The 72089-nt window shown below is 38.2% G+C and overlaps 1 pseudogene; it reads right to left on the minus strand.

Annotated features, from left to right (window-relative positions):
- Positions 1-30851: 30851 nt before the first annotated feature.
- LOC100483257 lies at positions 30852-44396 on the minus strand (annotated as a pseudogene).
- Between the last annotated feature and the right edge of the window lie 27693 nt (positions 44397-72089).

Genomic DNA, 72089 nt, shown 5'->3' on the forward strand with positions numbered 1-72089 from the left:
AAAGAAATTCATTGATAATAACACAATAATAGTAGGGGACTTTAACATCCCATTTACAGCAATGTATACATGATCTAAGCGGAAGATCAACATGGATGGACCAGATGGACTTGATGGACTTAACAGATATGTTCAGAACATTACCTCCTAAAACAGCAGAATACACATCCTTTTCAAGTGCACATGGAACATTCTCCAGAATAGATCACATACTGGTCACAAATCAGACCTCAACAAGTACAAAAAGATTGAGATCATACCATGCAAATTTTCACCCAATAACACTATGAAACTTGAAGTCAACCAGAAGAAAAAATTTGGAAAGATCATAAATACATGGAGGTTAAAGAATATTCTACTCAAGAATGAAGGGGTTAACCAGGAACTTAAAGAAAAAATTGAAAAAAAATAGATGGAAGCAAATGCAAATGAGAACACAGTGATCCAAAACATTTGGGATGCAGCAAAAGTAGTCACAAGAGGGAAGCATGTAGCAATACAGGCCTACCCCAAGAAGCAAGAAAAATCTAAAACACACAACCTCACTTTACACCTAAAGGAGCTAGTAAAGGAACAGCAAATAAATCCTAAAGCCAGCAGAAGAAGGGAAATAATAAAAAATAGAGCATAAGTAAATGATACAGAAACAAACAAAACAACCCAGAACAGATCAATGAAACTAGAAGCTAGTTTTTTTAAGAAATTAATAAAATTGATAAATCCCTAGCCAGATTTATTGAAAAGAAAAGTGAAAGGAGCCAAATAAATAAAATCATGAATAAGAAAGAGATTACAACCAACATCCCAGAAATACAAATAATTATAAGAGAATATTATGAAAAATTATATGCCAACAAATTGGGCAATCTGGAAGAAATGGATAAATTCCTGGAAACATACAAACTACCAAAAGTGAAACAGGAAGAAATAGAAAATTTGAACAGACCCATAACCAGCAAAGAAATTGAATCAGTAATCAAAAATCTCCTGACAAACAAAAGTCCAGGGCCAGATGGTTTCACGGGGGAATTCTACCAAATATTTAAAGAAGAGTTAATACCTATTCTTCTCAAACTATTCCTAAAATTAGAACAGGAAGGAAAACTTCCAAACTCATTCTACGAGGCCAGCATTACCTTGATTCCAAAACCAGACAAAGACCCCACTAAAAAGAAGAATTATAGACCAATATCCCTGATGAACATAAATGCAAAAATTCTCAATAATATACTAGCAAATTGAATCCAACATTATATTAAAAGAATTATTCACCACAATCAAATGGGATTTATTCCCAGGCTGCAAGAGTGGTTCAATATTTGCAAATCAATCAACATGATATACCGCATTAACAAATGAAAGGATAAAAACCCTATGATCCTCTTAATAGATGCAGATAAAGCATTTGACAAAGTACAGCATCCATTCTTGATAAAAAAAAAAAAAAACAACAAAGTAGGGATAGCAGGAACATACCTCAACATCGTAAAGGCCATAAAGGAAGACCCACAGAGAATGTCTTCCTCAATGGGGGAAAAACTGAGAGTTTTTCCCCTAAGGTTAGGAGCAAGACAGAGTGTCCATTCTCACCAATGTTGTTCAACGTACTACTAGAAGTCCTAGCCTCAGTAATCAGACAATAAAAAGAAATAAAAGGCATCCAAATCAGCAAGGGAGAAGTCAAACTTTCACTATTTGCAGAATATATGATACTCTATATAGAAAACCTGAAAGATTCCACCAAAAAATTACTAGAACTGACAGATGAATTTAGTAAAGTTGCAAAATACAAAATCAAGGTACATAATCTGTTGCATTTCTATACACCAATAATGAAGCAGCAAAAAAGAGAAATCAAGGAATCAATCCCATTTACAATTGGGATACCTAGAGCTCGGCGTTCCAAGATGGCGGAGGAGCAGGAGACCTAAAGTTCGTCTGGTCCCAGGAATTCAGCGAGAGAGCTACCAAACCATTCCGAATACCTATGAATGCAACTGGAGAATGAAGAAAAGAGTAGCAGAAACTCTATGAACAGAAAGGCAACCACTTTCTGCAAGGAGGAGAAAAGATGGAGGAGGAGTAGGCGACCCTCTCTCAGCTGGTCTGAGTCGAGCTGGATATCTACCAGACCATTCTGAACACCCACAGAATCAGCCTGAGACGCAGGAAGATACATCTGGATCTCTACAAATGAACATCTCCAGTGCTGAGTATTGAGGTACGAAGCGGGGAGCTGTGAATCCGAGCACAGATATAGGAAGATAAAGGGAAGGGAGAGGGAACCTCTGCGCTCAGGCACCGGGAAGCAATAGCCCCTTGTGCTGGGGAGCGGGCTGGACTCTCAGACCAGCACCTGCAAGAGAGCGGACTGAGACAGTGAGTGTGGGAACGCCCGTGTCCAAACTGAAAACAGGAGCTCCTGACCACACACTCGAACTAGGGTGAAACCGAGAGCACAGGAGTGCAAGCGCGACCAGACTGAAAACTGGCGCTCCAGAGCACAGGCAAACCAGACTGAAACAGAGAGCTCGGGAGCTCGGGAGCGCGTGCGGGACGGCTGGAGGCTGGCGGGGTTAGAAACACAAAGGACAGAGCCGCCGCCGGCCCTGGAAGTGAGGGCTGGGATGCCGGGTGTGGGGCACACAGCCCGGGATGCTGCAGGGTTGAGCAGCACCAACAGAAAAAGAGTTAAAGTGGCCAGAACATCAGTGGAGAATGGGCCGCAATCCCTCCGTTCTGTGACAGAGGCTGAATTTCGGCCACTGCTGCTCTGACTCCCAGAAGAGGCACAGCAGACCGCCAGGGAAAGCCGCCAGAGAACAAAACCCTGGAAATACCGGTTCACAGCGTGCCCATCCCCACCCCCCTCATAGGGGACACAGAGACTCTACCCAAACAGGGTTGCCTGAGTATCAGCGCAGCAGGCCCCTCCCCCAGAAGGCAGGCTGAAATATCAAGAGGCCCACAACCCGGGGCGCCTGAGTGGCGCAGTCTTAAGCGCCTGTCTTCGGATTAGGGCGTGATCACAGCATTCTGGAAAGGAGTCGCTCATCGGGCTTCTCCGCTGGGAGCCTGCTTCTCCCTCTCCCACTCCCCTGCATGGGTTCCCTTTCTTGCTGACTGTCTGTCTCTCTCTCCAAATAAATAAATAAAATCTTTAAAGAAGAAGCCCACATCCCTAAGATCCCTATAAAAAAAAGGGCGCACGGCCTGGGTCCCAGTCAATAATTTGGGCTCTGGACAGCCCGCAATCTCTCCTCATCAGAATGACAAGAAGGAGAAGTCCCCCGCCCAAGCAAGGAAAAGATAATGAGTCTGTGGCCTCTGCCACAGAAATAATAGATTTGGATGTATCCAAATTATCAGAAATGGAATTCAGAGCAACAATGGTCAAGATGATGAATAGACTTGAAAAAAGTATTAATGAAAATGTTACTGAGAATATAGAATCCCTAAGGGCAGGCAGAACTGAGAGCGAATCTGACAGAAATTAAAAATTCTATAAGCCAAATGCAGTCAAAACTAGAGGCTCTGACGGCCAGGGTCACCGAGGCAGAGGAATGCATTAGCAAATTGGAGGATGGGTTAGTAGAAGAAAAAGCAAAAACAGAAGCTGGTCTTAAAAAAATCCACGCCCACAAATGTACATTACGGGAGATTACTGACTCTATGAAACGATCCAATGTCAGAATCATCGGCATCCCTGAGGGGGTGGAGAAAAACAGAGGTCTAGAAGAGATATTTGAACAAATTGTAGCTGAAAACTTCCCTAATCTAGCAAGGGAAACAAGCATTCGTGTCCAAGAGGCAGAGAGGACCCCATCCAAGCTCAACCAGGACAAACCTACGCCACGGCATGTCATAGTGCAATTCGCAAATATTAGATCCAAGGATACAGTATTGAAAGCGGCCAGGGCAAAGAAATTTCTCACGTACCAAGGCAAAGGTATCAGGATTACGTCAGACCTGTCTACAGAGACCTGGAATGAGAGAAAGGCTTGGGGGGGCATTTTTAAAGCTCTTTCAGAGAAAAACATGCAGCCAAGGATCCTTTATCNGCAAAAACAGAAGCTGGTCTTAAAAAAATCCACGCCCACAAATGTACATTACGGGAGATTACTGACTCTATGAAACGATCCAATGTCAGAATCATCGGCATCCCTGAGGGGGTGGAGAAAAACAGAGGTCTAGAAGAGATATTTGAACAAATTGTAGCTGAAAACTTCCCTAATCTAGCAAGGGAAACAAGCATTCGTGTCCAAGAGGCAGAGAGGACCCCATCCAAGCTCAACCAGGACAAACCTACGCCACGGCATGTCATAGTGCAATTCGCAAATATTAGATCCAAGGATACAGTATTGAAAGCGGCCAGGGCAAAGAAATTTCTCACGTACCAAGGCAAAGGTATCAGGATTACGTCAGACCTGTCTACAGAGACCTGGAATGAGAGAAAGGCTTGGGGGGGCATTTTTAAAGCTCTTTCAGAGAAAAACATGCAGCCAAGGATCCTTTATCCAGCAAAGCTGTCATTCAGAATTGATGGAGAAATAAAGACGTTCCAAAATCGCCAATCATTAACCAATTTCGTAACCACGAAACCAGCCCTACAGGAGATATTAAGGGGGGCTCTATAAAGGTAAAAAGGCCCCAAGAGTGATACAGAGCAGCAAGTCACAACCGATACAAAGACTTTAAAGAGAAATGGCATCATTAAAATCATATCTGTCAATAATCTCTATCAATCTAAATGGCTTAAACTCTCCCATAAAACGCCACAGGGTTGCAGATTGGATAAAAAGACATGACCCATCCATTTGCTGTCTACAAGAGACTCATTTTGAACCCAAAGATGCATTCAGACTTAGAGTAAGGGGATGGAGTACCATCTTCCACGCAAATGGACCTCAAAAGAAAGCTGGAGTAGCAATTCTCATATCAGATAGACTGGATTTTAAACTAGAGGCCATAGAGAGAGATACAGAAGGGCACTATATTATTCTTAAAGGAAGTATTCAACAAGTGGATATGACAATTATTAATATATATGCCCCCAACAGGGGAGCAGCAAGATACACAAGCCAACTCTTAACCAAAATAAAGAGACATATAGATAAGAACACAGTAATAGTAGGGGACCTCAACACCCCACTATCAGAAATAGACAGAACACCCTGGCAAAAACTAAGCAAAGAATCAAAGGCTTTGAATGCCATACTCGACGAGTTGGACCTCATAGATATATATAGAACACTACACCCCAGAACCAAAGAATACTCATTCTATTCAAATGCCCATGGAACATTCTCAAGAATAGATCATGCTCTGGGACACAAAACAGGTCTCAGCCAATACCAAAAGATTGAAATTATCCCCTGCATATTCTCAGACCACAACGCTCTGAAATTGGAACTCAACCACAAGGAAAAACCTGGAAGAAACTCAAACACTTGGAGGCTAAGAACCATCCTGCTCAAGAATGACTCGATAAACCAGGAAATCAAAAAACAAATTAAACAATTTATGGAGACCAACGAGAATGAATACACAACGGTCCAAAACCTATGGGATACTGCAAAGGCAGTCCTAAGGGGGAAATACATAGCCATCCAAGCCTCACTCAAAAGAATAGAAAAATCTAAAATGCAGTTTCTATATTCTCACCTCAAGAAACTGGAACAGCAACAGAGGGACAGGCCTAACCCACTGACAAGGAAGGAGTTGACCAAGATTAGAGCAGAAATNTGCCCACTCTCGCCACTATTATTCAACATAGTACTAGAAGTCCTTGCAACAGCAATCAGAAGACAAAAAGGGATCAAAGGTATCCAAATCGGCAAAGAAGAAGTCAAACTGTCTCTCTTTGCAGATGACATGATACTCTATATGGAAAACCCAAAGGAATCCACTCCCAAACTATTAGAAGTTATAGAACAATTCAGTAAGGTGGCAGGATACAAAATCAATGCCCAGAAATCAGTTGCATTTCTATACACGAATAACGAGACTGAAGAAAGAGAAATTAGGGAATCCATCCCATTTACAATAACACCAAAAACCATACGTTACCTTGGAATTAACTTAACCAGAGACGTAAAGGACCTATATCCTAGAAACTATAGATCACTTTTGAAAGATATTGAGGAAGACATAAAAAGATGGAAAAATATTCCATGCTCATGGATTGGAAGAATTAACATAGTTAAAATGTCCATACTACCCAGAGCAATCTACACTTTCAATGCTATCCCGATCAAAATACCGAGGACATTTTTCAAAGAACTGGAACAAATAGTCCTTAAATTTGTATGGAACCAGAAAAGGCCCCGAATCTCCAAGGAACTGTTGAAAAGGAAAAACAAAGCTGGGGGCATCACAATGCCGGATTTCGAGCTGTACTACAAAGCTGTGATCACAAAGACAGCATGGTACTGGCACAAAAACAGACACATCGACCAATGGAACAGAATAGAGAACCCAGAAATGGACCCTCGGCTCTTTGGGCAACTAATCTTTGATAAAGCAGGAAAAAACATCCGGTGGAAAAAAGACAGTCTCTTCAATAAATGGTGCTGGGAAAATTGGACAGCTACATGCAAAAGAATGAAACTTGACCACTCTCTCACACCATACACAAAAATAAACTCCAAATGGATGAAAGACCTCAATGTGAGACAGGAATCCATCAAAATTCTAGAGGAGAACATAGGCAACAACTTCTATGACATCGGCCAGAGCAACCTTTTTCACGACACATCTCCAAAGGCAAGAGAAATAAAAGATAAAATGAACTTATGGGACTTTATCAGGATAAAGAGCTTCTGCACAGCCAAGGAAACAGTCAAAAAAACTAAGAGACAGCCCACGGAATGGGAGAATATATTTGCAAAGGACACTACAGATAAGGGACTGGTATCCAAGATCTACAAAGAACTTCTCAAACTCAATACAGGAGAAACAAGTAAAGAAATCAAAAAATGGGCAGAAGATATGAACAGACACTTTTCCAATGAAGACAAACAAATGGCTAACAGACACATGAGAAAATGTTCAAGATCATTAGCCATCAGGGAAATTCAAATTAAAACCACACTGAGATACCACCTTACGCCAGTTAGAATGGCAAAAATAGACAAGGCAAGAAACAACAATTGTTGGAGAGGATGTGGAGAAAGGCGATCCCTCCTACATTGTTGGTGGGAATGCAAGTTGGTACAGCCACTCTGGAAAACAGTGTGAAGGTCCCTTAAAAAGTTAAAAATTGAGCTACCCTATGACCCAGCCATTGCACTACTGTTTGTTTACCCCAAAGATACAGACGTAGTGAAGAGAAGGGCCATATGCACCCCAATGTTCATAGCACCATTGTCCACAATAGCTAAATCGTGGAAGGAGCCGCGATGCCCCTCAACAGATGACTGGATTAAGAAGCTGTGGTCCATATATACAATGGAATATTACTCAGCTATAAGAAAGAATAAATTCTCAACATTTGCTGCAACATGGACAGCACTGGAGCAGATAATGCTAAGTGAAATAAGTCAAGCAGAGAAAGACAATTATCATATGGTTTCTCTCATCTATGGAACATAAGAAGTAGGAAGATCGGTAGGAGAAGGAAGAAAAGGATAAAGATAGGCGGAGTAATCAGAAGGGGGAATGAAACATGAGAGACTATGGACTCTGAGAAACAAACTGAGGACTTCAGAGGGGAGGGGGGTGGGGGAATGGGATAGACTGGTGATGGGTGGTAAGGAGGGCACGTATTGCATGGTACACTGGGTGTTATATGCAACTAATGGAGCATCGAACTTTACATTGGAATCCAGGGATGTACTGTATGGTGACTAACATTATATAATAAAAAATCATTAAAAAAAAACAATTGGGATACCTAGCAATAAACCATAACCATAAGGTACCATAAGATACATAGCAATAAACCTAACTAAAGAGGGAAAATATCTCTACTCTGAAAACTATAAGAACACTTATGAAAGAAATTGAGGAAGACACAAAGAAATGGAAAAACATTCCATGATCATGGATTGGAAGAACAAATATTATTAAATGGCCATGCTACCCAAAGCAATCTAAATATTCAATGCAATCCCTATCAAAATACCATCAGCATTTTTCACAGAGCTGGGACAAACAATCCTAAAATTTGTATGGAACCAGAAAAGACCCCAAATAGCCAAACGAATGTTGAAAAAGAAAACCAAAGCTGGGGACATCACAATACCAGACTTCAAGCTGTATTACAAAGCTGTAATCATCAAGACAGTATGGTACAGGCACAAAACCAGACACATAGATCTACAGAACAGGATAGAGAACCCAGAAGTGTAGGGGCACCTGGGTGGCACAGCGGTTAAAGCGTCTGCCTTCGGCTCAGGGCGTGATCCCAGCATTCTGGGATCGAGCCCCACATCAGCCTCTTCTGCTATGAGCCTGCTTCTTCCTCTCCCACTCCCCCTGCTTGTGTTCCCTCTCTCGCTGGCTGTCTCTATCTCTGTCGAATAAATAAATAAAATCTTTAAAAAAAAATAAAAAAATTAAAAAAAAAAAAAGAACCCAGAAGTGGACTCTCAACTCTGTGGCCAACTAATCTTCAACAATGCAAGAAAGAATATCCAATAGGAAAAAGACAGGCTCTTCAACAAATGGTGTTGGGAAAACAGGATGGCCACATGCAGAAGAATGAAACTGGACCACTTTCTTACACCATACACAAAAATAAATCAAATGGATGAAAGACCTAAATGTAAGACAGGAAACCATCAAAATCCTAGAGAAGAACACAGGCAGCAACTTCCTTGTCCTCAGCCAGAGCAACTTCTTACTAGACGTGTCACAGGAGGAAAGGGAAACAAAAGCAAAAATGAACTACTGGGACTTCATCAAGATAAAAAGCTTCTGCACAGTGAAGGAAACAATCAACAAAACTAAAAGGCAACCTACGGAATGGAAGAAGATATTTGCAAATGACATATCTGATAAAGGGTTAGTATCCAAAATCTATAAAGAACTTATCAAACTCAATACCCAAAAAACAAATAATCCAATTAAGAAATGGGCAGAAGACATGAACAGACATTTTTCCAAAGGAGGCGTCCAGATGGCTAATAGATACATGAAAAGATGCTCAATATCACTCATCATCAGGGAAATACAAATCAAAACTACAATGAGATACCACCTCATAGCTGTCAGAATGGCTAAAATTAACACCCCAGGAAACAACAGATGTCGGCGAGGATTTGGAAAAAGGTGAACCCCTTACACTGTTGGTGGGAATGCAAGCTGGTACAGCCACTCTGGAAAACAGTATGGAGACTCCTCAAAAAGTTAAAAATAGAACTGCCCTATGACCCAGCAATTTCAGTACTAGGTATTTGCCCAAAGGATACAAAATACCTGATTCAAAGGGGCACACACACCCCAATGTATAAGGCAGCATTATCAACAATAGCCAAAATATGGAAAAAGCCCAAATTTCTATCAACTCATGAATGAAAGAAGTTGTGGTATATATATACATATATATGTATATATATGTATATATATATTACTATATTATAGTAATATTGTATAATGTATAATTTAATGTGGTATGTATATATATATATAATGTAATATAATATATAATATATATAATATATATTATATTATAATATTACCCAGCCATTAAAAAAGAATGAAATCTCACCATTTGCAACAATGTGAATGGAGCTAGAGTGTATAGTGCTAAGCAAAATAAGTCAGTCAGAGAAAGACAAATACTATATGATTTCACTCATTTGGAATTTAAGAAATGAAACAGATAAACATGGGGGGGAAAGAGAGAGGCAAAACATAAAACAGAGTCTTAACTATTAGAGAAAAAACTGACAGTTGCTGGAGAGGAGGTGGGTGGTGAGAATGGTAATGGGTGATGTGCATTGAGGAGGGCACTCGTGATAAGCACCGGGTATTGTATGTAAGTGATGAACCACTAAATTCTACTCCTGAAACCAATATGACACTATATGTTAACTAACTAGAATTTAAGTAAAAACTTGAAATATGAAAAAGAAACAATCTTAGAATGAGAAATATCTTCCTAAGCAAAACATAAAATACAGAAGAGATAAAATTAATTGATAAAGTTGATTTAAAACTATAAATTTCTGGGGCGCCTGGGTGGCTCAGCCGTTAAGCATCTGCCTTTGGCTCAGGTCATGATCCCAGGGTCCTGTGATCGAGCCCCACATAGGGCTCCCTCCTCGGTGGGAAGCCTGTTTCTCCCTCTCACACTCCCCCTGCTTGTGTTCCCTCTCTCGCTGTCTCTCTCTGTCAAATTAATAAATAAAATCTTTAAAAAAAATAAAATAAAACTATAAATTTCTATAGAAAAAATGCAATAAACAAACTAAAGTTTTAAAATTGGAGGAAATATTTGTAACACTTATAATGGGAAGGAGTTAATATCTTTAATATGAGGAATGCTCTTTAAAAATCTTATGAGTATAGTCAATAGACTAACCAAAAATATTAAGGATGTAATCAGTTCACAACAAAATAAATACTATTGCAAAGATGTTCAAAATCACCTACAGTTATAAACCAAAAAGAACAGAATCTAAAATTAAATAGACAATAAAATAGATAATCCTTAATAATTATGACCATCTAAAACACAAATACACACCATAAAAATATTTTGGAAAGTTTTTCAATTTCTTTTATGATCACTACCAAAATGTGACAGATAGCTAAAATTTTTTTTTAAAGGCACATACCAGGGGGTGCCTGAGTGGCTCAGTTTGTTAAGGTCTGCCTTCAGCTCAGGTCATGATCCCAGGGTCCTGGGATGGAGCCCAGTGTCTGGCTTCATGCTCCACTGGGAGTCTGCTTCTCCTTCACCCTCAGCCTGCTGCTCTCCCTGCTTGTGCTCTCTCTCAATCAAATAAATAAATAAAATTTTTAAAAATAAATAAATAAATAATAAAAGGCAGGTAACATTCTCACTTATGAATATAAATGTAAGAATATTAACAAATAAAATCAGAAGTATATATTTTCAAGCACATTCACACCAATTAGGATTTATTTTCAAAATGCAATAATGGTTTAATGTTAGGAAATCCACAAATTTTATGACAGAAGTCACAATCAAACCATATATACTGAAAAAGGCCTTTATGATTTAATATGCATTGCTGATTTTCTAAAATCTCAATAAATTAAGGGGGGGAAGTAGTCTATCTTTATGAGTGGCATTTGTAGGAAACCAGGAAGAAATGTTATGATTAATAGAGAGACACAAAAATAATTTTCTTCCAAAGCATGAAAAAAATAAGGAGTTTATCACTCTGTGCCTGATAATTTCATTATCTGGCATCTTTGTAAATTTGGTTCTGTGTTAGTTATTATCTCTTGCACATAGAGTCTTATCACTTGTGGGTTTCTTCCTGGTTATTTTACTTGAAAAAGTATTTGTACAAATAATTTGAGACTAAAATGATGTACTCTTCCCCCAAAGAGAATTTTTAAAGCCTTGCTCATTCCAAGTACCCGGGGCACTAGCAATTTGGGTCACCTCAACCCAAGTAAGGACTTAGAATTTTGCTAGCCACTAAGAATGCTGAATCTGGGTCAAAATCTGTGCAAGGACTAGATTCTGATTCTCTTTACTCCAACAGGCCAATGTTTGAGAAGTGACCCCCAACTGAAGAATGAGTTACCAGGCATCCACCCTTGGTAGGCCCCAGGTTACAACCTTAGCCCTATGGGGGTCCTGAAAATCCAGCTGTCTCTTCCTGATCAGGAAACACTCCCTGGGCAAAAGTGGACCTGAACCTTTGGTACAAATTCTGGGTTCTTTTCCTCTGATTCCTTACCATCTTCTTAACTTTGAAGTTTTTAAGATTTTTTTTACATTATACACAAATTTTGTTATTTGGCTCCCAAAAAAGGATTGATCTAAATGACCTAGTCTGAAACTCCTAGAAGCCAAAGTCTTTTTTTTTGTCATTGTTCTATGGTCAGACCTTTTTATTGACCGTAAGGATTTAAATATATTTAATAATACCGTCCCTTGGTTCATTCTATTAGGAACAACAGTCACTAGTCATTTTTCTTCTTTTCCCCTAGTATTACTGATATATATATAGACCTTTCTCGGCTTACAATGGAGTTACATCCCAATAAACCCTTTGTAAGTTGAAAACAATCTTCAATCAAAATGCATTTAATACACCTAACCTACTGAACATCATAGCCTAATGTTAGCCTATCTTAGTAGCTCACAGCACATACATTAGCCTACAATTGGGCAAAATCATCTGACACAAAGACTATTTTATAATAAAGTGGTGAATATCTCATGTAATATATTGAATTCTGCACTGAAAGTGAAAAACAGAATGATTCTATAGGTACAGAATGGTTGTGAGTATATAAGGTGTTTGCCTTCATGACCCCTGGCTGACTGGGAGATGCGGCTTGCTGCCACTGCCCAGCATCATGATATCATACTACACATTGCTAGCCTAGGGAAAAGATCAAAATTCTAAATTTAAAGTACAGTTTCTACTAAATGCATATTTTGCAACATGGCAAAATAAAATCATAGGTCAGACCCTTGTAAGTCAGGGACTGTCTATAATTGACATGCCATAACTTTAAGGTAAACAGCGTAATGACTTGACTTACACATATTGTGAAATGATTATTGCAAGAAGTTTAGTTATCATCCATCATCTCATACAGATACAAAAAAAATGCTTTTTCCCTTGTGCTGAAAACTCTTAGATCTTCTTTCAATTATACCATATAGCGATGTTAACTACAGTCATCATGTTGTACATTGCATTATCAGAACTTAAAACTGGAAGTTTGTACCTTTGACTATCTTCATCCAGTTTCCCCACCCCCCACCTCTGATAACCACAAATCTGATCTCTTTTTCTATGAATTTGGCTTTGTTTGTTTTTTAGATTCCACATATAAGTGAGATCATACAGTTATTTGTCTTTCTATGCCTGATTATTCCACTTAGTATAATACCTTCAAGGTCCAAAGAAGCAGAAGTCTTATTATTTTATTCTTCAAGATTTTTCTCAGAGTCCTGGCCAATAAAATAAAGAAAAGATTGTAAAAACAAAAATATTGTAAGTGAAAATATTATTATTTTTGTTTGAAAATAAAAAAACTTTTAAACACATACCTATCATATAGGTACAAGGTACAAGAAAAATATTTTTTAAATCACTTGGTTTTTTGTTGAAAATGAACAGAAAATATAATGAAAAGCCTAAAATGATAAAACACAAAATATAAATGTTATGGTGTTTTTTATGTGTCAAATTGTCTACATTAATATCCCTAATATTGAATCAAACACTAATCTAGATGTTACTCTGGAGGCATTTGTAAGCAGGACTAAAAGTCCACATTCAGTTGACTTTTAAGTAAAGGAGTTTATTTTGGATAACCTGAGTGGGCCTCATTCGATCCACTTAGGGCCTTAAAAGCAGAACTGAGTCTTCCCAGAAGAAGGCACTCCAACTGTGGCCAGGCGTTTAGCCCAGGCTCCAGAGTTCCAGCCTGCCCTTCTTGATGGTCTGACAGATTTCCATTGGACTAGATAGGGTTCACAATTGTATAAACCAATTTTTTGCAACAAATATTTTAATGTATATTCTCTACTGGTTCTACTACTCTGGTTGATCCCTGACTGATAAAATAGGTAATAAATGTAACAAGAATTTGTGTGGGGCCTTTATGAAGAAAAATGTTAAATGTTGCTAGAGAACTTAAAAGTAGATAAAGTAGATAAGAGACTTCACAAACTTCACTGAAATTCAAAATATTCCAAAAAATTAATGTGATTAAAAATAAAATCCTAACGAGACCTTTTTTGGAGAATTTGACCCATTTCCTCTAAATAAAAAGAATAATCACAGTGGTGGGGAAGAAATGAACCTACCAAATAATAAAACATACCATCAAGCTACAATAATTTTTAAAGTGTGAAGTTACCAGAGAAAGAAGCAAATAGATCAAAGAAACAGAATAGGAGTCCAGAAATAAACATATATCTAAATAGGAATTTAGTGCACAGAAAGTGTGATATTCAAATTAGCATGGGAAAGATGTTTGTACCAGTTACCTTTTACCTTTTACTGAGAAACAAACCACCCAAAAATGTAATAGATTAAAATAAGAACCACTTACTTAATTCACAATTTGATGTTTTGGCAGTTTGTGTGGAGTAAGCAGGGTAGTTCTTTAGGTCTAGGTCAGGCTTGGCTGATCTTGGCTATCTTGCTCTTGGGTCTATGGTCAGCTGACGGGCCAGCTGGAGATGACTGGTTTTGAATGGTCTCATTCATATATCTTATGATCATTGAGAGTAACAGGGGAGACCAGGCCACGTGTCTCTTATCATCCAGCAAGCTAAACTGGGCTGCTTTATATAACATCAAAGCTCTGAGAATAGCAAACAGGTAAGCCTCAATACACAAGCATTTTTCAAATCTCTGCTTGCATTATGTTTACCACTGTCTCATTGGCCAAAGCAAATCATATGTCTGAGCTCAGAGTCAGCAGAGGAGGGCACTACTAATGGGCTTAGATACAGGGAGGAATGAGTCAACTGGGGTCATTACTGTAATCAATCCACTATAATAAAGTATTCAATAAATGATGCTGGGAAATTGAATCATTTGGGGAGAAAATAGGTTAGATTCTTTTATTGCACCCAAATAAATTCCAGATACATTAACAATTAGATGTAAAAATTGATATATTTTCAAACAAAAGTTGGCAAATGACAATATAGAGAAAATATTTGCAACATATACGGCAATAATTAGCAAAGAGATCTTAGAAATAAATAAGAAAAAGGTAAACACTTCTGTTAAAGCAGTGTGGGGAAATGTAGATCTATAATTCATAAAAGAAATATAAATGGACTTCAATTGAAAGACATATGCCCAACATCAGTAATAAGCAAATATAAATGAAAACAAAACAGGTATCAATTTTTGCCAATGATTCTGACAAAATTTAATGTCAAAATTTGATGTCAAGTGCTAAAGACTGTTTGGAAATATATACACTCACATAATGTTTGTTAGAATATAAATTGGTAGAAAATTCCTAGAAAGCAAATTAGCACTATCAAAATGTTAATTTGCATACCCTTTAATCCATAAATTCAATTTCTGGGAATTTATCCAAAAGATAAGTATAAAGAGATAGATGAAATATATGTATATAAAATAATTATGACATCATTTTTTTAAAAAGTTAAAACTTAGAAACAACCAATTTTTCTGTCAATTCGATTAAATCATGACACATACAATGAAATATTATGCAGCATTCAAAGGCATAAAATAAATCATTATGTATTGCTACAGAAACATGTCCATGATGGCTTATTGAGAGATGCATGCAAATTAAAGAAAATATGATCCTATTTATGTGTATATTTTTGTTATTTGCATGAAAAATTATGAAAGAATTTTCACCAGATTGCAGGGTCTTTTTTTTGCTTTCTCTATCCACAATTTTTTATAGTAATAAATTGTCAACAACAACAAAAAATTTGCAATGAAACTATTTTACTGTTCTTTAAATATATCACTTCAAAGAATTCTTTGACAACAAAGATTTTTATGCCACAGTGATGAGAGAACAGAAGGCAAGCTGAGGACAAAGCAGAATCTGACACCCCACAACCCCCCGCCCCCACAGATGGGATATATGTGACATTCCTCATGCACTCCTGGCTGCCCTAAAGCTAAGGAAAGGAAAAATAGTTAACTTGTAGAGATCACAATCCTGCAAGACCTGAGTCTCCCTCAGTTTACAAATGTCTTAGCAATTTATAAGAACAAAGCATTTCTATCAATAACCTAGCTTCCAGAAGGAAATGTAGATATAATTAAATGTCCCTTTAATCTGCACCCCACTGACAAATACTTAAAGCTGGCAGAGTATAATATTCCTCCAAGAAGCTCCCAACTATCTTACTGTCAATGCCTTACTAGCGGGGTAAACAACGTAACTTAACAATGGCAAGGCCTCCGGTATTCTGTGAGTCTTCTTTATTTTTTATTTTATTTTTTTATAATAATATTTTTTATTATAGTATGTTAGTCACCACACAGTATCCCTGGTTTTTGATGTAAAGTTCCATGATGCATTAGTTGTGTATAACACCCAGTGCACCACGCAATACGTGCCCTCCTTACTACCCATCACCAGCCTATACCATTCCCCCACGCCCCTCCCCTCTGAAGCCCTCAGTTTGTTTCTCAGAGTCCATAGTCTTTCATGCTTGATTCCCCCTTCTGATTACTCCGCCTTTCTTTATCCCTTTCTTCCTTCTCCTACCGATCTTCCTACTTCTTATGTTCCATAGATGAGAGAAACCATATGATAATTGTCTTTCTCTGCTTGACTTATTTCACTTAGCATTATCTCCTCCAGTGCCGTCCATGTTGCAGCAAATGTTGAGAAATCGTTCTTTTTGATAGCTGAGTAATATTCCATTGTATATATGGACCACATCTCCTTAATCCAGTCATCTGTTGAAGGGCATCTCAGCTCCTTTCATGATTTAGCTACTGTGGACAATGCTGCTATGAACATTGGGGTGCATATGGCCCTTCTCTTCACTACGTCTGTATCTTTGGGGTAAATACCCAGTAGTGCAATGGCTGGGTCATAGGGTAGCTCAATTTTTAACTTTTTAAGGGACCTCCACACTGTTTTCCAGAGTGGCTGTACCAACTTGCATTCCCACCAACAATGTAGGAGGGATCCCCTTTCTCCACATCCTCTCCAACAATTGTTGTTTCTTGCCTTGTCTATCTTTGCCATTCTAACTGGCGTAAGGTGGTATCTCAGTGTGGTTTTGATTTGAATTTCCCTGATGGCTAATGATTTTGAACATTTTTTCATGTGTCTGTTAGCCATTTGTATGTCTTCATTGGAAAAGTGTCTGTTCATATCTTCTGCCCATTTTATGATTTGTTTATTTGTTTCTCGTGTATTGAGTTTGAGAAGTTCTTTGTAGATCTTGGATACCAGTCCTTTATCTGTGGTGTCCTTTGCAAATATATTCTCCCATTCCGTGGGCTGTCTCTTAGTTTTTTTGACTGTTTCCTTGGCTGTGCAGAAGCTCTTTATCCTGATAAAGTCCCATAAGTTCATTTTATCTTTTATTTCTCTTGCCTTTGGAGATGTGTCGTGAAAAAGGTTGCTCTGGCCGATGTCATAGAAGTTGTTGCCTATGTTCTCCTCTAGAATTTTGATGGATTCCTGTCTCACATTGAGGTCTTTCATCCATTTGGAGTTTATTTTTGTGTATGGTGTGAGAGAGTGGTCAAGTTTCATTCTTTTGCATGTAGCTGTCCAATTTTCCCAGCACCATTTATTGAAGAGACTGTCTTTTTTCCACCGGATGTTTTTTCCTGCTTTATCAAAGATTAGTTGCCCAAAGAGCCGAGGGTCCATTTCTGGGTTCTCTATTCTGTTCCATTGGTCGATGTGTCTGTTTTTGTGCCAGTACCATGCTGTCTTTGTGATCAGCTTTGTAGTACAGCTCGAAATCCGGCATTGTGATGCCCCCAGCTTTGTTTTTCCTTTTCAACAATTCCTTGGCAAATCGGGGCCTTTTCTGGTTCCATACAAATTTAAGGGCTGTTTGTTCCAGTTCTTTGAAAAATTTCATTGGTATTTTGATTGGGATAGCATTGAAAGTGTAGATTGCTCTGGGTAGCATGGACATTTTAATTATGTTAATTCTTCCAATCATGAGCATGGAATATTTTTCCATCTTTTTGTGTCTTCTTCCATGTCTTTCAAGAGTGATTTGTAGTTTCTAGAATATAGATCCTTTATGTCTCCGGTTAAGTTAATTCCACGATAACATATGATTCTTGGTGCTATTGTGAGTCTTCTTTAATACATGAAAGTACTTTCTTGAAACCTCCCTTTTTCCTTACCTCCTCCAACCCCACAGTATATAATCAGCCACCCCTCACAACCTCAATGAAGCAGCTCTTTCTGCCCACGGGTCCTGTCCCTGTGCTTTAGTAAACCAACATTCTGCACCAAAGACGTCTCAAGAATCTTTCTTGGTCGTCAACCCCAGACTCCACACCACCGAACCTCACCTATATTCCAAAACTACATCAACAGCATTATGGTGATTTTTTTAAATGCAGCTATAAGTTTATGAACTCTGAAGGTAGACAAATAATCATGGACTAATGCAGAATACTGCTCCTGGTAACAATGAAGATGAATTTTTGAGGGTCTCAAAGAGAGGTCATTAAAAGAAAAGAAATTTAGAACAAAGTATAACCTGAAGTCCCATTAGAGGCATTGGTTCCCACAGCAGGAGTCATCAAGTAAGTTTGAAACAAAACAAAGGTGGTTCAGATTAAGACAGTAAAGAAGGGACATGAGGAATCTAGCTTCTCAGTGAAGTTTGCCTATATCCTGTAAATTTCTGTGGCATCCACTCTATATAATATAGCTAATTAAGAGTTATATATGTGAGCTAAACAAAAACTTATGGACCTAACTAATTACTTAAAGCTATTCTGCTCTTCCATTAATGACAGCTGATTTGAGCAACGGTGAAATATCTGTCTTTTCAGGAAGAGGGAATGCGCCAAGTCACAGGAAGGTAAGGGTTTCCAGCAGAGGCCAAAAACCACATTTTTGTAATTACTTAGGCACAGGTCCACATTGACCACATTGTTCATTCATAAATTTGGAAATAATTGCCATGAGGAAACCACGACTTTATCAAGTTAACAAAGGGCCAAACTCAATGACATTTATTAAATATGAAAAAGATTTATATAGATGAAAAAGGTGTGCTACTTAGCAAATAGGATGAACTGATAGTGACCCAAAATGGCTATTTCATTTTGAAGATGCATTTGAATTTCTTGTACTTTTATCTTATCATTTCTCAAGTAAGGACATGGTTCCTGCGAGAGTGCTGTTTCACCTTCAAGGGTTTTACAGAGGCAATGTGCAGTGGAAAAAGCACAGATTTTGGAATCGGAATCTGCACCCCAATATCCTCTTCTAAGAAATGGGCAAAACATTATTGACTTCATAGGCTGCTATGAGGATTAAATGAGACAATAAACAGAGAGAGTCCAGAATATTACAAATATTTAATGACTCTTTCTTTCTCTTCTTTTCTTCTGGCCATTCCCACTTCCTTGCTAGGACTTCCAGAGTCTTCTCTAGCTGTTGCTATCCTCACCATCCTTCAAAGCCCTGCTCAAAATTCACCTCCTACACAAACTTATTTTACTTCTCATTTAATGTCTGCACCACACTGAAGGAAAGGGAAAAATACTTTGGTTTGATTAACAATTATGTAATGAGTTCCCAACTTTTTTGCTAGTTGTGGCCTTATCTCTTCAACTAGATTAGAAGTTGCCCATACTCTAGGACATCACCTTAAGTGTCTTTCTTCCCCCATGGTACCCAGGATAGTTACATTTAATAATGAATCATGGGCTTACATTGTTTGACTGAGAGATTTTATGTAAGGTACCCAAAATGTTTGGGTAGATATGGTACACCAGTAATGTCAATGCCAGTCACAAGCACTACAGCTATATGGAGAGCTTGTGAAAAAAGAAGATGCCAGTTTTCAATCTGTTCTCATGAAATGATATCCATATCATGATCTTCCAACATTCTTTTTTGCAGTATAAATAAATGTTTCTCAAAAAATCTCCTATATGTTTCTGAGGTTTAACTTTAGTTCCATGAAGTTTACACAAAAGTTCAACATATTAACACTTCTTTTAGGTGATGTTTTGGATAATATGTTTTTGTACAATTGAAGGACAAATATGTCTGTTTACAACATATATTGTAAACTTTGACTTAAAAAATATAAATCGTTCATCCAGGACAATAAAAGAAATATTTTTTAATCTGCTTTCAGAAGTTATATTTTGTTTGAAAATTTTATGGACCGTAAATTTGTGTATTTTCCATTTACCTAATAAAAAAGGCAATCTTGGGATTGTATCAACATTTTAATAATCATTTTATAAGAGCAATTTCTTGTAGAGAAACAGGTTTTTTCTACTAGCAATAGAATGTTTTTAAATTACTCTTCGCTACCTAGGTATTTAATTTTTAGTGTTATATTTTCTATGTATACCCTGAATATGAGCGGATACCACTAAAGACCACTCCAGAAATTTAATGTTGACTACTCTTAGCTAGCAGGATACAGAAAAATAGGCATTAGGTCACCTCAAATAAGTAATTGAGTGATTTTTGTTGTTGTTGTTGTTGTTGTTAAGTGATGGGGATGATTTCTGGAAGCAAGATCTGGGACAATGGACGGCAGCAACTCCCAGTCAGAGGGCCAAAGAGCTGAAACCAGGTTGGAGTGGAAGAATAAATTAGAAAAGTAGATTTGAATCCAGTTGTCAGGAATCAGTTCATCATTTACATTTAAAAAAAGAAGGAGAAGAAGAATGTGTAGAGGAAGTGAGTAATCAGAAATCAGATTAGCTCTATTGGAATGAACATAATTGTTACCTGGCGTATTCTGGGGAGCAGCAAAGACTCAGACAGAACTGGGAGGCATTTGGTAATCAGAAAGGAATGTTTAAAATACACGTATACAGGGGCGCCTGGGTGGCACAGCAGTTAAGCCTCTGCCTTTGGCTCAGGGCGTGATCCCCGCGTTATGGGATCGAGCCCCACATCAGGCTCCTCTGCTATGAGTCTGCTTCTTCCTCTCCCACTCCCCCTGCTTGTGTTCCCTCTCTCGCTGGCTGTCTCTATCTCTGTTGAATAAATAAATAAAATCTTTAAAAAAATAAATAAATAAATAAATAAATAAATAAATAAATAAAATACACGTATACAAACATGATGGAAGTATAGTTGAAAAAATCTAGACTTAGCATCAAAGGAAGTAAGGTCAAAACCTAGCTCTAGCCAAAGCTCATTTCTTTATCTGTAAAACGAAGGAAATAATATCTGCAGCACTGAATTGAGAGAAGTTAAGAGGAAACCCTTTTAAACTAAAATGTCTCTATATAGTATTGCTTGGGGTTTCTAAGTTGTCTGCAGGCTCCTATCTGTTCTTTCTACACCATTCTTTCCTTCTCCAAGGATGAGTCAGGGTTAAAGGCAATTATTGGCTCTTGATGCTAAGAGGTGGAGCCTTCCCTATGAGACGCTGAAGGACCAAACCTGGATCAACAGGAGTATCATTACCCTGGCTAATCTGAACACCATAATTCCAGTTATGCACCTTAAATTTTCACTAGCTTTTTAAGCAGCCAAATCAACTTGATAGCTTATATTGAACCTGCATTCATATACAATTGTAAGGACTTTCCTTTTTTTAAAAAATCATTAATCCTTACTTTATACTTGTGCTGCTGATATTTGAAACCCGTGTTGGCGGCACCTCTGGGGTCCAGTCAGCTAAGATGTGGCATCTTAAGTATTAGCCTAACCTCCTAGATTTGCATCATCCATGACAGGCAGGCTCTACCCTGAGGAAGTCTGAAATCAAATAAAGTGGCAAACTAAGTTTAGTAAATACTTCATCCTGAATAAGCCCTCTCGGAGATTTACAAAACACATTACCATACTGAAGGTTCTGATAGCCGATAGTAAAGAACTCTAGTTAGCTGCATTTAATCTTGTACTTCCCTTTTTTTTTTCCTGACCATGGAACACACTTTAGGAAATTCTGGTATTAAAAAGGAATGGGATACTAAGTTGCCATTGAGAAGAATGAGGTAGATCTATTTGGACTGACATGTAAATACCTTTAAGATATATTACTAAGTGAAAAAATTCAAATCCAAAACAATAAGCATACTCTAATTTCACCTTAAAAAATGAATAAATAAATTTGGTATATATGCGTGTCTGTGTATACAAACACCTAAGCAAGTATATAGAAAGGGCTGGAACAATAAATACTTTACTGCTTTCAGTGGCTACATCTGGAAATAGGCATAAAACCTAATTCAATGATGATAAATGCAGACTTTTATACTTTACTCCAAATGTCTCCTATTGTCTCAATTCTTTACGCTGAAAATGTATGATAAATTATTTGTTTAATAGACACTTTTTAAAATTATTATAGGACTCTAGGATGAAATGAGCCAATATTTTAGTCAGTGGTTATATATAACTACATTTTTTTTTAAAGATTTTATTTTATTATTTATTTGACAGAGATAGAGACAGCCAGCGAGAGAGGCAACACAAGCAGGGGGAGTGGGAGAGGAAGAAGCAGGCTCACAGTGGAAGAGCCTGACGTGGGGCTCGATCCCATAACGCCGGGATCACGCCCTGAGCCGAAGGCAGACGCTTAACCGCTGTGCCACCCAGGCGCCCCTATAACTACATTTTTATATTGTAACTGCCCAAATAGGATTATACAAACCAAATAAACATCAATCTGTCCTTTTGGCGCAATCAAAACCAGAAATTGTCCTTCCTCTCCAGATTCTGAAAGTCAGTAAACAAGGCTTTGTGAGATGAGTTGAACAGACTTGAAATTAAGTGGGAAATATCTCCTATTCCGCTTATTCAGATAAAAGTATGGGTATTATGTAGTATAATTCTTACAACCTGTTTTGACTGACACAATGTTAAGGTAAAAAGAGACCCAACCTCGAAAAATCTAAGAGATTAAAATAAGAGGGCATCGTAGAGCACTGCAGAGAACTGGCTTTGGTGTTGGATATTTCTAGATTCAAATCCAGACTCCTCTACTTTTTTTAAGCCTCAAGTTGCCTCATCTGTAAAATAAGGGTGTTTAAGACTTCGCTGAGAACTATCGAGTATTATGTCTCAAATTTTACACTTAACATTTCCCCCTACAACAATTTCCTATGCGGCTTTAGGGAGAAGGCCAGAAGTCTGAGAAAAACTAGAGCTCTATCAGAAATGAAACCAAAAGAAGGGCTTGGAATCCAAGAAAAGCCATTTCAGTTTCCTTGTAAACAGGTATTAATACTTACAACTCAGTGTTTACTACTGAGCATGAGGGAAAGAGATCCTGATGGAGGGACTCAACGGCTGTGCTCTGTGGTCCTGATTTGCAACCACTGAATCCTTACACAGGCAGCTGAGCTGTTTTGGTCCCAGAAATACTAATCCCAGTTCGAGTGAAATTAGAGCCAAAGACTTCAGATCCACAGCAGCTACACTGTGTGTTAAAGGATTCTTAATAGGTACATAACATCTTTCACAGGTAGGAACATAATGAGGTGAGTCACTAAATGAGAAAGATGAGAGAGAATCTATACGAGGAGAAAGGGACTGAAGTTTATGAAGGACCTAAGGCAAGGGGGCAGTAAGAAGTAGTTCAAAGTGGTCACAGATTTGTGACTTAAAGGAGTATAAGCCAGGGGCGCCTGGGTGGCACAGCGGTTAAGCATCTGCCTTCGGCTCGGGGCGTGGTCCCGGCGTTGTGGGATCGAGCCCCACATCAGGCTCCTCCGCTATGAGCCTGCTTCTTTCCTCTCCCACTCCCCCTGCTTGTGTTCCCTCTCTCGCTGGCTGTCTCTATCTCTGTCAAATAAATAAATAAAATCTTAAAAAAAAAAAAGGAGTATAAGCCAAAAATCATGAGGAAAATATAAGATTTCAGGAAAGTGAGTAAGAATAAACTTTTTAAATTAATAAATTTTAGAAAGCAATGGATTCACCTCACTTAGCATCCAACTAAAAGGGCAATGTATTAAGAGAGATAGGTTTGACATTTTTGTGATTTTTATTAGCCCCTGGAATCCTACTGTAAACTCCTTAAAAATATAACCTTGGGAATAAAGAAGAGTATCACTTCGAGGTATTTCAGTAAATTGCACATGATTTCTCCTCATAAGGACAAGGGACTTGGGAAACTTGTGTTCTGAGCTGTGGAGGTAGAGCATGTTGCCAAGGAGACAAAGTGGCATCAGGGATAAGTCCCACATAATAAGCCCCCATACATGCTTCTTGGGATGAGAAGCTGCACTGCCAGCACCATCAATTTTAGGGAGGCAATCGGGGGTATAAATCACCCCCGCTGAGAATTTTCCATAGCAAATTTGTAAGCTGTCTAGTCCCTCTTATATACACATTAGCACCTCTCATCCACGGCAGCACTGCTGAGAGGAAATATTTTGCCATCTCCTGGTCTCTACCTGGAGGGATTTTTCCCAAGCCTCTCTCTAGCATTTATTTTCTCTGTCATTGATAAATTTGGAAAACAGATCTGATCTATAGCTGAGCTATACTCCTTTCCTCCTCTCAGACCCAGACTAGTCTTCTGATCTTCCCTGCCTTCCTACTTATTAGTACTTCCCTGCCTTCATATTTACCCTAAGTACTTGGTACTTAATATTTCTCCAGGCGGAGACATTGGCCCTGTCCAGACTTCCAGGGTCCAGGTGGGTAAATCAGGCTAATCCTTGTGTTCACTTAGGAGAAACACTTGGCTTCCTATTATCCATATCCTCTAAATTGACTTTTATTTGAAATAGGATTTTTTTTTAGACTTTACACATTTTTTAAAAATGTATGAAATCGTTGGGAAACTGGGTGGAGAAGATGGATGCCCTGAGTGGAAGCCCTTCAAAATCTCTAAGAACGGTGCTCAAATATGATGAATTTGTTTTAAATGTAGCCCAAACACCATATGATTCAAAGAGTCTTAACCTGATGTCTTTGGGTAGGCCCCAAGAGGTCCATGGACTCCCTGAAAATTTATAAAAATCTTTGCATGTAAGTGCACTTTTCTGTCCCTAAGAAAGTTTAAGAAACATCCACCTTATTATTGACAGCAATAAAAGAAAATTCTAAATAAATCCCAATGCCAGGTATTTTCAGCAAACCTATAATTTTAGATTATTCTCATTACCTCAGAGCTCCAAACATATATAAAATAAAATTTTGACTCTATTTTCACTGTTAATGAATGTAAAGCTTACCTAAATATCTCATACAAGAAAGTCTCTATTATACATATCAGCCCTATAGCAGTCAGTTTGTGTTTTGTTTTGTTTTCATTTTTGCTTTTTCTGATAGCTCCTTGGCTAATTCATTACCATCCTCAGGATAATAAAATAAGGATTTTTTTTTCTTACATTTTCAAAATTTGTTGAGTTTTGTTCATCTGTATTGTGAGGGAAGGCCAAATATTGAACAGTTGACTGTGAACTAAAAATTTACCATGCAGGCATAGAGAGTAAAGGACTCCAAATTCCACAAAATCTTTAATTCTGGGTAAACAACACACACACACACAAATGCAAAAAAAGTACAAAAAGTGTCCCGCAAAAAAACTGCAGGTTTGTACCATGGGCACATCTAGATTCCACAGTTGAAAAATTAATGTAAAAATTTACCTCAAACAAGTGATAACCTAAGCAGAACCAATAGAAATGGACCCCAAAAAGCCTGAGTTCCCCACTTTAAAAACAAACGGCTAAAAATGAGCCAAACAGTAAAAAATCACAAACTTCACAAAAAAGCAACCCACCCGAAGGGGGAGTCAGCAGATGTGACCACAGGAAAATGAACACCTTCAAGAATCCAAGATATTAGAACAATCTGACTCTACAATAAGTGCGTTAGAAGTTATTAAAGGAAGGATAATAATAGCTAACATTTATTTAGTGCTTGATTTGTAAAAATAGAATCAGTTAAGCAGCTTGGATAGATTTGAAGAAACACTAGAATTTGCACAGAAAAATGAAATTATAAAAAGTATGAAAAGAGTTTAATAATTGTAGGCTATAGAATTGAAAGATATATATATAGAGAGAGAGAGAGAGATCTTTTTACCTTTGAGTTTCAGAAGAAAAGGACTCAGAATTGAAGAAAGACCTAAGTCCTCAGATTTAAAGGGCTCTCTGAGTACAGAGCAGGATAAATAAAAGTAAGCCCACGCTTAGAAAAATGGCAGTGAAACTGCAGTACATAGAGAAAACCTTAAAAGTAACAAAAACAAAGAATGAAAGACAGATTACCTGCAAAACTATGATATTTAGTTACCAATAGCAACATTCATAATGTCTTCAAAGTCCTAAAAATTCTATATCCAGCTAAGCTCTCATTGAAGAATCACAGTGCAATAATAAATATTTTTAGAAAAACAAAGTTGAAAAAATTTATCATTTGCAGATCTTTATGGAAAGAATTGAAAGACAAAGAAAATTGGACAAAGAAGGAAGGAATAACCTGAAGGAAAAGTAAGCCACGTCATTGGTAAACATAAAGTAACTGTACCAAGTATATTCTAAAAATAAATAAATAAATTAATTAATTAATTAAAAATTAAGGGAGGGTTACAAATGAGGTAGACCTAAAATATTGGGAGAAAAAAAAATATTAAAAATGGATTGAGGAAAGTAGAATTAAAACATTGTAAGTTTTCAAGAAAGGTAGAGATAGCACTTTGGTCTTTTTTAAGTCAATCATGCATGTTAAAATTTTAAAGGTTACCACAAAAATAGAAATAACATGTATAATATCAAAACTGTAATAGGGAGAAGAAGGAATAAAGAGAAGGAAGGAAGGAGAAATAAAAAGCAGCCAAAAAAAGGGAATGGTAAAATAAAGACACACAGAAGGAAGAACAAATAAAATCATATGCATTAATAATCATAATAAATATGAATGGATAAGTTTGATAGTTCACAGGATACTTTTTAATCAAAATTTTCCAAACCAGCTATGAGCTAAAAGTGACATATTGAAAACATATGACACAGAAAGGTGAAAATAAATTAATGGAAAAGGTACACTATGGCTTCTCCAAGAAATCACCAAGGGTTAAAGACCATAGATGATACTGGTTCTTAGGACAGGCAGAGAGGACAAGGATAGGAACAGATGCTGATCTTGGACACCAAGCTGAGCCATCTGGTCAAAGACATGATGAAGTTCCTGGAGGAGATCTTTTTTTTTCTTCCTTGACTTCCTTCTGGGGCCATTTCTTGAGAATGAGATATTAAAGAAGGCAGTCTTTCAGAGACATAAAAGGGGTCATTTGGAACCATAATGACTCATTAATCTAGATGTCAAATGCTCCAAGGAAGTAGTAACTGCCATTCATGGCGTCATCATCTAGGCAAAGCATCCATTATCTCAGGAAGACTCCTGGGGAAACAAACCAGCAAACCCTATTCTCTGCTTGCAAGGTGGCTGGGCGCTGTGATTCTGTGCTTGTGCATCTGATCCCTTCTTTCCATAGTGGCAGTGTTTCTGTTCCTCCACCCAACAGGCTGCTGCTGATCAATGGTATTTTGCTGCCACCCTGGGTAACTTCGCTAAAGCACCGTCTCTCACTCCGACCTCTGAAAGATTAGTCTTCTGATCGGAGTTCCCTGATCATCTTAAAGAGCCACACTTAGTGACATTGCAGAGAACTCAGATTTCTGCTGTGACCATGCCCATGTTTTTTTTTTTTTTTTTACCAGCAAAGTAAAGTGAATTAAATCTAAGGGGAAAAAAACTAGATATACCAAGCAAGTGTTAAAACAACATAGACTTTTGGACAAAAAAAAATTCGTAGGAAAGGAAAGATTAATAAAAAGGAAAATTGCACTAGGAGATATAACAATCCCAAACCTGCGTGCATCTAAGTTGTAGCTTCAATTTTTTCAAAGCAAAAATTGACAGAATTACAAAGAGAAATTGACAAATCTAGATTTCATAGAAATTCCATACACCTCCTTCAGCAACAGATAATATAAGAGGCCAATAAAGTCTCTGATACATAAGAACTGAAAAACATTAAACTAGCAACTCCCAAATAATCCCTTATGGAAAATACACTAAGTTCTTTCCCAGCCATATGAAGAATTGTCCTAAGAGAAAACTGAAAACCCACCAGACGTCACCAGGACTAGCCAAATGAGGCCGGTTTCCCCTTGTGCCTAAGAAAAAATCAGGACTAGAAATACTGTTGGGGGTTAAGGAAACAACCCTAAAAGGAAAGCTGAGAGCCCAGCTCAACACTAAAGAGAAAGAACAGTGACCACAGCACTTAAGAAGGGGGTCCTCAAGCTAGGTATCCACAGACTCCAGGGAATTAAGCTTCTAAACTCATTGGAGCAGGCAGCTTACAGGTAAAGGCCAACAGTGTCAGGGTGGCCAGTTATATGTGATAGAAACTGGACTAGGCCATACTGGGTGATTTGGACACTCAAGCCAAGCTGATTGGTCAACTGAATGGAGCAGACACTTCTTGAAACGGAGAATTCAGGTGGCCTTCCCATTTCTCCCTAACCAGGCTTACAGGGAACAATAGACTTACACAAGGTGAAGAGTTTAGTTCTTAACACAACATGGCCTCCCTTTTTCCTGGTTCAGCCCAACCAGCCTCCTAAAATACCCCCACTTTATAGCCAGGAAGAGGCCAACAGTCTTTCAGAACAGTCTCTAAACAGATACTGAAATTACTAACTCAAGTGGGTTCATTCTGCTGTTAAAGATCCCAAGGATATGGGGAGGTACAATAGGTTTTTCAGCAGAAGGTAGTTAGGAATAAAATTTGGAGGCCCTGCTCCCACACACGCAAGCTGTGTGTCTCACATGCAGGTTAAAGGAAATGAGGGCAGAGAGAGATTAAATGTCTGGTTTAGCCACTGAGCTGCAAAGCCAAGATTAGAACTCCAGGCTCCCTGAGCCACTTCCACAGTGTCACACTGTTGCCTTATTTCCTGTTTTCCCCTCTGGCTAATCATTACATGAAATATGAAAACCAGTCATCAGGCTAAAGAATGTAAAGTCTTCAGGTAGTTAAGGATGTTGTTGATAAAGAGCCAAGAGAATGCAACCTATATGTAAAATATTATCCCATATGTAAAGTAAATAGATGTGAACTCCAGCTATTAAGGATAATATCCTGCTTCATTTTGCATTTGGCTATTGGTTTCATCAAAATTAGACATGTTAAGAGTGAGGCATGCTGAAGTTTCTCCTGTTCATTTTTTATTTTAGTTTTTCAACAAAACTTACTATTTGAAACAGCAAGAAATGAGTCAATCCAATTAATAAACCAATCTAGAACCTATATAATTTTGCCAGAGTCTTCAAATATATATTTATTGATCATTTTGATAACAAGTAATAGAAATAATATATTTTGCAAGAACTAAGTAAGGCATTGAATTCTTCCTGTAAAGGGGTAAACTAAAGACATTCGTGAAAGCAGATGGCTTGTTCTGCTATATTCATTCGTTATGTGTTCATTACTGCTATTTGTTCATTTTTATACTTTACACCAGAGGCTGGTAAACTTTTTCTATAATGGGCCAGATAGTAAATATTTTCAGCTTTATGAGCCATACGACCTTGGTTGCAATTACTCACCTCTACCACTGTACCAAGAAAGCAGTCACGGATGGTATGTAAACAGATGAGCAAGACTAGATTCGGCCCCAGGCTGTCGTCTGCCAGTTCTCTGCTCTCCAGTACAAACCATATTGTGTGGCAGGACAAGGTAGCTTGCCAAGTGAAGTATATAGTCTAAACAAGTCGACTGACATTTTTGTATGCAATTAAACTTACTTAATCTCTTTTTATGACTTATTTATAAGTCTTATTTCACTGAGAGTATAAGCTTTTTTGATGAGGGAGACGATAATTTATTAATTTAGTCTTTTCCTTGAACTTCACACACATGACATTTCCCAGAGGAAAGAGCATGGGCTTCACTGTCAAACTGATCTGAATTCAAATTCTGGTCCTGCCATTGATCAGCTGTATGACACTGGCTGGGTTATGGACTCTCTGCCTCCATTTCTTCATCTGTGAAACGGGATAATACCTACTTAATACTGACTATGCAAAGGCATGTAATGGAAATAATATACCTTCTGTAAGTACGAAGGCATTGAATTCTTCCTGTAAAGGGCTGAAGATATATTCACGATAGCAGATGGCTTGTTCTACGTAAAGCACATAGTAACTGACTGAGTCTGAGTCCAGGTCGAAATCCTATGCATGACATTTCGGGTCTGACCATGGGCCATTAACAAGGCTCTGCCTGGCAGGCTCATGGGGCAGAGCTGTCCTCCCCACACCAGAACAACAAGATAGTTTACAAATAGGGCATCTGTATTTAAAACAGGATATACTCATTTTCTACACTCACTTTAAAAACCAGACTTTTCTTTATAGGTAACTACTATAAAGTAGAGGCAGTGGCCTCATCCCAGGGAAAATTCAAAGACTTGATCAATTCATGGCCTTACATTTTTCTCCTCAAGGCTCTTTTGAGGACAATGCTTGAGAAGGAATACCAGTATCTGGCCACAGGGAGGGTGGCAGTCCCATCTCCCCTGGTTCCCTTCAGCTTAAGGTATGTTACCATATATGGTGGTGGTAATTGTTCCCACTCACATCCACACAAGCCACTTGTTTGTATCCTAAGATGCTGTAATGGCTCAGGCTTGTGATTTTTTGTGTGAATTACGTATTCAACATGAGCTTGAAGGGCTAATACAGACTCAAAACCAATTTCTTTGTGGTGTAGCTGTTTACCAGTCCAGTGATAGAGGAAGGCTCATTCTATGGTAATTACTGTGGTTTATACAATGTCTCAAGTGTATTATACAGAATTTACAACCCCAGTATTACAAAGTAGGAAGCAAGCAATGGGTGATGAAGGCAACATTCCAGGCTCTATTTGTTTGTTTGCTGCTTATTAAGATGAAAGGGCATCATGTAGCTAGTATTTCTTCCAACTAGAATGGAAACAAATGAGGTGCCTTTCAATTTCCAAAGCACTGGAAGTGTGTTACTTTGGTTAGGACAATGATGATCTAAACCCTAAAGGTCACAGAGCCAAGATAAGAGGTCACACTGCCAAGAAGCAAAAGAGAAGACATTAAAAGGATTGATAAATGAGAACACTCTGCTGTTCTTTCATTTTTCTCCTGGATGTTATAGAAGAGATAAAGTGAAATCTCAGAAAACAGAATCTCCTGGTGCCTATGGGAGAGGATACAACATGCTATATAACATCAAAGAGACAAAATCATATTGCAATTTGTGAGCAGGGGAAGAAAACTTGTTTTGGTTCTGCCAAGATAACAGAGCACATGAGAAGTGAGAAAAACACTAAGAGTTATCAATGAACACCTTAGGAAAAAAAAAAAACTTCCAAGGATTTATTCTTTATAGATAATTAATTTGGGGATTACTCTTACTGTAGCTGAATTCCCTGAGCACATTTATTCGCAAACTACTCAGAATGCTTCCAGGCCACCATCCTACCAAACAAGCCATCTTCAGTGGCTGAGAAAGAAGCTAATTCCATATTATCCAGAGTGGCGGGTAATTAGCAAGGTAAATCGGCTTGAGGAAAGATGTACGATGCATTCTACATCAAATATAAATGATTGTTAGAATATCTGTGTACTGTTTCCTTTTGCTAGCTCTAAGTTAGAGCTTCCAATCTGTATCTAAATATTGCTTCTGTCAGAGATCTGCTCACTGATACCAACACCCATGGGTTACTGAACACCTTGGCACTTCTATTCATCTTCTTTCATCTCCATGCCAATCACTCAAGGTAGATTTTATGTCCATTTACAAAATGAGGAAAGTGAGGCTCTGAGAGATTTGGAAAGTGACTGAAGACAAAGAAGTAGTAACTTGTGGAGCCAGGATTCGAGCCCCAGGCTGCTGATGCCAAAGTTTATGCACTTTTAACTCTGCCATAAGCCACCAGAATGTCTCTCAGTATTGTTTTATGGTCACAGAGTGATGCTGACTTCCTGACAGGACACATGCAACAACAGGTCAGTGCCTATCAGCTTCACACTGACTCCTACTCAAAAGAGATTTCAGTCTTAAGCTATAAAAATTGCACAAGAAGTACCTAAATAGACTTTATTTGTGAAATTCATAAAGCTTGGAAAGAATGGAAACTGAGGAACTGGTCTTCTCGTGCTGGTCTTTCATTAGCAGAATCAGGACAATAACTTGATTTCCTTCCCAGTCATCTTCCATCCCTTCCTCCCTCTCTGGCCATAGAAAAGTATCCAGCTCATGTTGACCAGCTGCTTTCATACATCCCATTCTACTAAGCTTCTGTTAGACCTTAGTTTCCCCCAGGATTTTCTCCACCCATGTTTGGGTTAGAATTTCCATTCCTAAAGGGCTCAGGAGCAGCAATTTTTTTTTATGTTCAATTAGCCAACATAGAGTACATCATTAGTTGTTGATGTCGTGTTCAACGATTCCTTAGTTGCATATAACACCCAGTGCTCATCACATCACGTGCTCTCTTTAATACCCATCACCCGGTTACCCCACCTCCCACCTCTCTCCCTGCTGTACTCCTCAGTTTGTTTCCTGGAGTCCATAGTCTCTCATGGTTTGTTGCCCTCTCTGATTTCTTCCCATTCAGTTTTCCCTCCCTTCCCCTATGGTCCTCTGCACTATTCCTTATGTTCCACATATGAGTGAAACCATATGATAATTGTCTTTCTCTGCTTGACTTATTTCACTTAGCATAATACCCTCCAATTCCATTTATATCCATGCAAATTGTAGGTATTTATCCTTTCTGATGGTTGAGTAATATTCCATTTATATATATATATATATATGTGTGTGTGTATATATATATGCATGCCACATCTTCTTTATCCGTTCATCTGTTGAAGGACATCTCGGCTCCTTCCACAGTTTGGCTATCGTGGACATGGCTGCTATGAACATTGGGGTGCAGGTGCCCCTTTTTGTCACTACATCTGCATCTTTGGGGTAAATACCTAGTAGTGCAATTGCTGGGTCATAGGGTAGCTCTATTTTTAACATCTTGAGGAACCTCCATACTGTTTTCCAGAGTGCAAGTACCAGCTTGCATTCTCACTAACAGTGAAAACAGGTTCCCTTTTCTCAACATCCTTGCCAACATCTGTAGTTTCCTTTCTCAGGAGCAGTAGTCTTAACTGAAAGAGACAATTGAACCTCCAGTATTATAGCACTTTATATAAAACAGAAAAAGCATAATTGTCTGTACCCATAAGGAGAGTCAAGAGCCCACAGACCTCCTTCCTGGGAGGACCTCAGCTCTCACCTCTGCTCCACTTCCTTCACTTGCTCCTTCCTATCTCACTTGGACCTGGATCCTGCTTTTCTTGTTCAACTATTCACATTCTCAAACTTGTTAAGATGTGGAAAGAAAACAATGTCAGAGTCTATGTGGCAGACTTCAGGCCCCACCCTAGCCCCAGCTTTCTGTTTTGTCTAGAAAACAAGTAACTCAGCCTCCAGTGATCAACAAAACCTAAAGAAAGGTCATTCATTCCCTTTGTTGCTCTCTGCACTCTGCAGGGTTATTTAACATTTTTGCTTTCACTGATCTGTGCATTTTTGTCAGACAGTTGTTTACACAAAGAACATAGAGACTGTCCTCCCAGCTCAATGTGTCAAAAGACCAAAGTAAGATCATCTTCTCTTTCAGCTGCCACTACCCCCTGCCCTCTTCAACTGGCACACAATCAGGTGAAAGGCTAGGATTCAGAGCTCTCTTCCACCACACACACTACAGGGCTGGGACTAGGGCTCTGTGGACAGCCTGCCTGTCCCCCACTGGGCAGCCATGTGACGTTGTAGGAGCTACGGAACTTCTCTTGGCTTCAGTGGCCCCGTAAGTCCAGTGAGCGATATTAATAGTCCCCCTCTCACCGAAGCATTGTGAGGATGAGATTAAAGAATCCATGTGAGCTGCTTAGCTCAGTACTTGGCATTGTTGTGCTCAATAAATGACTGCTGCTCTCATTACTCCCGAAGGGCCTTTTTCTAAAGTCTCTGCTTGTAAGAGGCCTGGGAGTCGTGGTGCTCAGATTTTAATAAGTGTCCAATAATAACAGACACCTTCTAGAAAGAGTTTGAGTATGAACTTGTTTCCAGTGCAATGACACTTTCTACTGCTGGCTCTTGCTGGGACCCCACAGAGATATGCTCTCCTCAAGGGCCAGCCTCACACATACATGCATGTCTTTGGTTGTATCAAGATCACCCAACCCTGCGAAATTTGATCATCCACCTATTACCCCTGAAATCCATATATGAGGGCAAAGCCCTTCATCCCTTAATTGGAGATAATGCTTAAATTCTAAAAGTTCCCTTTCTGTACATGCCTTATGCCCTAACACTCTGAAGACAGATGATCCTTTCTTTTCTCCTAAAAGTAGTCTCAGGACCATCATAGCAAATTAAGAGGTTGAAGACCAAGCCAAAGGGTAGGGGTGGGGGGAGAGGATAAATTGTATGCTGTCGTTCTTTTCTGTATGAATATTTAGACAAAGATGGGTAGTATCTCTTTTCCCTGTTGCCCCTTCTAAGTGTAAGTATGGTGGGAAAAGGTCCTTCTCTTCCCCTTGCCATGGTTAACCCCATATGAACATAAACAAGGAGATTCAGCTGTCTGGTCTTATGAAAAACCTCAGAAGAGAGAGTAACAATTCCATGCAGATGGTGAAAGGAGGAAAATACTGTTTTAGTAAAAGACCCAAGATATTCTCCAGGCCAATCCTGAAGGTCTCAGTTAATGAACCATTATTGATCAAAGCAGAGGCTAAATGCAGAAAGAGCATGAGGTCGACAGGATGGAGTGAGCAGGCCAGGGCAGGCAACACAGAGTGGGGTGACCAGGGACAGAGAAAACAAGGACAAGAGGAAACGGGAGGAAGAGACTGAGAGACCCAAAGCACTCTGTACCATTAGACTGTCACATAATCCTAATCCATGTGAGGATGCGAGATTTACATGTATCTCAAGCTCCTCTCTGTGAAACTTTTAACAGGATACCTTGGTAAGGTCTGAAGAAGCTCCTCAAAAAAGTAGCTCAACTACAGAATCTTCATTTCCCCACAAAAGCCAAGAGAGTTGGAGACTAGGGATGAACAGTTTAAAGAGTTTTAGAAACTAGGGGCACCTTGGTGCCTCAGTTGGTTTAAGTGTCTGACTCTTGATTTGGCTCAGGTCATGATCTCATGGTCATGAGGTGGAGCCCTGCCTCAGGCTCTGTGCTGGGTGTGGAATCTGCTTAAGATTCTTTCTCTCCCTCTCCCTCTGCCCCTCCCTTCCCACTCTTTCTCTCTCTCTCTCTCAAAAAGAAAAAAAGAGAGAAAGAGAGTTTTAGAAACCAGAACAATTGAAGGAAAAATGAGGTATTTTTTGTAATAGCTTTTAATGAGGGTTTTGCCTAGTAGTATGACACTAGACACCACCTGGACGGGGACAATGAGGCTTAAATTTTTTGAGAAGATATTGTTCTCTGCCGTATACACAGTGTAGTTGCTCCTTGTATCAGTTTGGGTTTTTTTGTTGTTTGTTTTTTTTTTTGTTTTTTTTTTGCTGTGAGGAAATGGACCCTGCATAGATAAAGGAATGTCCAGCGTTAAATGACAGGAAAAAGAAATAATGGTGGAGCATTCACAGGTACAGTGCAAATTTAATTACCAGAACTCGAAAAGTACAATCTCTAATTGTAGCTACTTCCTTTTTTTCCTTTACAGCTGCCCCCTTGCCCTGCCCTTCACCGATTCTTTTCCCATAGTAAAGACGCAAGAAGCAGCTGCTCTGGAATTAGAAACCCTCTATCCTACTAATTAGATCTACTTCGCTACTGGCTAAGAATAGCACATGGGATATCAAGGTTTATCTTTTAATAAAAAGTACATTTAAATTCATTGTTTCCTTGGATTTTAATAATATTCCTTGAGATGACTTTTATTTGATAAACCATATTGGGAATCACTGATAGAGTATACATTTGTTGGATATTTTTCTAAATTTCTTCTTCTGGAGGAATATTTTTTCAGAGGAACATTGTTACAGTTCTACAATCCCTCATCCACAATTCCAAAACCCGAAAAGCTCTGAAAATGGAAAGTGTTTCATAACACAGTTGGCATCAAAAACTGATCTGACCTGCTCATTTGAAGTAAAAGCCTGACCTGAACTGGCATAAGCCTATTTACAGTTTTCATTTACCCACAATGTATTGTAAATGTAAATACACTTTTCTGCAGAACTATTAATGGGCTTTATTACACAGGGCTGCCCTAGACCCCATTTTACATGCTAAATGGTACATTACTATTATAAAATCTGGAAAATCTGAATTCTTAAACACAGCTGGCCTAATAAGCTTCTAAGATTAGAATTCATGGTTCCATAGATATTTGTTAAATAAATAAACAAATGAACTAAGGACTTCATGAGTGCATGTTTTACTATCTAACCCCAGGCTAGTTTTTGAGCAATGGCTCTGATTCCCTTTGTTATCACATTAGACATTCATCTAAAGAGAGAGGAGCTCTGAGTCTTTGGCATTGCCGACAGCTTCCAGGTTTCTCTTGTCAAATACAGTGATAAATGGAGGTTGAGCCCTGGGCATCCATTGGATCATTATACCACATAATTTAACCACTCACTCCTCCATTCATCCACCAAATATTTATTAAGTGTTAGCACCAGGCACTATGTTAGTATAAGAAATACAACAATGGGGGCGCCTGGGTGGCACAGCGGTTAAGCGTCTGCCCTCGGCTCAGGGTGTGATCCCGGCGTTATGGGATCGAGCCCCACATCAGGCTCCCCTGCTGTGAGCCTGCTTCTTCCTCTCCCACTCCCCCTGCTTGTGTTCCCTCTCTCGCTGGCTGTCTCTATCTCTGTCAAATAAATAAATAAAATCTTTAAATAAAAAAAAAAGAAATACAACAATGAATGAGACATTCTCTTATGCTCTAAAAACTCCTATTTGTATACAGAGAACAGATTGGTGGTTGCCAGAGGTGGGCATGGGGGGCCAACATGGGTGGAGTGAATCAAAGATACAAACTTCCAGCTATAAAATAAATAAGTCATGGGATGGAATGTGTAGCATGGTGACTATAGTCAATAATACTGTATTCCATACTTGAAAGTTGCTAAAAAAGTAGATCTTTAAAAAGTTCTCATAACAAGAAAAAAATTTTTGTAACTATGTATGATGATAAATATTCACTCACTGTGATCATTTCACAATATATACAAATATTGAATCATTATGTTAGACATGTAAAGAATTATATGTTACATGTCAATTATGCCTCAATAAAAAATAAATTTTTAAAGTGAAACTAAAAATCATGAAAAAAATGAAAAAAACGCTATTTGTAATATCGATATTATGAAGCACTATGTTAGAAATCTAAAATTATCTTCTCCTATATAAAATAGTCAGTCATGTTTTCTAACACATATATTGAATTCTACACCATATCAGGCATTAAGGATACAAAAGTGAACAGACCTTGCCAAGGGGGCACTAACTCTAGTGGGAGAGGAAAATGTATCATTTTGCAGGCATTCTTACATAGTGGAAAGAAAATTCCTATCTTTGGCTAAGAAAGTCAAAAAGCTTTCCCAAAGGTGGGGATGTCTGAGCCAGAGCGCTTGCTTATTTACCGAGATGCATAGAAAAATGTGATTCTAGGGAGAAGTCACAGCATGGGCAAAGGCACGGAGGCTGGAACTAGTTTGGCACGTAGAGCAAGAATCCACTTGGAATGGCTACAGTTCAAGATGCACGTGGAAACAGAACATAATGAAAGTTGAGGAGAGCCAGATCATGAAAAGATGATGTTCCAAGCTAAGGAGTATATACCTTTTCTTCTAGGCAGTAAGGAACGCTTGATGCATTTTTTTCTTTTCCTTTTTTTTTTTTTTAAAGTAGGCTCCATGCCTAGCTTAACTCACAATCCTGAGATCAAGACCTGAGCTGAGATCAAGAGTCTGACGTTTAACCAACTGAGATACCCAGATGCCCCCTGAAAGATTTTAAAACTGCTGAAGGACATGATCAGATTTACGCATAAGGAAGATCCCTCAGATGGGGAATAGTTTGGAGGAGAACAAAGATAGTGAATGTGTTTCCAGCAAGATGCCCTCAGATGATGCAGATGAGGAATATTTGTGTCTTGCAGGGCTGGCCCTACCTGAAAGTTATGAGGCCCTAAGTGAACTCATGAAGAAAGAAGATTTCCATCACTCCTTTGCCACCCTACTTTCCTATGTCTCACTTCTCCACGGAGGTCCTCGGTGACTCTGTGATGTTCAAACTGGCCAAGCTTCTTCAAAGAAAAAAAATGGTATTGCATTTCTTTTAAAATGAAGGACAGTGTAATAGCAAATACTTTTCCCTTAAAATATATTTGCTGCAAGGAAAGAGTAGATAATTTACACAACAAAACATCATTTTCTCCTTCCTTTTTCCTGAATACCTATTCTACACTTTACATCTTCTGAAAGGTTAGAGGCATCCCAAGAGCAAAGTTAGTAACAATGACCTATTCACATGCAGCCCCTGGAGTCAGCATAGTGTGGAATACATTTTTTGTGAATTATGGTTTAATTAATAAAATTTAATAAAAGCAATAAGGCAACAATTCAAACAACAGCCTGTCAGTTCTTTTATATATGTATGGAACAAATGAGTGTCTATTAATTCTTGGGTAGAGCTCAGAAGAACTGAGGGGAAGGATATATGTATTCGCATCCTTTGATAGAGTATTTAACAATGACTATTTTTATCTCTTGATCTGAAAACACTCTCTTTAGCCTGTTACTGGCTTAAGAAGGATGGAATGTGATTGACAGGGACTTTCGCATCACTTGGTGTGGTTATAGTCACATGGACATCTTAATTAACAAGGTAAAGATAGTGATACAGTTTGATCTGAGATGCTTTTCTGAATTGTCTCCTTTATCTGTGAACCATTTGGCTCCATTAAATTAAGTGAGAATGCTGTCTCCTCTTGGCAGCCTCTTTTAAAATTTAGATACCTAGGAATAAGTCCTACATGAAGCTTCCTCCAAAGTGGCTAAGTAGCTTAGAGTTACACAGCTAGCTTGGAAAAGACCAGAATCTAAGCTTTGATTTCTGATTTGCTATTTATCCACAAATTTCCTATTGCTTGATTATAACCTCATCTAGAAGCCTGCTAGGAAGATGCTTCAAGACCTGAAGTTATACAACACTGCTCAAGTAAGAAAATATTTCTTGAATATAAATAATTGAAAGCTAAGCACTACCTGACATGCCCCTCACTATATGGGCCTTAAAACACAACTACAGAATGTCAGTGGCATGAATATATAATTTTTCATCTGAACTCTAGCTGGAAATCACTCACTACTCCATGAAAAACCAGCAAGCTCATGCAATTCGCCAAGCCTCGGTCTCCTTATTTGCAAAAACAAAACAAAAAAAGATGGAATAATCTCTTCCCTGTCAATTTTTTAGAATGATTGCAATTTTTCAGGAGGATCAGGTGCTGGTCCACCTAATCTGGCTCATAGGTCAAATCTAGCCCTCCGCCTGATTTTGTAAATAAGGTTTTATTGGAACACAGCCACATTCGTTTATTTATGTACTGTCTATGGCTGCTTTCACAAAAAGTTAAGACCATATGGTCCACAAAGCATAAAATATTGACTATCTGGCGCTATAAAGAAAAAGTTCGCCAAACTCTGGTTTAGATAATTGCTATCTATATGCAGAAATTTGCAATATAGCATATATATTTTATGTTTGGTAGAGAAATAGACCCAGGGGCAGAGGGTTCATCCTACTAGAAGATGGGACATCTAAAGCACCAACCTTGGATTGACCTAGCCGTGTGGTAAACACTCAGGAATATAGTAGGGTGAGCACCCTACACTTGAGGAGTCTCTTAAACCACTTACTTAGCTGGGTCTCCAGAGCAGCCAAAAGGGACAAAGAATGCATCAAATATAAATAAATAAAAATTTAAAAATAAACGTGGAAATGATAAGATATTATAGAATCTCACAAGATCTTTCCCCCAGTAGGCTGTATATCATATGAGAATTAAGGGACCAAAAAAAGCAAATACTTTAGATTGATCATGCTGCTAAGTTTTCACTGAGAAGTCCTCCATGTGCATTTATATCCAGATAAGTTCTTTTTTTTTTTAACCGAGATATAATAAAGTACACAACTTTTAAGTGCATGCTTCAATCAATTCTTATCTGTGTATGTAACTGAGTAACCAATACTTAGATCAAGGTATTGAACATTTTCAACACCCCAGAAAGCTCCTCTGAGCCTCCATTCAGTTGATAACCCCCTAAAGAAACCAGGTATTCTGGTATCTGTCATCATAAATCAGTTATGCCTGGCTTTTGAACATCCTATCAATAGAATCAGACAGTATATACTCTTTTGTGCCTGGCTTCCTTTGCTGTGAACAAACCTCATGAATTCAGGATCGGTCACTTCCTCTCTTGGCTGTGAAGTCAGTCAAAACAACCCAAGAAAAGAACAGAAATTAGGGCAGCTGATCCACACTGCCTACCCGGATCTGGCACGTTAGCTAAAGGTAGAATCTCACTATTAAGTTTTGCCCATGCAAAAACCAGCTGCACTGCAGTTTCCAAATGGTAAATATTGTCCTGCTCCCTAACAGCTAAAAGCCATAGGGGGAAGACTCTTCTCTGTAATCAAATGCTTGCCTCAGCCTTGCCTGCTTAGAATAAAACCTGCACCCTCAGCAGCATCTCATAAGCCTTCTCAAAGGCAGCTATGTCCTCAGAGGCCTCAAAAAAACTATCCTCCGTGCCCTCATGCATGTACCGGTGAACAAAGGCACATTTGACATACATCAGGTCAAACTTATGGTCCAGGTGAGCCCAGGCCTCAACAATGGCTGAGGTGGTGTTCAGCATGCACCCAGCTTGCTGCACTTTGGTCAGGTCTCCACCAGATACCACAGTGGGAGGCTGGTAATTAATGCCAACTTTGAAGCCAGTGGGGTACCAGTCCACAAACTGGATGGTACACTTATCTTGATGGTAGCAATGGCAGCACTGACGTATTTAGGAACCACATAACCATGGTACAACAGGCAGCAAGCTATGTATTTACCATGGCGAGAGTCACATTTCACCATCTGGTTGACTGGCTCAAAGCATGCATTGGTGATCTCTGCTACAGAAAGCTGTTCATGGCAGGCTTTCTCAGCAGAGATGACAAGGGCATATGTGGCCAGAGGGAAGTGGGGATAAGGCACGAGGTTGGTTTGGAATTCTGTCAGATCAACATTCAGGGCTCCACCAAGTCTGAGGGAAGCAGTGATGGAGGACACAGTTTGACCTATCAACCTATTCAGGTTAGTGTAGGTTAAGTGGTCAATATCAAGGTTTCTACAACAGATGTCATTGACGGCCACATTGTCTACCATGAAGGCACAATCAGAGAGCTCCAGGGTGGTGTGGGTGTGGGAAGGGAGGATGGAGTTGTAGGACTCAGCTACAGCTGTGGAGACCTGGAGGGCTGGGTAAATGGGGAACTCCAGCTTGGATATAACTTCACAACTGAGATACTAATTATTCAAATGATAATTATAAGTCATGAATTACCTACTGTGCAAGAGCAATCTCAGAAAGCTTAAGGTTTAAGAACAGAAGAAAAAAAAATGCCAGAGTATCTAAAATGATGGACAAAATATGGTTTTTTTCCAAACTAAAAATTAGAAAAATACCTTCCTTATGCGAAATACAACATAAATGATATAGTGATTATACCAAAAACCTCACAGCTAAGTTAATAAAGTCAACTAAATCATGCATGTTATAAAATACATTTTCTAAACTAAGAACAAAAATATAAATAGTTGTTTTAGTGAAGTCTTATTCCCCCACCATGCTCATATAATATTAAAACATATTATATCTCATTACCAATAAAGACACTGAAAATGGATCTATGCCTCTCCTCAATAAACTCTATAGGCTTCTTCATGGTTGATGTCTTCCTCACATGCCATCAGTTCTATGAACGCTTGAAATCAGTGAAGAACCCCTCTAGCTAGCTTCAGGAATTATTGTTGGATCCTAAGACACTTACTAAATTAACATGACACCTTTCTGGTGCTCTACACACCATTGTTTCACAAATGTTCTTTGGTTTAACTCATCAAAGAGTTCCTGGGAGATAGAAAATAACAGTGTTTCAGAACCTTAGAACTCTAATAACACCAGCCCATCCTGGTCCAACCCTGCCTTGACTCTAACAAATAGTGTGTTTCAGGAAAGCAATTTAACTTATCTTTCCCTCAGTTTTTTTTTTTCCTTAATCTGCAATAGGCAGGTGATACCAACTTTATTAGGGCTCTTGTAAGCACTAAATGGGATACTACACATTCATTGCACAGAATGGTATCAAGCACATAGTGATAGCCAACTATTCTGCCTATAAAAGACATTCATGCATCCTCACTCATACGGGCAGTTTTAATTTATTCACTTTAGAGATTTCCAAGTCCTTGCTATGATTCAGCTTTTGTTAATGGTAACTCTGTGATATAATGCTATTAATCATAATATAGTCAGCTCTCAATTATTCATGTTCCTGGACAGGAGCATTGGTCTGAGTTACACACAAATACGTATTCTCAGACACAAATACACTCACACATGCAGATTCACACATGTCCTTCTTCATTATGGGAGTGACACAGACTGAATGTTTGAATCCCCTCAAAATTCGTATGTTGGAACCTACTCCCAGTGTAATAGTATTTGTCAGTGGAACCTTTGGGAGATGCCTGGGTCATGAAGTACAGCCCTCATGAATGAGACTAGTGCTCTTATAAAAGAGGCCCCAGAGACTTCCCCACCCCCCTCTGCCAAGTTAGAACACAGGGAGCTCTCACCAGATACCAAATCTACTGGTGCTTTGATCTTGAACTTCCCAGCTTCCAAAATTGTGAGAAATAAGTTTCTGTTGTTTATAAGTCACCCAGTGTATGACACTGTTATAGCAGCCCAAATGGCCTAAGACAGAGAGGTACCATGTAAAGCCTGAGGCTACCCTATACTTTAGCCATGCAATCTCTAACTGGCTTGTATAATCCCCTCAGTTTTATTTAAACTGAAAACACTGTGGAAACAGAGCAATCTTTTCCCTTTTAAGTCTTTAAACATAGTGTTGGAACCCTTCAGTCTGAGACGGTACAGATGCAGTCAGTCTACATAATGTTAGGGACATAAAGTAGATTTCCTAATCCTATACTTAACATTCTTCTGATTCATTATAGTATATTTATATTACTTTTACTGCTCTTTGTAATGTTTCAAAAAATAAAACATACCTGTTTTGCCTTGAATCCAAGAGATATAATAAATTTTCTGTAATACCTACAATTTCTAAAATACTTTTGAGCATATAATAAGGAACAATTAAATTACAATAAATGTGCAAATAACAACGTTTTCCCAAGATCAATTTAAGTATCTAACCCATTAGAAAATAGAAGTTTGCTAGTAGTCCAAATTATCAGCTAGATGCTCAGTTCAAATGCCATCTTTTTTATTATTATTACTCAAGGGAAAAACCTTTTATTTGTAACACTTTCTCTTTGATCAATATTTCTTGCTCTTTCCCTTATTTTCATCTGGTAAATTATTCTTGCCAGCATCATTTGATCTGTTTTTAGAGCACAGATTTCATAATAGCAAAAAATATACTCCAGATCAGAACCTGTTAATATTGTATCTGAGAATAAGGACGATTTCTTCCTCTATACTTCTTTTACATTGCCCGGAATTGCTGAAAACTTTCTGAAACCTAAAGGTTTTAACTCTCTGCTTCTGAAAATTATTCTAAAAACAAGGCTTAAATCTGCAGGCTGCAAAAAAATTTCTTTACATCTTTCATGACTAGTGGAATTATATGACACCCCATTCTTAACTGGGAGGTTGGCAATAGTCTTGGTAAAGTGGCATTATCTTGATTATCTGACAAATATAGCAGTTTGCTACTCTCAAGGATCTAACAACCCAAGAAAATTAAAGTAACCAAACAACTGGATAATAAGAATCATCGAGGAAAAGAAAACTTACAGTCATCATACTGTTTATGACACTGAATCTGAATAATATATTTTTAGATGCTATCAAGTTGAAGGATAAAGCTTTGACACTAAAGAGTTAAATATCCATTAAGATACTGCCTCATTCCTGAAACATCTCAGATTGAAATATTCACTTAATTCATTAACAGTCTTTAAGTGCTCACTATGTGTTGAGCATTGTGTTAAACACAGAAGCTATAACAAGATAGATGGAGCTTCCAGTCCATCTGAGAAGACAAAATTAAAGAACACACGGCAGTAATGTGTAAAAAGTGCCACTGAAAATGCCGCTACTCACAGGCTAGGAAAATCCAATTTTTAATCCCAGGTCTGCCTTAGGCCACCAACTCTGTTCTCTACTCATTGAAAGAATATATTAAAATATCTCATTAGTCCATCCCTTTTACCTTTTACCTTTGCCCCCATATTACCATCTTAGGACATGCCCTATCATTTCTCGCCTGTTTGTTCCTTTCCATTTATGCTATGCCAGAGAGATATTTCTAAAATGCAAATCTAAAAAACAAAAGAAAATGCAAATCTGACTGCAACTCCTTTGCTGCTCATATTGCTAATAAATAAAGTACAGACTATTTTCCCACATCATTTCTGGGCACTGCATTCCCATTTCCTTAGTTTTGGCCCCATTCAATTTCATGAGGCCTTAATGCTCCATGGTCAGGAAACTGCCAACTCAGGCTCCAATTCTGCCACTAACAAGCCATGTGTGATTGAGAGCTGTGTCACTGTCTCTCTAGCCTCAGGGTCCTCATCGGTAACCTCTCTGTGCCATTAGTTTTGTCACAAATAATACACTGGTATATTACCATGTTATAGATAACATGGAGAAATATAATGGAGGCCTACATGTATAGAATAAGGAGATATAGCAATACCTTCCAAACTGAATTATTTAGAAGATGAAATGAATTATATGATAACAATTATTTACAGTCTGATTTCTCCTTTCAGTCAAACATTTTTTATAAAACTGATTTTCTGCTCTGTAAATTATCTGAGGAAATTTAGGAATATTCTTACTGTACAATTAAGCAGGAGTCACCAACAGAAATACTAAGTTAGTAACATAGTATAGGAAATGTGAAGTTCTGTGAGAAAGTATATAGTTATATTGGACTCTCGCTAATTCCCCAAACCTGATGAAACCATTTTTAATTGCCTGTTATTTTAGTTATCTATGACTTTACCCATTTATTTTATTGTGAACAATTAAGGGTTGACAAGCTTGTCTAATTAGCGAAGTTATTATATTAGGAATGATACATTCTTTAAGCATTTATTGTAAGTACCATGCCAGATACTGAGCATATAAAATAAATGAGACAGTCCCTGCCCTCACAGAGCTCACACTCTACAGTGTTGGTGGGCATGGCATATAATTATGCAAAGTATAATTCTTTCTTTCCAAGACTTGAAAATGGTATTAAAAATTGACAGTACAATTTTTATGTCTATGAGAAAGATGCACAAGGGAGTTTGAACTAAATGATATCAAGATCCTTTGCAACTTATTTTGTGATTCTAATTCTGTGATTCAACTTACCTATCAAATGCTAAAAAACAAAACAAAACAAAACCCCCAAAATCTGGAGTGGAATAAACTGATCTGAAAAGTCACTAACAGGCTTTCCTGAAAGCTACTGCTGGAGAAATACATCTCATTAGCTCTTCTGGGAGAAAAGGGAGAAAAAGATATTGCAAATGTGTAACAGGCTTCTAAATGCAAATGACCTTCATTTGGAGGATTCCATTTATTGACTGAAATTTGAGGGACTGAAGAATACTTTGAAAGGGTCCCTTCCATGCCTTTCTCCTTGACCTGTTTGTTAATCACAGACTTCAGGAATTTCTTGAACAACAAGCTTGTTGGTTCTTATCCCCCAGGGTTAAAACTCTAAGAGGAGCTAATTTCATTTTTAATGTGGGTTCTGTAAATTTACCCTGTTAATACCAGTTAATATCAATTAAATAAAGCTGTTAAGGACTCTGTTTCATGCTAGAAACTTATCCCTTAAAGAATTAAGGAATTAATCATTATTTCGAAAAATAATATGCATATATACACATAGATAGATAGATAAATAAGTATAGAGATAGAGATATAGAACCAAGTCTCAGAACTCAGGACTGTCATCCAGAGCTGTCTTCTCCACTCTACCAAACTGCTCCTCCCACAGGGGTACCCATGGCATAAATTATCCTTCTATCATTTGTGTAAAAAGCTGGGCCCTGCTGCAAAGATCATGCATAGGATAGGCACATCATTCATTTATTCATTCACTCATTCATTCATTCATTGAACAAATAATTTTAATGAGAGCCTAGCATGAAACAGGCACTATTGCAGGCATTGGGTATAAAAAGGTAAATAACAGGCAAAGATTTTATCCTCTGGAGTTTAAATTTGGTGGGGATTGTTAAGCACTGAACTAGGAAACAAATAAATGAACTTAATAATTTCAATTAGTGGTAAGTACTTGAAGAAAACAAAAAAAGATAATATGATTGAAATTCCTTAGGTTGGTCGGGAAAGACCTTTCTGAGAGGGTGGCATTCATTTCATTCTCACTACTTATTAAAGAATAAGAGGGAGCCAAACATTTGGAGATGAGGAGGAGAGAAAACTGCAAATACAAAAGCCCTAAGACCGGAGATGGCTTGGTGTGACTCATGTGGCAGGAATGTGGTGGAAAAAGGCTGGGGAGGGAGGAAGGAGATGTAGTCAGAGAGGTGGACAAGGGCCAGTTAACGTAAGGTCTCACAGGCCATGGTAAGGAGTTTGTAATGGGAAGCCACTGGAGAGTTTTAAGCACAAGAGGAAGAGATATGATCTGATTTATATTTTTAAAAGATTACTCTGTGGTCAGCTATTCTTTGACAAAGCAGGAAAGAATATCCAATGAGAAAGAGTCTCTTCAACAAATGCTGTTGGGAAACACGGACAGCAACATGCAGAAGAATGAAACTGGACCACTTTCTTACACCATACACAACAGTAAATCCAAACGGATGACAGACCTAAAGGTGAGACAGGAATCCATCAAAATCCTAGAGGAGAACACAGGCAGCAACCTCTTCGACCTCGGCCACAGCAACATCTTGCTAGACACGTCTCCAAAGGCAAAGGAAACAAAAGCAAAAATGAACTACTGGGACTTCATCAAGATAAAAAGCTTCTGCACGGTGAAAGAAACAATTAGCAAAACTAAAAGGCAACCTACGGAATGGGGGAAGATATTTGCAAATGACACATCTGATAAAGGGCTGGTATCTAAAATCTATAAAGAATTTATCAAGCTCAACACTCAAAAAACAAATAATCCAGTTAAGAAATGGCTAGAAGGAGGTGCCTGGGTGGCACAGCGGTTGAGCGTCTGCCTTCGGCTCAGGGCGTTATCCCAGCGTTATGGGATCGAGCCCTACATCAGGCTCCTCCGCTATGAGCCTGCTTCTTCCTCTCCCACTCCCCCTGCTTGTGTTCCCTCTCTCGCTGGCTGTCTCTATCTCTGTCAAATAAATAAATAAAATCTTTAAAAAAAAAAAAAAGGAATGCACAGAAGACATGAACAGACATCTTTCCAAAGAAGACATGCAGATGGCCAACAGACACATGAAAAGATGCTCAACATCACTCATCATCAGGGAATATAAATCAAAACTACTATGATACCATTTCATACCTCTCAGAATGGCTAAAATTAACAACACAGGAAACAACAGATGTTGGCGAGGATGTTGGCGAGGATGTGTCCCCTGAGAAAGGGGAGCCCTCTTATACTGTTGGTGGGAATGCAAACCGGTGCAGCCACTCTGGAAAACAGTATGGAGGCTCCTCAAAAAGTTAAAAATATAAAAATGACCCAGCAATTGCACTACTAGGTATTTACCCAAAGGATACAAAAGTACCGATTCAAAGGGGCACATGCACCCCAATGTTTCTAGCAGCAACATCCACAATAGCCAAATTATGGAAAAAGCCCAAATGTCCATTATCTCATGAATGGATAAAGGGGCTGTGGTATATATCCACAATGGAATATTACTCAGCCATCAAAAAGAATGAAATCTTGCCATTTGCAATGACATGGGTAGAGCTAAAGTGTATTATGTTAAGCAAAATAAGTCAGTCAGAGAAAGATGGTGCCATACGATTTCACTCACCTGTGGAGTTTAAGAAATGAAACAGATAAACAAGGGACAGGGGGAGAAATAGGCAAACTGTAAAAGAGACTCTTAACCACAGAGAACAAACTAAGGGTTGCTGGAGGGGCAGGGGGTAGGGGGAAGGGCTAAATAGGTGATGGTATTAGGGAGGGCACTTGTTGTGATGAGCACTGGGTGTTATATGGAAGTAATGAATTATTAGATTCCACTCTTGAAACTAATATTACACTATACATTAACTAACTGGAATTTAAATAACATCAAAAAAAAAAAGCTAAATATTAAGGTAAAAAAAAAGATTACTCTGAATAAATTGATGGTTTCCAGAGGGAAAGGGAATAGGGAGATGAACAAAATCAGTGAAGGGGAGTGGAAGGTACAGGCTTCCATTTATGAAATGAATAAATCACAGGGATTAAAGGTACAGCATAGGGAATATAGTCAATGTGTTGTATGGTGAGACATAGTAGCTATACTTGTGGCTAATAAAGCATAACATATAACATATTGAATTACTATGAAGTGTACCTGAAACTAATATAACATTGTGTGTCAACTATACTTCAATTTTAAAAAAAGATTACTCTGCTATATAGATAATGAATTATAGGGGCAAGAGTAAAAAAACACGAGAGCAGGTAGTAGGTTGTTGCCAAAATCTAAGCAGGAATTTCTGGTGTACTGATATGAAATATATTTTGAAGACAAAACTAATAGACCCTGATGATGGGCTGACTGTGGGGAATGAGAGAAAGAGAGAAACAAAGGATCCTTTCTTTGATTTGGAGCCAGAGTAACTGGATGAAAGTGGTGCCATCTTCTGAAAAGGGGTAGAGTGGGGGGAAATCAGAGATTTTGTATAGGACCTATTAAGTTTGAAATGCCTCTTATTTATCCAAGTGGACATGTTAAGTAGGCAGTTGGGTATCCATGTCTAAAGCTCAGTGAAGAATTCAGGCCAAGAAGTATTAGTATGTGAATTGTTAGCATATTAATGAATTTTAAAACCATGAGCTTTCTTGAGAGTATGTATATGGAGAAGAGATGAGAGAATTAGCTCAATATCCCCAGGTTTTATTAGGTTTACTAACTTCCCCAAAGAATTTCTAATAATTCCTGATTTATAAAATGCACTTCATATCTGAAAGCCACAGAGCACGCCATTTGTCATTTGATGTTAGAGACATTTCTTGATCCAATAATATACAGTATATAATTTAATTATAATTGTGATGCCTCAGTGTTTTTGGCATTCACATTTAAATAATTTTATAATGTCATATTAGTTGAGAAAAAGTAAGACTCATAGCTGAAAGTTTATTTCTCTTAGCTTTCTCTTTTCAACTCAGTCAGTTTATCATCTGTCAAGTACATTGTCTTTGTCTTTTAATATAGCTACATTTACGTTTTGCTATCAGGTCTCCTGGCCAGATGCTAGCACTTCTCACCTCCTTCTCCATATTCAGATGCAATCATGAAAAAGCATAATGTTATTTGGAGTATATTGGTGCAATAAAATAAATTAGACTTATAGAAACTATAGCATTTTCTTGAAGGTCTGTTGTAATCAAAAGGAAACTTAGAATGTGTGTTCAATACACTTTGAGAATTAATAGGCAAAGGATTTTATAATAGGCAAAGGATTTTATATCAAACTCCGAACAACTATGTATAATAGAACTTGTCTCCTTGATACTGTCCTTCACTTCACTACAGCATTATAAACAACTTGAAGTCAAGGCAGGATTCTACTTATCTTTGTATAACTTGCATGCATCATTGACCCTTTCACTTACTGTACTAATGGTTATTAAAGACCTATTATGTGCTGGGCACTATACTCATTCTTGAGGAATTTACAGTCTAACATGGAGTACAGAGAAATGAACAGACCATGTATTCAATGCTGTCTGTTAGGAGTTGTGATGGTGACATGCCCAGGGTCTTGAGAACATATAGGTGAAGCCCTTAGCAGGAGAGGTAAACGCAATATATTCATTGGTAATATATGCATGTAGTCATCACACATCTTTGTAAATTTTGAAAAGAAAAAAGGAGATATTTTTGTATTCTTGACAATAAAGAATCCTGACATTGTATAAGTTTTATGCCCCACAAAACCTGGATCTGCCCCTGAGAGTCCATGGAATTATTCCAGAAGACAACAGAAGGCTGGATCTTGATGAGAATGGATACCAGAGATGGGAGTGGGAGTGGGTAGAGGCAAATTAAAGAGGGGCACTGGCATATGGAGGAAGTTATTCCTGGAACAGAAGGCAGCATGTGCAAAGGCCTAGTTGTGACAGCACAAGGTATAGTTGAGAGATCTGAGATCTGCCCATATTTCACTACGGTTGTAGTGTGGGCTGCAAGATGAAAACTTGAAGTAAGTTACTTACAAAAGTAAGCAGGGGCTGGTTGGAGATGGGCCTTGAATGCCATGCTAAGGAGTTTGAAGTTTATTCTGAGGCTTCATTGGAAATTTTAAATATGGGAGGAACTTAATCATATTATGTGTTAGAAAGAGGAAGCTGGCAGCAGATTGAAGAATAGGTTTCAAAGAGCAAGAATGGACAGCAGTGTTGAGTTCAAAGGGGACGTTGTTAAATTAGACTGAGAAGAAATGATGGATAACTCACAGGTCTCTGTTTGGACTAGCTGGTGACAGAGTGATTCATTGTTATTCTGAATTCAGGAAAAAAAAATATATACATTGTTTCATTGAGGAGTGTGAGGGAGACAGGTATGTGTTCCAAACTGGAAATAAGAGTTTCCAGATTCAGGTGTCTATTTAAGAGATAGTACATAGCATTCTGAGGTTTAGGAAATAAATTTGTGCTAAAGAAATATAATATGGGAGTCATTACCATATGAATGGTATTTAAAGTCATGGGAATTGATATCTTACCAAGAGGACAGTATAAATTTGGGGTCATCAAACTTAGATTCTTGGATCAAATCTGGCCCACTGCCTGTTTTGTGAATAAAGTTTTATAGGAATACAGCCATGCCTATTTGTTTACATAGTGTCTATGGCTGCTTTCACACTACAACAGCAAAGCTGAGTTATTGCAACACAGACCATATGGCCCACAAAGCCTGAAATATTTACAATCTGGCCCTTTACAAAAGAATAAAAAATTCCAACCCCTTGTGGGATGGAATAATAAAAAATGGACTGAAGTCCAAATCTGGGAAAACACCCACAGTTAAATGAGAGTCAGAGAAAGAAGAATCTTTGAAGGATGATGAGCAGGGGAAGATTAAAAAACAAAACAGAAAAGAGTGGTATCAAAAGAGAACTGAGGTATAGAGAGCATGTAAATTTTGCCCAAAGATTTCAGATAGTGTCCAATAGTTTAAGTAGGTTAAAGTTGGTTAAATTTAATTTGGTTATATTTAACCAAAAAGAGAACTTGGTTAGCTCCGCTGAAGCAGTCTGAGTGGAGTATATGCTAAAAATATCTATTTTACTGTATATATCCCATTAAAACTGCTGCTACCTACACTCCTTCAAATTCCAACCTAAAACAATGGTGTCATCTTTGACTGACTTATATAAGATGCCACTCACTCTTCCATTTTTTCTTGGGAATAGCCACGAATTCACTCCATTTCCTTCTTCTCCATTCCTACCACCACCGGTCTATCTGCCCCTATTATCTAACCCTCTGGATACTACATTTACTCCATCTTACTTTCCAACTTTGTTTTTTATTCTACTCTTTTTCATTTATTTTAAAATGATTTTATCTTACCATATCCTTTGAGTTTTTGTGAGCTTCTTCATAGAAAGAGGAATAATTCTCCCTTAACAAACTTCTAGCTCATTATCTTGCCTGTGGTTTCCTATTCTATTTGTGAACATGGTTTAAAAAAAACAAACAAACATATTTTCATAGATTTAACACAATAGAAGTTTATTTTTCAGCCAACATTACCCTCATCCCAAAACCAGACAAGGACACCACGGGAAAAGAAAATTACAAGCCAATATCCCTGATAAACATAGGTCCAAAAATGTTCAACAAAATATTAGCTAGCCAAATCCAACACTACATTAAAAGGATAATACACCATGAACAAGTGGGATTTATACCAGAGATGCAAGAATACTTCAACATCCACAAATCAATCATGTGATACACCACATTAACAAAATAAAGGATAAAAATAAAATAATCATCTCACTAGATGCAGAAAATGCATTTGACAAAACTCAACATCCATTTGTCCTAAAAATTCTCAACAAAGTGGTATAGAGGGAATGTACTTCAACGTCATAAAGTCCATCTATGACAAGCCCAAAGCTAACAACATACTTAATGATGAAAAACTGAAAGCTTTTTCTCTAAGATCAGAAACAAGACGTGGCTGCCCACTCTGGCCACTTTTATTCAACACAGTATCAGAAACCCCTAGTCAGAGCAATTAGGCAAGAAAAGGAAATAAAAGGCATCCAAATTGGAAAGGAAGAAGTAAAACTGTCACTATTTGCAGATGACATGATATTATACCCAGAAAATCCTAAAGACTCCACCAAAAAACTGTTAGAACTAATAAATCTAATAAAATCGCAGGATACAAAATCAATATACAAAAATCTGTTGCATCTCTTTACAGTAATAACAAACTAACAGAAAAAGAAATTAAGAAAATTTACAATTGCATTAAAAAGAATAAAATGCCTAGGAACAAATTTAACCAAGGAAGTGAAAGGCCTGTACACTGGAAACTATAAGACATTAATAAAATAAATCAAAGAAGACACAAATAAATAGATATTCCATGCTCACGGACAGGAAGAATTGGTACTGTTAAAATATCCACACTGCAAAGCAATCTACAGATTCAATGCAATCCCTATCAAAATTTCAGTGGCATTTTCACAGAAGTAGAACAGACAATTCTAGCATTTGTAGGAAACCACAAAAGATCCCGAAAAGTTAAATGGAGGCATCATGTTCCCTGATTTTAAACAATATTACAAAGCTATAGTAATCAAAAGAGTATGGTATTGGCATTAAAAACAGGCACATGGGGCGCCTGGGTGGCTCAGTCGTTAAGCGTCTGCCTTCGGCTCAGGTCATGATCCCAACATTCTGGGATCCAGCCCCACATCGGGCTCCCTCCTCAGTGGGAAGCCTGCTTGTATTCCCTGCTTGTATTCCCTCTGCTTGTATTCCCTCTCTCACTGCCCTCTCTCTGTCAAATAAATAAATGAAATCTTAAAAAAAAAAAAAAAACAGGCACATAGATCAATGGAACAGAACAGGGAGCCAAGAAATAAACCTACATATTATGGTCAATTAACTTATGACCAAGAAGCCAATAATATTCAATGGGGAAAGAACAGACTCTTCAATAAATGGTGTTGCAAAAATTGAACATACATAAGCAAAAGAAAGAAACTATGCACTATCTTACACTACCCACAAAATTTAACTCAAAAGGATTAACAACTTAAATGTAAGGCCTGACCATAAACTCCTACAAGAAATAAGGGGTAGGCGCCTGGGTAGTGCAGTCATTAAGCGTCTGCCTTTGGCTCAGGGCGTGACCCCAGCGTTCCGAGATCGAGTCCCACATCGGGCTCCTCCGCTGGGAGCCTGCTTCTTCCTCTCCCACTCCCCTGCTGTGTTCCCTCTCTCACTGGCTGTCTCTCTGTCACATAAATAAATAAAATCTTTAAAAAAAAAGAAAGGAAGAAAAAGGAAATAAGGGGTAAACTCTTTGACTTCGGTCTTGGTAATAATTTATTGGATTTACAAAAAAAAAAAGCAAAGTCTACAAAAGCAAAAACAAACAACTGGGACTACATCAAACTAAAAAGCTTCTGCACAGGAAAGGAAATCATCAACAATATGAAAAGGCAACCTACTGAGGAAGAAAACTTGCAAATCATGTATCTGATAAGGGGCTAATATCCAAAATATATAAAGAACTCATAAACTCAACAGTAAAAATACAATCCAATTAAAAAATGGGCAGAGTATCTGAATAGATTTTTCCTAAGAAGACATACAAATGACCAACAAGTACATGAGGAAGTGCTCAACATCATTAGTCATCAGGGAAATGCAAATCAAAATGACAATGAGATATCACCTCACACCTGTCAGAATGGCTATTATCAAAAAGACAAGAAGTATGTTGGCAAAGATGTGGAGAAAAGGGAATCTTTGTGCACTATTGGTGAGAATGTACACTAGTGCAGCCATTACAGAAAATTGTATGGAGGCTCCTCAAAAAATTAAAAATAGAAATACCATATGATCTAGCAATTCTAATTCTAGGAATTTATCTGAAGGAAATGAAAACAATAATTCAAAAAGATATATGTACCCCATGTTCATTGCAGCATTATTTACAACAACCAAGACATGGAAGCAACCTAAGTATCCAGTAGAGGATGAATGGATAAAGAAAATACAGTGTATATATACACAATGAAATATTATTTGATCATAAAAAAGGAGATCTTGCCATTTGAGTCAATATGGATGGACCTTGAGGGCATTATGCTAAGTGAAATAAATCAGAGAAAGATAAATACCATATGATCTCAAAACAAACAAACAAACAAAGAAAATGCTAAAAAACGAACTCATAGCTACAGAGAACAGATTGGTGGTTGCCTGAGGTGGAGAGTGTGGAATGGAAAAAATGGGTGAAGGGGGTCAAAAGGTAAAAACATCCAGTCATAAAATAAATAAGTTCCAGGGATATAATGTACAGCATGGTGACTGTTAATAAAAAGAAAAAAGTGTATTTTTCAATCACACACCAACTGTCTTAAGTAAAGTGTTCTACAGGTGGCCTTCCATGTGGAGTATCAGGGACTCACAATTCCTTCATCTTGTAGCTCTGCCTATCATCAATGTACCATCTCCAGAGTTGCTCCAGAAAGAAAGAGAGAGAGAAGAATGCACATGATTGTCTCTGTAGGCCAGGCCTGGAAGTAACTCCTATCACTTGTACTTGCATTCCATTGGCCTGAACTTAGCCACAGGGCTGCACCAATCTTCAAAGGAGTCAGGGAAATAAAATTTATCTGTGTACTCCAGAATAAAAAGAGAACAGATATTAGTGACCACTAGAAATTTCTGTCTTCCCTCTTTTCTAATCTGTCCTGCACCCTACAGCCCGACAAATCTTCCCAAAACATAACTTTCAGGTATAAGTGCTGTCTTACTTCCTGTTGCTTCAACACACCAGCACATTTTTGCCTCAAGGCCTTTGTACTTGCTGTTCCTTCAGCCTAGAAGATTCTTTGCCCAGACAACTACACAGTTTGCTCCCTCAAAACATAAAGGAAGCTTGAAGGCTTTACTCAAGTATTATCTTTTCAGGAAAGACTTCCCTGATTGCTGTGTATAACACTGTGAGCCCTCTGTGCTAACTTTCCTATCATCCCCTCACTGCTTTCTTTTTCTCATAGCATCTGTCACCATTGAAGGTACTATATGTTAATTTTTTTATTGCTTCCCCCCCACCACTAAAATGTAAGCAGCATAAAGCAGAGATTTTTGTTGCTCTGTTTGCTGTGGTTTTCCCCCAGCCTAGAACAGTATATGGCACATAATAAGCATGCAATAAAAATCTATTGGCTGAAGGAAAGATTTTCAATACACCAAAGGGTGTAATCTTGCAAAGCCTGATGTCAATGAAAAGCAAAAGTAGAGTGATGGGAAAAGAGTGGAAGAGAACCATCCAAGAGGGGCAGGCTGTGCAGCAAGTCAGGTGAACTACTCTACTGATAAGGGGAGAGTTCTGCAGGACCCTGGACATAAGAAAAGCCAAGAAGTAGAACTAAGTCAGATGCACAAACAGGCAAAGCCTAGCTTTACCTGAAGGCTTGGATCAAAACAACCAAAACTCTCTAATATCAAAAACAACTGAATTAAAACAAAATATGATTTTTCACTTAAAAATTGCTAGAGGGGCGCCTGGGTGGCTCAGTCGGTTAAGCATCCTACTCTTAGTTTCAGTTCAGGTCATGATCTCAGAGTCGTGGGATCAAACCCCATATAGGGTTCCAGGCTCAGGTGGAAGTCTCCTTGAGATTCTCTCCTTCTCCCTCTCCCTCCCCCTCTGTGCCACCCCTTCTCATGCTCTCTCTCTCTAAAATAAATAAATTTTTTAAATGTTGAAAAAAAGAAAAAAATTGCTAGAAATTTTTAATAACAAACTTCAGTGCAGTTGAGGTTACAATGAACTTTTCATACCAATTGATAGCATTTTTGAAAGCAAGTAGGTACTATTTAGAGCTATACTGACATCAATATTCTTTGTTCCAATTAGCACATGTCTAGGAATTTATGCTAGGCAAATAATAATAAGGAATGGAAATAAAAATTTATGACCATGGTTATTTATTATGCCAATATGTGTAATATATACAAAAACAGAAACAAATGGTGTTGGGAACAGATAAATTCAGCAGAGCAATACAGATTAAACAAATTGTGGCATGACCATACGTAGAATAACATGCAGCCATTAGATAGTTACACTTTAACAGAAATATTTTAAGATATGGGGAAATGCTCACAATATAATACTAAATGAAAAAGTAGCCTTATGATTAAAAATCTGGATTTTGGAGCCAAACCAACGTAGGTTTAAAATCTTTATTCTACCACTCATGAGCTTCATGACCTTAGGCAAATCACTTAGTTTCTAAATCTCAGTTTCCTTATCCCTAAACCTGGGATAATAATATTAATCCTCAGTATTGTCGTAAATATAAAAAAGATTATGATTGTGCTTGACATATAGAAATGCATGTTATAAATAGCACTATTATAAGAAAATACGACTTATTTTTCTTTACTTCTTTGCACTTAATACTTTAAAGTATTTCCCAAATTTTCTGCATGTAAGAGCATGAATGTTTTTATAGTGAGAGAAGAAAATATTTCAGAAGACAATAAATATTTTTAAGCTATTTTCAAGTCTGTGGAGGTAAGAGAGATTTTGCTAAGACTCTGGGAACCTCTTGCAAAGAGGATGGTAGACTACATTATTTTGCATGTAGTCTACCATCCTCGTTGAAAGCCTTTCAGCAGTTCGTTCATTTTATCAAATCAGAATCTAGAAGGGAAACACCCCTATGTTTGCCCCAAGCAAATTTTAGATAATCAACAATCAACAGATAAGAGAATTAAAATATCCAGGAAAGATTTACAAGAAATACTTGGTAGGGGCGCCTGGGTGGCACAGCGGTTAAGCGTCTGCCTTCGGCTCAGGGCGTGATCCCGGCGTTATGGGATCGAGCCCCACATCAGGCTCCTCTGCTGTGAGCCTGCTTCTTCCTCTCCCACTCCCCCTGCTTGTGTTCCCTCTCTCGCTGGCTGTCTCTATCTCTGTCAAACAAATAAATAAAATCTTTAAAAAAAAAAAAAAGAAAAAAGAAATACTTGGTAAACAAAAAAGACACATAAGTGTTCAAAGCCCCTCATCTCATCTCATTCTCTTAAATCTATTCGTCTCAGCCTAGGACACAAATTGAAAGGACTTGATGTGAAAAAAAAATAATAACTTCTCATCCCTTAAATATATGTCCTAAGAGGGGTGGAGGATGGAGTCATAGCTGGCTAATGACAAAATACTTGGTGATGCTGACATCTAAGGTTGAGATAAAAATAAATTTCTCCCAGACTTATCCCAGATTCTACCATGAAGTATTTCCAAGTTATGTCTATAAGTACATTTAATGAGAACATTTTAACTCAAGTCAGAACAACTTTCCCTAGCAGAATGGTAATAGTTAAGTAATCCTCTCTTTGCCTGACAGAAACAGATGTCCAGACATCCATAGATATGTGCCAAGCAGTTGGAAGATCCAGCCAAGCTTGGAAATGAGGAAAGAAATGTAGAAATCACAACTCTTGGAATCAGACATGCAGGGATGGAATGGGCCTGAAATAAGGAGCAATAAGAGTTGACTAGCTCTATCAAGGAAGTACATGGCTCTGGGAAATTTGGGCAATAACTTATGTTGACAGGTAATTGGATGCGCTTTTTCTTGATTTGACAGCCAGTGGTCATCAATCCTGCTCCACTTGAGTTTAGAATGTGTATACGCCTAAATGCTAGTTCTTCTACCACTAGCATTCTCTGATTGTACTTGAACAGAAGCCTGACACTGTCACAAGTTCTTTGAGTAAGTGTTCAAAGAACTTGGTTTTCTCTTCATCTTAGAGATGGTATCACTCATGTTATATCCCCAGAGCTATTTATCTAACAACTCAGGAGTTGCAAAATCAAAGGTTCATATGAATTGTAAGGTAGGCTTAGCGGAGAAGGGTCAAATCTAGTCAAGAATATATGAACTTCTCCAGACACCCCAAAGGGAAATTTAGATCAGTATTTAGAGCAATTGTTGCAAAAATAGTTTTTCCCACCACATTCACTTACATGCTAAATGCTAGTGGTTAATAGTGATCCAATGAACTTTATTTTCTGCTGCTCTTTCAACTCTATAGGTTTCCAGCAGTTAGGCCAGGAGCTAAATATGCTTCAATGAAACCTAATAGTATCAACAAAATTTAAATAAATTAAATTCAAAATGTGACCCAGAGGGGCATCTGGGTGGCTCTTTTGGTTAGGTGTCTGCCTTCAGCTCAGGTTGTGATCTCCAGCTCCTGGGATCAAGCCCCATGGCCGGCTCCCAGCTCGGTGGGGAGTCTGCTTCTTCCTCTTCCTCTGCCTCTCCCCGTGCTTGTGCTCTCTCTGCCTCTCTCTCTCTCTCTCAAATGAATAAATAAAATCTTCTTTAAAAATGTGACCCAGAGAAAGCATTCCTCTAGTATTCCCTAAGGTCTGTCACAAGTTACAGGTAACCATTTCTAGATTATCCTTTCCTATAAAGCCGCCACACTCAAACAGAGATACTACCAGTAGATGTGTTAAATTATATTCTGCTGGCAAGAGTGGGAAATAGTGTGGTAATCCTATGAAATCTAAGATAACTAGAACCTAGTAAATACACGGATCTACTTACCAATCAATTTATTCATTTCTGTCTTGAACTGAATTATCCCAGAATATAATATTTCTCAGAGTATAGAGGGTTCTTTTACTTTTTTATTTTTTAAATATGGCAAAGAAACATATACAATTTACCATCTTAACATTTAAGTGTTCAGTCGTGTTAACTATATTCATACTGTTCTATAATATTCTCTAGAACTTTTTCATCTTGCAAAACTGAAACTCAATAGCCATTAAAAAATTCCCCATTTCTCCCTCCCACTATGCCCTGACAATCACCACTCTAATTTCTATTTCTTTGACTTTGACTACGTTAGGTAGTTCATATAAGTGGAACTGTAAAGTACTTGTCTTTTTGTAACTGGCTTATTTCATATACCATAATGTCCTCAAGTTTCATTCATGATAGAGCATATGTCAGAATTTCCCTTTTTTTAAGGCCAAACAATATTGAATTGTATGTATATATACCACATTTTCTTTATTCATTCATCCTTTGGTGGACTTTTAGGTTGTTTCCATATCCTGGCTATTGTGAATAGCACCGCAGTGAACATGGGAGTGCTATTCTCTTTTTAAGATCCTGACTTCAATTATTTTGGATAAATACCCATAAGTGGTATTCAGTAGTTCTATTTTTAACCTCTTGAGGGTCTTCCATACCGTCTTCTATAGGGTATGGGTTTTTTAATACATTTTCTCTAATCACCCCTCTGAAAAAACTTAGATACTACAATATATTTGCCATTCAGTGAAAGAGAAAAGTAAGAGGAATTAGACCCATCTTTGAAAGGAAACATGGGAAGACAACCAAGAAATTAATCTAGCATAGTGATCCTCAAATTCTCAGAACCCATTCCCAGAGATTCTGATTCATGTTACTCATGACGATGATGCACAGCCAGGTTTGGGAACCACTGACTTAGGGTATAACAAGGGCATTTGTCACAGCTATAATAGGCAAAGATCAGGTAAGGCAGAGATTAGAAAAGGCCAGGTCATGCCTAGGTCAGACCAGGTCAAGCAGGACAGAACTTGGTTCGGCAGTAGGTGTTGGCTCCTTTCTGACAAAAAGGCAAGTGTCAGGGCTAGTAGAGCAACAAAACAGCTACAGAGGGTCGGATCTAAATAGTCAGCAAGCGCTGATGGAAGAGTCCAGCACCCTGGATAGCTCCTCATCGGCAAAACTGATACAAGCAAGCCTGAGATCTTTTTTTCTCAGAAACTCAAATTTATGAAATAAGCTCTACCCCCCGCCCCAGGAGGACTGTTTGCTGGTAAAAGAATCACACACATATGCCAGCTATAGTTCTTGTATGCTTATTCCCACCACCACTACCACTGCCCCAACTTTTGATCTCTATCAAACGAGAAGGACTCAGGATTCCAATAGGATGGCCATGCCCCCTGAAGATTAAAGACGTTAGTTTGGATAGAAAATTACACGTGAAATTTATCTTCCCAGGGTTGTATCTTTCCTAGTGAGCACCAGATCCTACCAGATTGTGCCTCTAGTGACTTTTTTTTAAAGATTTTATTTATTTATTTGAGAGAGAAAGTGCATGTGTGTGTGCGCATGTGTGCAAGTGGGGGGAGGAGCAGAGGGAGCGAATCTCAAGCAGACTTCTTACTGAGTAGAGACTCCATCGGGACTCCATCCTAGGACTCTGAGATCATGACCTGAGACAAAGACAGACACTTAACTGACTGAGCCACCCAGGTGCTCCCCTCCAATGAATATTATTATTTTCAGTAATATTGAAAACACCTGCTAACTGAAAGATTATTATGGATAAATTTAACTAATTATAATAATTGATCATGTCCAATGACACCTTCATTGCAGAGGCAGACCTCCAACTAAATGAAAGAGATCATGGTATTGAAAAGACTTAATGAAATATAAAGGCTATTTTCACTATCTTTTCTCTCTCTCTCTCTCTCTCTCACACACACACACACACACATTACTGTTCTAGAGAGGCACTGACATATAACTCCAAGAAGAAACAATGGTTTTCTAAACAAATGTGTTATCTCAGGATCCAAAGCCTTAAATACAAATGCATTAAAGAACAGAGATATTCACAGTGACAGTTCAAACATGATCTTTGATGTCATCTTTGTTCTTCTAACACAACCTGCAACCAGCAGGCTATGTGATACAAATTGGATGCCAAGTCCTGGAATCAGATCATTAGTACTAAGCACTGGCAAACCTGGGAGCTCTCATGAAATCTCTCAGGCAATAATAGCTACATGGAATTTAGCTTGGAGACAGTGAATTGATCTCTTTAAGGATGCTTAATTTAAATAGGATGGTAATTTGCCAAAACAGTTAGAACATTATAAGTCCTTGAAAACACATGACAGAAAATGTTATTTTTGGGACCTCTAACAAAACATGTAATGAAGAAACAGACCCATAGAAGCAGCATGTTCCCCTTGTTGTACTCTTCATATTCTTCCCCTTCCATTATCCCGTTAAAGCAAAAGCCCAGGAGATCCAATAAGCCCTGGGTTTGGCCCTAAGTTGAACAACCTTAAATAAAGAGTGAAAATCATAATCTTTTGCCTCTGGATCTTTTTCTCTTTTCACTGATACTTGAATCACCATCACATAGTGTGGAAATGGGTGCTGATATTAGAAGAGCTATAAAACCATCCCCACCCTGCCTAAAATACACACTGGTGTATGTGCCAGAGATGAGAGTAGAGACACTGGGCTGATAGTTGCCAAGGAGAACTAGGTATCTGCTGTTGCAGGGAAGGGGAGGAAAGGACTTGGGTTTTCTGTAAAGGATTAATTTGGAAAGATTAGTCTTTCATCATAACTGATCCATATTTTCTAATATAGGTATCAACATTCGTTGGTTTACTAATTTGAACACCATCAGGACCTTTGGTTTATTACTTACATACAGCATTCTAACCCAATTTTATAATGAATAACTTTCAACTATCTCCACTTCTTAATTACTACTCAATTACAAGAGGTTTATTTTTAAATTTTCTGTAATGTTGCAAACCTGTTTCCAAGGTGGCTATACTGAATTTGATCACCATATCCAACCCCTTGGGCTGGTTTTATGTGAAAATCATTATCTCACAGCAGTGCTTCTCAAACACCTGCATCAAAATCACCCATGATGCTCATTACACATGCACACTCCTGGCTGCTGCACCAAATGTAGAAATCAGTGTTTCTGAGGGTGGAGTCTAAGAAGCTACATGTTTAGAAAGGTTCCCAGGTGATGTGTATACACAGTTATGTTTGAGACCCACAGGACACACAGGCTGGAATCAAATTGTGCCACTTCTCATTTCACTACTTGATTCATTCAATAGCACTAACTAAAAAAAAATTTTTTTAATTATGCTTAAAGTTACAGTTGTCTTGGTTTTTCATTTATTTCCTCAACAAATATTCATTGCATAAACATTATGAACAAGGCACTTGATTGGGCTCTGGAGAAACACCAGTGCACAGAAGACAGAAATGTTCCCTAGAAGTGTGGGGCTAATTCTATTAGGGAAGACAATCAACAAATAATTTCATAAGTAGTTGCTCAATTACAATTTTGACAGGTGCTAATAAGGAGAAAGAAAAGATACTAATACCAAGGCAAACTGACTCAGCCTGGAAGTTCAGTGAGGTTGCCTCTGGGAAGGGACATTCAAACAAGGATGTGAAGACTGGATGGGAAAGAGCAGTCCAGAAAGAGCATTCCAGTGGAGGCAAGCATGCCAAGCCTCTAAGGAAGGAAGAACTATGGTGAAGAATTAAAGCAGTAAGAAGGCAACTGCTAGAGTAGCCAACGACCAGATCATTCCAGCCTTCTGAGTCCTGTTGAAGATTTTGGATTTTATCCGGAAAACAGTAAGAATCCATTGGAGAATTTTAAATACACACGCTTTTTCAGTGAGTTCTGCAGCTGTGTATACGAAGGAATGAACAGGGGCAGTCAGAATACAATGAAGGCACAGGCAGGGTTTTGCCCAATGACAATGGGGAGGAAACAGAACCTATGATGTAGAAGTCAAGCTTACAAGTGAAGATGCTCAACTTATGTCTGATGAAGGCAGCGCCCTGGAACATTGTAAGGACCTTAGAATCTAAACAACCTAATCTTACTAATTTTGAAATAGCTCTAACAACATATATTTGCCCTTTATAATCAGTGGCAGTCATTCATGAGAACAAAACTAAAAACGTCAACGGACATTCAAACTGTTCATTTCCATCCCATGCCATGGGACTTTCTGCGGTTTGTGGCTACAACTCTGTGCCTCTCAAAGAAGTTAGATTTGGTCGGGCACCTCTCTGGCTGGGAGCGCCACCCCTATTAACATGCAAACTGTAATCACAGTGGAGTTGTAGAGCACAGCAATTGGATTCTAAAACCTATTATTCTACAAAGTAAATACAGGCTTAAGTCAAAAGGCAATGTGTTATTTTAAAAGAGTAATCAACCACTATTTTAGTCAAAAACACATAGTGAGTTTGAATAACTAGAAAGAAGCTTCAAAGGAAACAGAGTGAAATCATTTTGGAACTTCTAATCTATAATAGGTCAGTCCTTCTTTTTATCCTGGTCTATAATAAATAACAAAGCCCTTTACTTTCCACCCTCAGCACATTGATAATGTGGCTTGAAACTTTGATTTGGATTACGTGCTATAGTCATTATACCTTGAAAACATGGTCAACTATCATTGAGATTCCCTACTGATAGAAAAGAACTTACAACAACCAGATTTCAAAAACAAACTTCACTTATTTGAATACCATTAAATTAAACTCTGTAAGGCTTACATTTAACATGAATATAATCAAAAATGTATTAAACAAATTTCTAACATAAGATGGAAGAAGAATGTGTTAAAAATATTAAAATGCAAGAGTTCAAGAATAATCACCATAAAAACAATTAATATGCTATTCATGAGTATCATCTATTTAATACAACAGGGCCAATGTGATCTCTAATAAAGTTCCTGAACATTTGAGAACATGTAGCAAATTTTTTCTTTAAGCCATTGTTAGATAATATTCTCATTAGATATATATTAATATATAATTATATATTACTATGTAATTATTTATATACTAATTAAATTCATATATATAGAACTTGCCATGTATACTACAAATTACCAGTTCTTGAAAAACTGGACAACAAAAATATTATTTCTGGAAAACTGTCTAAACATAATTAAAGCTTTTTACTGTTTATTTATGCTTTACATTTAAATACAGTAAAATTTTTGATGTTCAGTTCTATGAGCTGTAACAGATGCAGAGATCGTTATAACCACCATCACACACAGAATACAGAACACCTCCAACACACTAAAGAATTCCTTCATGCTGACCCTTTGTATGCAGACCCTCTCCCCACTTCTAACTCCTGGTGACCACCGATCTGTTCCACACCTCTACAGTCTTGCCCTTTTCAGAATATCATATAAATGGATTCAAGCAGCATATCTTTTGTATCTGACTTTCACTTAGCACAATTCCTTTGAGATTCTCCTATCTTGGTACATCTTCTTTCAAAGATTCCCTAAGTACTACTTTATAGCCTTCATGCCATTGTTATAAACAAGATTTATATATAAAGTTACAAACACATAGAAAGTAGAGGAGATATGGCATAGTTAGTTCTGTAAAACAAATTAGTTGTTCTTTAAGTGAGTAAGATCTCCCTATCAGCTAACTTGTTTGTCATTTGTTTGCTTCTAATAAAAGTAATACGTAAAAAAGCAATGGTAGTTATTTCACTGCATATCACTCCTCTGCTCAAGGATTTTCAAGGCTTTGCTATTGCCTGTCAACTTAAGTCCAAACTCCTCCTCAACCAAAGTACTCTCAGAGCGTGTTTTCAATCTTATCTCCACCAACTCCCTCAACCCACTTTTCAGCCAGACTGAGCTATTCATTTGTCCCTGATCCACTTCTCACTTTGCAACATTGTGCCTACTCATTCAAGGACCAGTGCAAATGCCACTTTCGACACAGTCTTTCCTCATTCCTCTCTTTCCTTCCTCAAGGTTGCCCCAAAGTGGATTTAATCTCCAGTTCACATGGCATGTTTGGATACCTTTCCTATGGCATTATTTACACCCTCCCTTGAGGTAAAGGAATCTAAGTACCTGTCTTATCCCCTCCTTCTTCCTTCATCTCTGCTCTCCCCTTCCCTACTGATTGTGTGCCATCAGGGAAATGTGTGACCTTCTCATCTTTTTAAAACATACAGCCCCCAGCATAGCATCTTCAACTATCATTAAAGTGACACTAAAGGACCCTATTACAAACAATGTCTGGCCCTAAAAGACACAAGAGAGACAAGAGTAGATATCTAAAAACAGACTGAAAGGGGGGGGGGGGGAATGGTACTGGTGACTATAATGCCAATGGGAAACTATTTTACAGCATATTCCTGATACAACCATACGGAAACATTTTACAAACAAAACTTGTAAACCTGTAAAAATTTGTAGTCTACTGGTGTTTTATTATCTGTTAAATAGGAGCCCTATATATTTAAGACTCCTAGCCTCCTTGTAAGTCACACATGCCATCTTACTGAGACAAAACAGCTTTCCTCACTGGAGTGACTCACTGAAGCTGGTTCACCTGAGGATCAGAAAAATGGGCTTCACTTCAGCTTCTCAAACATCACTTAAGAGTTGGTTGCCTATAACACAGTGAGTCATTACCCTCTCATGGTTCCATGTGTGATTGTTCTGCCTTCCTCAAGTAGTTTATAAAGGCTGTATAGGCAGGAATTACATCTTAGGCTCCTTTTTTTTTTAAGTTTTTATTTAAATTCCAGTTAGTTAACGTACAGTGTAATATTAGTTTCAGGGTACAATGTAGTGATTCAGCACTGCCATAAAACACCTGATGCTCATCACAAGTGCCCTCTTTAATTCCACCCCCCCTTCCCCTCTGGTAACAATCAGTTTGTTCTCTTGTATGATGTCCGCTGAAACTCCCCCATCCCAACCTCCTCCTACTATGCCCACCACCCACACATGCACACTTCATAGAAGAGATAAACCGGATGTAAAAACCACCCTGACTCTTAAAATATTTGGCCATCTCCTTATTTCCTAAAGATACAGTCAGCCCTGCAAGGGTGCTGCATCCTTCCTCCAGTTCCTCTGTCTAGCAGGGTTTAAAATGCTCAGCAAATATCAGCTTGGCATTTGTGGAGGAAGGCAACAGTCACAATATCAACAACTGCCAGAGAGAGAACAGAACAAGGTTCTAACTCTAGTTCTACCACTAACTGGATATATGACCTTGTGGAAGACTCCAGACTGCCCTGGGCTATAAGATTAGTAGCCCAGTATCTAGATTAATAGAGCTCTGCCTCACTCAAGTTCTGGTATCTTCTAGTTCTAACCTTGGGGCACTCTTACATGTCTAAGGGGCAGACAGACTTTCCTAACTGGCCTTGATCTTTACCCCCATCTTCCTCTCTAGAGAAAGCTAAGCCCAAAGACTAGGCTCTGAGCTTTCATTTCTCTTCTCTAGCCTTTGCTTGAAATAGACTAGCACTCTATTTTGATGGCCCCACAGAGCAATCTTTAGTGTAAACAATAGGATGGAAAGAGAAGTTCTATTTCTTTTTTGTCCTATTTTTAATGATTTCCAAATTAGAAAACTGATGACAGCATGAAAGCCTCATCAATATTGCAGGCACATAGTTCTCAGTAGCTGCAGATCCAGTGTTCACAAACCTTCAATATCTCAGCTGTTAATAGACAATAAAAATTATTAGACCTTGAATTTATATTCAACAGTCCCTCTGACATATCTGGGGCTCTACATGAATAACTATTCTCTCTGGTACTCAAATCTCTCCCTGGGGTGAATGAGACTCTTGGGAAGATTCATTAACTCCTGCAGGTACCTCGGGGAGTGGGGGCTGTTTAGCCTGTTGCCATGCTCAGGCCCCATTGAGGGAGCTCCTCATTCTTCCCCTGACACCACCTGTGAGTAAGTGAGAGCTTCCAGCCTCTTAGAGAGGAGTGGGGGGCACTCAGATGGCCACAGGCTCCTTACCTCCATACTTCACAAGCTCCCAGGCCTCACCTACCCAAGAAGTAGGTCCTACATTTTGATATACACTAAAGCTTGACCTTGGCCAAGTCACTTACTCTCCCCAGGCTCAGAATCTTTGAATAAATTTATGAGCTCAACCAAAAGTGTATGTGATCAGGGTGTTAAGAAGAAAGCTATCTGCTAAACATCCCTGCCCCCTCTTTCTGGGGACCTTTCAAAGACCCATCCTCAGTAGTTACAGGACAAAATGCTATATCTTCAATCATCTACAATCCTTTAAAATAGATGAAAGAAAGAGTTCTGATGACATAGAAATTTTCATAAGAGAAGTTTAACTATTTTGGTAAAGTTGTGTTCTGTGAAAAGTGTTTTCAATATACTATCTAGTTTAGTACTCATAATAACTACCACAATACTATGAGGAATTACCATTATCCCCAATTTTAGAGATAAGGAACATCTCTAAAAGTAATAATGATAGTAATAATAGTAGCTTGTTTATTAAGTATTTTAATGCATTAATTCACTTAGCCTTGACAGAACTCTGAGGTGGAGGGATTCTATTCTTATCCCCATTTTACAGTTGAGAAAAACTAAGCACAGAGAACCTAAGTAATCTGTTGAAGATCACACAGCTAGCAAGCCATCCCAGCAGTCTGGTTCCAGGGCCTGTACTCTGAACCACTAAGATCCACTGACCAGTGAGGCAGGGAGAGGAAAAGTAGAACTGCCAGATAAAGCAAATAAAAATATAAGACACCCAGTTAAATATGGGTTTCAAGTAAATAATGAGTAATTTTAAATAAAATTATCTTCTATGTAGTACTTGGGAATTATTGATGGCTTATCCAAATTTCAAATTTAACTGAACAGCCTCTATTAAACTGGCAACCCTGTGGGAAGGGATGCCTAAGATATGAACCTCAGCCTATTCCCAGAGAACTTTCTCATATCTGCTACCATATTTAACACATGTTTCTAAGGTCTAAATTATGTCCTAGTCTCAGTCCTGGTGCCAGCTTTGGTTAACCATTGAAATTAAAAAGCAAGCAGGCTTGACCCTACATTGACAACAGAAAATATAGAGTAAGGCACTATTATTTTCAGTCCTTCTTAAAAATTCATTCAAATTCTGTACCTGGTTCATAAGAAAAATTTAAATAGAGATCTAAGAAGACATTACAAAAAATTAAAGGATAAGAATGGGTCATTTATTTTTATGTTCATGAATTCCATTCTTTCATAAATACTCTTATAAGAAAAATCAGCAATGTTTTCTAAGTGTTTAAAGAGCCCAGTTACAAATAGGGTTGAAGGTAGAGGTAAAGACAAAACTCAGGCAAACAATAGACAATCATCAGCAAGAGGATTCAGACTTCCTATTCCCCCTGTAATTTATGGGCCATAGCCCCACCTTGAGCCAGGAAATGATATTTAGATTTCTACTGATAGGACATGTTTTAATATTTCTTAAAACACACTCAGATTCTAGATAACTACAGTAAAATATAGGATTTTTTTTAAAGTCATCTGCTTAGAACACTTTTGATGTCTTCTCCTTTGGCATTACATGGTGTGTGTTCTTCATGATTCAGGTAAGTTTGTGTTTACGATGGCTTGACATCACATGGGTGAATCAGCAGAAAACCAGCATCTTTATCACATTTCCTATTTACTGACAATCATCCCAAATATAGCTGCCCTTTATACAACTATAAAAGCTTTCTTTTCCCCTCTTAGGACAAAATATTTTAGAGGAAGAAGAGAATCTTGGCAGAATCCTGGTGTTCAAAAGGATAATGATGAACAGGTTTAACCATTATAGGGAAAGAAACATTTTACCCAGAGGACCAATGATTTGACCCACAGTCAGATTTGCCAATTGAGTAGCATTCACTTAGGGAAACTAACCCTGGAAAGGGATTTGGATCATGGGCCCCCCACTCAATAGCTTGGTGATCTTATATGTCACTTTCTAAGCCTCAAGCCTTCTTATCTCTAAAATAAAAACAGTAATAGTGGCTACCTTACAGGCTAGTGAGGAATTAATGAGCTAGCCTATACAAAGGGCTTAGCACAGTGCCTGGCAGCCTATATAAACACCCAATGAATGTTACTAGTACTATTAATACTATTGTCATTTGACACCAAACAATACACCTCTGACTAGCCCTCTCACTAGCATCTCACTAGAAAAAGCTACTTCTGCCACAGGTCATGTCCCTTCTGACAGTTCAGCTGCATTCTCTGGGTGACCAAGAGTGTTGTCAGGTGTAGCTACTATATAACTGAATCCATGATACGTAAATATGTCTATAATTAGACTTTCCTGTTGTTAAGAAATAAGTTCTCAAGCCACAATTTATACATTCTTTTAAAAATCCAATGATTTGCATAGATATTTACACATTTAAACTCTCTACACTAATTATCAAAAGAGACCGATTTTTTTTAAAGAAAAAGATTTTTCCTTCCTAAGGCTGTTTATTAAGTATTTAGAAAGTAAGATTAATTTTGAAAGGTATTTCATCTCTTTGTCACTTAGTTGAATACTGCTACTTTTTCACACTAAGTAATTGGACTTAAAATTAGATTTTAAAAGCAAAAACAATTCCCTGCCTTTAACAACACTATTTAAAATGTAAATTACATTGCAGATGAAAAGAATTGAAATTTTTGTAGCTTAAAAATAAGTGGAATTCCAGAGTCAATATCATATAAATAGGTGTCCATCTGGCCAACCTCATGATTGCCAAATTTCTTCTTTCAATTGTTTATGTTTAACAAGAATTTAAACAGCCCCCTCTTGTGGCCTAAAAAGCCATCAGCAATCCAGAGTTCGGTCAACTTACCTGTCATTTTATTCACTGCAGGTTCACTTAATAAATTACGTATTGTCTACCTGCTATAGTAGTAGAGAAGGAGAGCATAAACAGGGGCTGGGATGGATGTTGTTGCGTTGGATGTGATTTATGTGGATGTAGTCAGCTTTAAAGTTTTAAACTGGAACTCTGGCTTAGTGTGCATGCTGCTTCTAATTTAAGGGCTGTATTTCTCTAAAATGAAAGGTGGAGTTTTGGCCAGCACAGCTCACTAAGCGAATGGTTGCCTACATTGGCCAGTTGAGCTGCAAGGTGCTCAGAAATCCTGATACCAAATTTACCTATCTTCAGGTGAAAAGCTTCAGATCAAAAAGTTTAAATGAAAAGTCCCCCTGAAGACGTTTCCTGGTAAACTTTGTCATAGTCTTTGAAACTTCATATTAACCAGCTGTAAACTCCAAAAATAGTTGGGAGCTGTCATTATGTACCAGGCACTGTGCACTAGCAGATACCACAGCAAACAGAACAGATATGCCTCCATAATGCCCACAGCCTAGTGAGAAGAGAAGCATTAAGCAATCACACTGTAATATGTCAGATGCGGCAGTCACTGTCCGTGAAAATGACAGGGATACTTAATGGAATCAGGTACATCAGGGAAGGCAGCTCTCTGAGAAATGACTGAGTAGGAATTTGCCAGATTAAGGGAGAGTGGGACTCTATTTCAAGTAGGAAAAATAACATACACACACACACACACACACACACACAGCCTATGCCAAACTTGAGAACAGGAAGGTGCTTGACTCTCGAGGAGCTGGAAGCACATAACGGAGCTGGAGAAAGTGGCAGGAGAGGGCAGAGGGGCAGTGTTAGGCAGAAGCCAGTCATGCAGGGCCTTGCAGACTAGGTGTGAGTTTTGAGCAGTATCCTCACTGGGATATGCACTGGGAATCTATGAAATGTTTCAAGTTTCAAGCTTGTGACTAACATGCCACAATCCCCTTTTTTTTCCTTTTCTTTTCCTTTTTTTTTTTTAGTGTCCCGCTGGCTGCATGTAAAGAAAGTACTGGAGGGAAGCAAGAGTGGAAGTGAGGATACTCCTCAAAATACAACTGCAGCTGTCAAGCAAGTACCGCTGGCTGGAGCCTGGGTGAGGTCTGAGGAGATGGCAGGAGGGAGCAAGATTTTAGGAATATATTAGAAGATTGCATTGACAGGATTTGATGATGAAATAAGAGTAAGAGGTGGGGGAAAGGAAGGTTTAAAGATGACCCCCAACACAACATGATCTACACCTATACACAAAAATCTGGATGCATCTCACAAATGATGTTGAATTGGAGAGCCAGAGGAAGAGCCAAATGCAAGAACAGCTGCCTGCAGCTTCCACCACCTCGTCTCTCCGAAACTGCTGGGACCTATTTTGTGTCATCTTACAACCCTAATGTTGTCTGCCTTCCAAATTCCCACTAAGAGAACCAACATGGAAAAAGCAAAGCCTGAGGTCTGAATAGTAAGACACAATCAACCAGTGAAGACGTTTCTGTTTAACACCTTGGGTATTCAAGAAACTGCTTAAGCTCTGAGCGGGACACAAATGGGACGTGCCTTTTTTAGCATTATTTTTAATGTAACAGAATCTGAACATTCTGGTCTACAGATTAAGGGAAGTGAGAAAAAGAGAATTTGTAAGTTTTTCTGTAAAGATGGAAGTGCTTAGTGTGAGTATATGATGAAAGACCCTCTATACCAAACGAAACCATGAGAAATATTACTTTGAATTTCCTGCTTATTTTATCCTCATTGTATCACAAATTTTTCAGCTGCTGGCATTGAAATAAAAATAGATTTTCTGGCCCCAAGCAGAAAGCTTCTAGTCAGGAAAATAAATGCCAGCCTTTTAAATTATCTGAGAGCTAGAATTAGTTTGAATAAGTAGCCTAAAACTTTCAGCTGAAGAAAACATATCTGAATGTGGAAGATCATCTCAGGACATCATTTGAGAATTTCCTATAGAAGTATCTGACAAGAAGT

The sequence above is a fragment of the Ailuropoda melanoleuca genome, chromosome 5, assembly GCF_002007445.2.
Source record: "Ailuropoda melanoleuca isolate Jingjing chromosome 5, ASM200744v2, whole genome shotgun sequence".
Lineage (NCBI taxonomy): Eukaryota > Metazoa > Chordata > Mammalia > Carnivora > Ursidae > Ailuropoda > Ailuropoda melanoleuca.